At 38.7% G+C, this 72089-nt stretch overlaps 1 protein-coding gene across 1 annotated transcript; it reads right to left on the reverse strand.

Annotated features, from left to right (window-relative positions):
- Positions 1 to 5860: 5860 nt before the first annotated feature.
- Positions 5861 to 54441, reverse strand: IL23R (interleukin 23 receptor). The gene is made up of 15 exons (XM_081948286.1): positions 54358 to 54441; positions 48988 to 49119; positions 47638 to 47916; positions 46363 to 46486; positions 39652 to 39815; positions 36134 to 36279; positions 30670 to 30829; positions 26695 to 26777; positions 22987 to 23203; positions 19968 to 20168; positions 17741 to 17824; positions 13313 to 13363; positions 8391 to 8496; positions 7208 to 7298; positions 5861 to 6645 (listed from the first exon to the last, which is right to left on the reverse strand). The coding sequence occupies exons 2-15, from the start codon at positions 49079 to 49081 to the stop codon at positions 6022 to 6024; spliced, it is 2424 nt and encodes an 807-aa protein (XP_081804412.1). The 5' UTR covers positions 49082 to 49119; positions 54358 to 54441; the 3' UTR covers positions 5861 to 6021.
- Positions 54442 to 72089: the final 17648 nt, after the last annotated feature.

Here is a 72089-nt window from a genome sequence, read left to right on the forward strand (position 1 = left end):
TCTTTCCAAGCAGCCTCCATGTCTCCAGTGTCTTTTTCCCCACATGGAGCCGAACCCAGAAGGATATTTCTTCTAATACCCCTGAAGAACCATTTACTTTAGGCCAGCTATGAGAACTGGTTGACTCTACTGGCTGATTGTTTCTCTTCCAATCTCTGACACACAATTCTCTCTCCCTCCCACCCCAGGAGTATTCTCCAGGGGAATGCAGCCCTCAACAAAACAAATCAAAACAGAACATTACACAAAAGTTATGGGATAAAATATTTTGGGAGAAGGTAGTGCCAGCTGTGCCTTTAGAGCTGGAGGTCTGGTTGTTTGTAATGCATGCAGTAGGAGGGGGCAAACAGAAAAGAAGAAGCTGGGTCTCAGGTTGAATAAATGCTGCTCTCTACATCCTGTGGATGGTGGCCACTTCCAGCTTCTTCTGTGGGATCATCAGCCGCAGTCAAACAGCTTTGTGAATTTGGTGCCATCGTGTTTAATTTAGGTCTATTTACACATATACATTTCCCAAGTCTCTTCGCACTTAACCCCTGTTTGGTTCATAAAAATAAAGGGGGAATGAAAATCTAACAGTACAGGGATTTTAATGCATGAAGGGTCCCCTAAAACTAGAGTTAAACTTCTACTTTTTATGCATCCACACAGGGGTTGACAATAATACAATTGTTTTCCTTGGCTTTTTCTATGATGTTTTTCCACTCTGGCATCCCCTGGGTCTTCATTCAACCACTCTCCACTCATTCCTAGAGACTCTTGAGAAAGCCAGCTACCTACTAGGTGACACTGATATGTGAATATTTTTCATGCACTTCAACATTGGGAAGAGTCTTATACCAGTGCACTCCATCCCATGAGTGAGTAAAGAAACAGTCAAAGCCAAAGGAGAACGTACACTCCAAATTAATATCAGTAATTCCTTTGCTAAAACTGATCAAGATTTAAATTAATCCATAACTATTCCTCAACCAAAGTCTGCCAGATGCCTGTGAAAAGGAACCTTGCAACCAAGGTAATATGAGCGCTTCTTTCTTGCTATTTAACCTCAGCAACTCTGTAGGTATCCTGGTTATTTATTTATATTGGTTAGATTGACATCCTAGCTTTCCTCTAGGAGCAAAAGCTAGCATATATAAGCATTCCTTTCTGAGCTGAGAGAACAACAACCTTAAGGCCACACAGTGATTTTCCTTGGCTGAGGGTGGAGTTGGGGTTAGCTCTCCCTGGATCTTAGTCCAACACTTTAATCTTGAAACTTTTACTTTTATTCTGTTTTTGCTTCTAGGAAGGACTGAAATACTTAAAAGTGAGTTTCTGTTTTTGCATTGTTAAGTTTAATTCTCTTATTTTGGTAACCATTGACTAAAATTCTTAATTCTCTTGTTTTGGTAATGTAATACTGACTAAAATTTGTATTTTTCTGCAGATTTTTCTATGCATATTATATTAAAAAAAATCTCTAAATACAGTCTTTGCGGTTATCCATAACCAATGCAATGAAATAAGACATACTTGGTGCTGAATTTTATTATTTTTTATTGACAGTTTGCTTTGGAAATTTTGAGGGACAACTGATTTTCACTTTGTATATTGGTTAATAATATGAAACGAAATTGTTGCATTCAGGTGCAAAACAAAGAGTTATCCTCAGTGATATTATTTGCTCCTAATGAATGTCCTGCTGTCTCTTTTCTTTTTTTTTATTATAAAGTTTTATTGATTTTTACAAATTTTTCAAGGAAAAAAGGGTAAATAGGGATATAAAAATTTTTAGACAGCTACATCGTGCGGAAGAAAAGAGAATCCCCCCAAATCTCACTACTTTTACAATATAAAAAAATAAAAAAAAGCATCAACATTAAGTATTAGCAGTTCTGGGTCTAACACTGTCTCTTTTCTATTGATACAGATTTCCTGGACAGGTTAAAGGGTATATTTCTTCCTGATAGGTGCTGTTCACCAAGACAAAAATCTATTTAATTTTTTCACCCTTCCCTACGCCACTCTCACCAATTTAGGCAGATAAAGAGGAATGGGAATCCTATTGCGAATGAGTGAATCCTACCTTTATCCTACAGACAAAAGCATCTACTTCTATTTGAATATAACAATATTTTCCCTTGGAAGATGTCACCATAAAAAAAAGGTAGTCCTGAACTTACAACAGTTCATTCAGTGACTTTTCAAAGTTACAACAGCACTGAAAAAAAAAATACCATTTTTCACACTTACCGACAGTTGCAGCATTTCCATGGTCACATGATCAAAATTCAGGCATTTGGCAACTGGATTATATTTGTGTTGGTTGTATGTGATCAGCTTTTGTGATCTTCTGACAAGCAAAGACAATGGGAAAACCAGATTCACTTAACAACCATGTTGCTAACTTAACCACTGCAATGATTAACTCAACAGCAATGGCAAGAAAGGTCATAAAATGGGTCAAAACTCACTTAACGCAAGTTTCACTTAGCAACATAATTTTGGCCTCCATTGGGGTCGTATGTAGGGTGAAAACGTATGTAGGGTTTAACAGGAAATGGGGAGAATGAAAGAATAACATTCTGTTTCTTACATATATAAGAAAATAAAGTTTGTTACATGTTATTTTCTTGCTTTTAAAAAGTTACTGAAAACATATAGTCTGTCATTAACCTGTGTAGATAGCGTTATATACAGGATAGAGGGGCAGCTTGCTTAACCCCCTGCTATATCTACTCCCCAGGTTTTGTGGGATGAAGTCACGGCTAAAGATTTCAGCCCGTACTAGTAACCGTAATGGAAATTGTGTGAATGCGTGATTATATAAATAGTTCCACTCCCCTTTTGTTTGTTTTTTCAACTTTCTTGATCTTTGGTTTTGCACTGCCAATTTCATTTTCGTGAAGAGAGTCACTAATAAGAACTGAACAATCCATTCCCATAAAATATGCTCACACAATGATTTTTTTTTTTGGCTACATCACAATATGTTTATTCAGTATTCTCAGAAGACTGCACTTTCTGTATTGCTTTCCTGTAACATAGTCTGATGTATTACCCTAAATTTTCAAAAAATATATTTTGGTTCCACCATCCCATTGCTTAAAAAAACAACCTCTTGTTATAACCCCGTAATCCCTTAATTTAAGGATTAGAGTTGAGGTGATTGGATGGACCTGAGCATTTACTGGCTGCTTGCCCTTCCTGATGCCTATGCAGAGTTTGCAGTAGATATTTTCTCTTTGCACCCTAGAAATATCTGCCGCTACCTAGGATTGAACTCTCAACCTTCCAAGTCGAGTGTCTTCACCATTATGCTACCACTCTTCTCACCATAATAATGCCTAATATTATCAAAACCTTTTTTTTAATTTAATAGCCTCACAATGTTTTGCCCAGTTAGAAAATTAGGTGATTTCTAAAGGCCGTTGAGATGAACTTATTTTGTATTAGGTTGGTAGCCATGATTTTCTTTCACTGAATGTTGGTTCCATCCTTTTACTTGGTTTGTTCAGCAGCTCTAAATGTAACTTCTATTGATTTACATTCTATTTAATTTAATTTGATTTAATATTAGTTCCTGAAAGCATCTTATTTTTTGTATTTGTTCTTTAGATCTTTAAACAATTGAGGTTGATGAAATCTGCTGCTGATAGTTATGTCATAGTCAATTTAACTGACAATTAAAACAATCGATCAACTTGATTAATCTAAGTTTAAGGAAGATATTTAGAATATTTAGATGGGTCCTAATCCATTAGTTATTTGTATGTCTTGTTCAACTGAGATATAGCACATCAGTCTAGATCAGTGGTTCTCGACCTGTGGGTCGGGACCCCTTTGGGGGTCGAATGACTAAACGTGATAAATGGGAACTTTTCAGATCGCAGTAATAGATTGGGCAGAAATTTTTTAATGATCAGCAGTATTTCATTGAAATACTACCATCATATTTCTTAGATCATTTTTCTATTGCCATTTGATGCTCTTATTTAATTCATGTCAATATTGGATGCCAATAAGATTTAATTCATAAAAATATTTCTCTCATTTTAAACATAAACTAGTCTATTCAGTACTCTCCCTACCAGGCATCCAGAAGCTTATAGAAGAGTAAATTTTAGAATGGTCAAATCTGGATGATCAAGATATAAAATAAAATTATGGATGATTAAAAGATAGAGCACTATTTTTTTTTGCTGCCATATCTATTGATTATGTGGATTTGGGCAACCCGTATATGACAGGCAACTCTAACAAATTCCAGAGCAGTAGCTATATTAATTTTATACAAGAGAAATGAAAAAAAAAAGCTTGTAGCATGTTAAAAACTAATGGATTGTAACATTTTTGGGGGTGATATAGACTCTTTTAATCAGGGTCTTAGTTGAAGTTGAGGATAAAATTGAAACTTGGAGATGGAGTTTAATTCACAAAAGGGAGGATTATGTATTTAAATATACATAGTAAGCAACAGTAAACAATTTTAATATCTCATATTAAACCCGGGACTTGTTTTCAGCTTAACATGATGTGTGAACTCTTTGTCATGGTGGTTTCTAAAGCATGGTTTATGCATTATATGTGAACCATTATGTTTTGTTCTGTGAAATATTGTTAAAACTGTGCCTGATGTGTACAGCAATGGGACTTACTTTGAGTAATCATACAAAACATGTGTTTTAAGTCTTTATTAAATCATAAAAATGCCCTCTTTTTCTTGTGATACAAGGAGAATTTATCTAGTCTTTTTTCTAAAAAAATCCCTAAATGTATATAGCATTAAAATTTTCTTTTACCAGAACAAAATCATTCCCAGATTGTAAGAAGACTGACATACATTCTTATTTTATGGATTTAAAGTTTCAAAAAGAAAAGAATGACAAAAAGATACTTTATTACTTTTATTTCCACTCCAACTGGCTCTTGCGGTTGTCTTACGATTTCCTTCCTGCATCAACAGCTACTAATTTTAGTTTCTAGAGGTAGTGAGGTATTCCATTTCTAGGAAGCCATTCATGTTTTTGAGAATGTTCGAAGGTGACTTGTTCTGCGGGGAACGTTATCTCCAGGCTAATTTTAGGGTTCTCAAAATGAGCTCCTTCATCAATATCTAACTTTCTTTTAAAAGACCATGAAGACTGGGTAGATATTATTACATCGTGTATAGGAAAAAGCTCTCCTGGATCATATAAACGCCCATGTAATCCAGCATATTGTTTTTCCAAATGTTTAACTTCCAAAGGGAAGCCATCACATAGAATGTTTGCAATTGGGCACCCAGAATTACGTACTCTAATCCATATATGGTCATACTGTAGATTTCTATGGCATGGTACAAACAGGCTTTCTTAATGGTTGGATACCAGAAACATTTTGCACCTCCTCATCCTTTGAGGAAGTGCACTGATGGTTGGAAGAGAGGGATCCATTTCATGGAGGTCAGGAGAATTCCTAGGATGATAAGAAGAGCAGTTCTTAGAAGATAGAATTAGAATAACAGAGTTGGAAGGGACCTTGGAGGTCTTCTAGCCCAACCCCCTGCTCAGGCAGGAAATCTCACACCATTTCAGACAAACAGGCTCTCCAATCTCTTTTTAAAAGCCTCTAGTGATGATGCACCTACAACTTCTGGAGGCAAGTCATTCCACTGATTAATTGTTCTGTCAGGAAATTTCTCTTTAGTTTTAGGTTGTTTCTCTCCTTGATTAGTTTCCATCTGTTGCTTCTTGTGCTACCCTCAGGTGCTTTGGAGAATAGTTTGACTCCCTCTTCTTTGTTGCAACCCCTGAGATATTGGAACCTTGCTATCATGTCTCCCCTAGTCCTCCTTTTCATTAAACTAGACATACCCAATTCCAGCAACTGTTTTTTGTATGTTTTAACATGAATCAACCGGACAGATGAAAACTGAGATTGTGGCTGCAACTTACTTTTTTCAATTTTGTTCAAACAATGAACGGAGAACCTTCAGCTACGCTGCTTGAAAATGCAGAGCTTCTGTCCTTTGTGCAAAGCATATACAATCCTTTTTCTTCAACTGTCATAGTAAACAGCGTTTTGAGGGAAATAAGACATGTTGGTCCGGTCTTCACCCATTGTTTTTAAGCAAGAAATTAGATTATCCGGTATTAAAGTCTGTTCTTGAATATCTTCATCCGAAAGCAGAAACCTCAACTGGTGTGCCTTTTGGGTGCCTGGGTCTTCATCTTTTGAGCCGCCCCTGCTTTGCCCACTTCCACTATTCCTGAGAATAAGGCTGATTTTATCAAATAAAGACTTATTTTCATTGGGGTTGACAATAGGCCATGTGGGGGCCACAGGACTGGTGTAATCTTTTCTTAAATTGCTTATGGGCGTAACAATTGAATTTGATTTGGTGTCCCAGTTTTGAAAAGGTGTTTCACTGGTGGTGCTGAAACTAGTTCTCAATTGAGCCTTATTAGAAATCTGAGGTTTGTACCCATTTCTTGCAGTCACATCCAAATTGCTGGCAAAAAGTACATCTTCTGAGCTACTGTCTTTCTCAGAAACTGTTTTGCTTCCCTCCTTTTTTTTCTCCACAGCCCTATAGTGGTCCTGCATCAATATTTCTTCAACTTCAGTTACCACAACATCCAAAAATGGCTCGGAAAAATTGTCTGTCACGGCATCATTTTCCTAAGCAGAAAAATAACATAGAAAGGGTTGAATATTCTAGCACTCTTGTGGGCACATCAAAAAGGGTGGAACATGGAGGGAGCAGACACCTATTGAGGTACTAGCAACATCACAGGATTCTGAGTATAGATAGCTTTTGACTTATGATCCCAATTAGGAGTTGTTGCAGTCATGAGTTGGGACCAATTTTATGGCAATTTTTACAGTGGTTGATAAGTAAATTCTGCTTATCAATGGACATTTGTTTGCCATAAATCAGCCAAATTGGTTGCAAATTGTCATTACGTGACCACAGGATGCTACAACCACTCGTAAACGTAACCTGGTTGCCAAGCACCAAATTGTAATCAGAAAACCGTAGTGGTGATTCAACTGTCATAAGTGTGAGTACTGACCATAAATCACTTTTTCTGAGGCCTTAGTAACTTTGAATCATCGCCAAATGCACGGTTGTAAGTTGTGGGATTTATATCATGCTCTGCTCAAAAAGGAAAGGGGAGAAATGGATATCTAAGTACTTCCTGGTTTCCTCTAACATAAACATTTTAATCTGAAGAGTTACCTGGAGATATTTGATTACTTTGCTGTTTTGCATCTTGGGATATTCTTCATAAAGCCATTTTGGTGCTACCGAGCTAACTATTTTGTTAACCCTTGAAACAAAAACACAACATGTTAACTTGCTTTTTAAATGATGGATTAGAATTCACATTCTTAACTGAGAGAAATATCAATGTAATTTTCAACACTTATTGTGGATGCACACTCTTGTCTTCAAATATGGATCATCATCACGCAGATCTAAACCGGTGTTGGGAAAGAGCTACTGAGCAGCTATTAAACCAATACGTCTTCTGCTACTACTTTTATCCTTGCATGTCCTCTTTTCATTCCTCTCTCTTTCCATTCACCATTTTTTTTAATCTTCAAAAATGATGGGAAGAATACGAAGGGAATGAGAGGAAGTGCTAGGAGCAAAACATTTGTTTTTGAAGCAGCGTTCTTCAGCTCAGATGCTTTTCTATATCAACTTGTTTTGCAAGCTGCTTTTAAGACAGTCACTCACATTGCGAGACAAAGATCTGTAATTACGTTCAACTTAACAGCGCTCAAGTGTTAACACGTTCATCAACAATTTATGGACAAAGGAGGCCCCATTAAAATCAAATGCCAAAATCTATTATAAAAATAATTCTTGTCCTGCTTCAATAAAGGAAATCAAGACTAATACAAGATAGTTCTTGACTTCAGACTGGTCACTTAGCAACCAAATGAAATTATCATGAACTCTACCAAAGCTACTTATGACCAGTTTTGAAGTTACAGCTGGGGTGGAATGGGCAGTAGGCCCAAAGCCTTAGGGGAGCCCAACGAATGGGAAGTATGGCATGAGGTACTTCAAGGAGCCCCACGCCTCCCAAGCCCTCCTGCAGTCTCTGAGGCCTGTGCTAGACTTCCCAGGACCTCTTCTACCCCTGAGGCACCCTAGGCTCTGCTCAACATCTATATCAGGGAGAGCAGGTGGGAATTGTTGAGTGGATCATGTGTGTGCCTCAATGATTGTCATGATTTGTAACTGTAATGGGCGGTCTTCGTTATGGTCATAATTTGAGGCCTACCTGTATTGGGCCTGTATATTCCCAAATTATGCTCTCAAGAAATGGGTGGTTACATTCATTTGACACATCAATAAATAAAACTAAACCTTCATTAACCAAAGCCTGGGAAAAAAAAGTAATTGGTACCTTTTTCTGCACGATTTAATTGCAATCAAAGTGAAAACAGAGATTGATAAGAAAGCCACTCCGATACCAGTTCCCAACAGAATCCCAGTATCGTAATCATCATTGCCTGAGAGAGAGAGAGAGAGAGAGAGAGAGAAAGGGGTGGGGGGAGGGGAAGGGAAAGATGAATATACAAATTTTATATCACATCCATGCATTCTGTATGGATTCAGAAGAAAACAAGCAAGAGAATGCAACCCGTTGGTTTTTTTAAAAAACAACAACAACTGGATAAGTGTTATCATCTGCTGGAGAAGAGGGTAATTGCCAGATTTTAATAAATAAGACCCTAGCAAGGCCTTTTGTTTTAAAACAGTTTTACTACTGTTTCTGGCAGATAAGAAACAGAAGACTAGGGACAATACTGCAAGTAAAGAGCAGTTGGATACATGTTTCATTTTCTTTGTCAGCTTTTTAAACAGTAAACCACTCAACGCAACATTGCTTGAGTTTCTAATTAAAAGCTAAAGATTTCAGCAGAACATTTTTTTTCACTTAAACAAAGAATAAAACTCAGTAAGGTGTACCCAGATTTATACACAGAACAGAAAGCGTAATGAGATGTGGCTTCAAATCTGCTTGGGCAATCTACAGCCCATTGTAGATCAATTGATAAAGTTAGTGGATTTTTTTTTCTAGCATGCCGGATTCTGGCTTTTTTTTTTCCTGCAATGGTAACATTTTTTGACCAAGAGCTCAGCAGAGCTATCAATTGATCAGCAGGTGTTTTAAATAGCTTTTCATGTGGGATTTGTCATTTCTGGTAATGCCCTAATGATAGATTCATTCAAATTATTACATCCCATTTATTTCTATGGTTCTATGTAAGTTGAAACAATATTATTCAAAGCAGACATTATGGAGAACAGTGAACTCCCAAGCACGTATGTGTAGAATTGTAGTTATGAGGACATTAAAATTAAAACGTGCTTATTTCCTTGATTGTTTTGGTTGTCTCTTTTTGAAATGTTGCAATAATATTTTATGATCCAGAGCGTTATGAATGTGATCTCTGCATGGAGAGGATCTAAAGACAACCGCTTGGAACAAACCAAGTGAAATCAATGAAACTTTAGTTGACCACGCAAAAGAATTCCCAAAAGTTATTGAGGAATAATTGAGTTATTTCACTACAAAATTCTTGAGGAATCTTTCTTAAGGAGGCTAAGATGAAGGGAAACATGTTTGTGTTGCAATGAAAGCAGCCCTACTGCAGAGAGTCTTTTCTCATCTCACCACGGTTTCTATTTGGTTTCCTGTTCTGTCTGTATTTAAATCTTTTTTTTAAAAGTCTCATTACTTCTTATGCTTTTAATTTTTTAAAAAAGTGTTCTTTGTTTAAGTAATATTTATTTTCCCACCTTTTTATTTTTGTTTTTTTTAAACTGCCATATTTTTCGCACTATAAGACGCACCCCCCCAAAAAAGTGGGGGGAAGTGTTTGTGTGACTTATAGAGCGAATACTGCACCGGGGGAGAGCGGGGGGTTGTGCGACAGCAGCATTTACCACTGCTACCTGTCACTGCCGCCACTGTCACGACTGCCGCTGTTCGCCAGCACCTGGGAATGCTGGAGCCTTTGCTGCCGAGCATCTGATTGGTGATCGGATTGGCCTCTCGGAATACCACCGATCAGCTGTTCTAGGCGGCAGGGATCACAGCCACTGATCATCGCCATTCACCGCTGCTATTCACTGCTGTTAATCACTGCTGATCATTACTGCTGTCAGTGATCGATAGTGTCAGTGAATGGTGCCATCAGTGACTGGCGGTGGGACTGGTAAATGGCAGTGAATGGCATTGGCAATCAGCGATGATTGGCGGCGAATGGTGGCGAATGGTGCAGTAGCAAAAGGCAAATGGCAGCGGCAGCAGTGATAGGTGGTGATGATCCCCGCCATCTAGAACAGTTGATCAGCAGTATTCCAGGAGGCCGATTCAACCACCAATCAGCTGCTCAGCAGCAAAGCCCCAGCATTCCTCTACAGCAGCAGAAACTCAGCTCAGTTGACTGGTGGTGGGTGCAATGGAGTGGAGCCCTGACGAGCCATGTGCTGAGGCTGCGATAATGTGCTGACCAGGCTGTTTGCTGTTTGCTGCAAGGATGCTGGCCAGATGAATACTGGATGGATGCTGGGAGACAGAGGCAGAATTTTTTCCCTTGTTTTCCTCCTCTAAAGCTAATGTTTGTCTTATGGTCCGGTGCATCTTATAGTGCAATAAGTATGGTAAGTTGTCTTGTTCCCTTTCATGAGATTCTTGACTTTGGTCATTAATGGGTTTCCAAAGATAGTTATAGTAATTTATTAAATTACATTCAGTGGTAGAAGTTCTTGTTTTTTATAATTTAAATTCCCCTTGGACCTATGAGAAATGGAAATCAAAGCCCCCGGACTCCTCTGAGTGTCCTGCTTGCCCTGGAGGAATGATGTCCCACAAACCATTTAAAGACATGAACACATTATGTCATCCTCAATCCAGTGGTGGGATTCAAATCATTTAACAACTGGTTCGCCCAGGTTGGCTGTGGTGGGAGGCATGGCCCTGTCCTTCAGCTCTGCTGCACAAACTGACCCTGGGTGAACAGGTTGTTAAATCCCCCGCCCATCAAGTAGATCCTGGGTGCTGCGCTGCAATGGAGAAATGGGAAATGGAGCAGCCAGAATGAGGGAAGGAGGAGGAGTATGGAGAAGAAAGAGGGAAAGCGGCCTTCTCCTTCCCTTATGCCAGCAGCTCTGTTGCCTGTTTCTCCATTGCAGTGCAGCACCCAGAATCCACTTTGGTAGGGGGTGGAGGTGGTAATTTAACAACCGGTTTGCCCGAACTGGTGCGAACTGGCTGAATCCCACCACTGCCTCAATCCATCCTCAACCACCAGAAAAGCAGCCTCCACCCATCTTTCCTTGCACCAGTTCAAAAGTGCTCTTGCAAAGTAATTTTTCAAAGCTCCAATTCCTTCCCCCTTCCTAAAACTCATTGGCACCGTTGTTGCCTTACTTTTTAAGTGGATAAAACCTAGAATCTAGCAAGTCCATCTTCTGCCTTTGGCCTCTGTTTTCCCTATTGATGGACTGACCTATGTCCTATCCCTGCTTCCCATCTCCCAGTCAGCATTTAGTTAGAACTTTTTGTCATCTTTCTCTTCCCACAGCTTTACCATTTCTCCTGTTTCTTGAGCAAAAAGGGGAGAATAATGGAACTCTTGTCAAATGCAACTGGTTAAATAAATGAACAAACAAACAAAAGACAGCCTCCTGACTCACTGTTCCATCAATGTCAATAAACAAATAAATTAGGTAGAAGGCCCAAGATTGAGGAAGACACATACTCTCCATGGGTGAGAAAGGACTTTTTTGGTCTACCCTTTAATTATTTCATTGGTGAACTAGTAAAAAACAAAAGAGGGCCATCATTTCATTGTTTCGTCAGTGGCCACGGAAAAACACCAGCTTTCCACCAGTCCACTACTGGATTTGTAAAAGAAAGGGCCCCAGATGACTAAGACCAGCATCCAAAAGGAAGGAGACATTTTTGCCAGAGCACACAGTAATCAGGTAGTGTGGAGAGTTTGTCCACAATTAAATGAAGTGTAGCAGATGATACAACCCAGTAGAAAAAAAAGGTTGAAGGTGCCTTCTCAGTGGGAGAGAATAAAAGATGCAGCTGGCTTTTCCTAGCCTTGTGAAATGCTTAATAGCCTTTACCTATGCTGACCATCACATGCCCCAGTTTTTATTCATCAAGACTCCTGTGCAATTGCTCATATGGCACCTTAATGGGAAGAATATTTTGCAAATTGCCTAGGCAAATGTATTTATAGTAGGAGAATGCCATAATCTTGATTCACTTTACTTTGTGAAGAGACCTTTGGAAAGGTCTCTTCACAGAGCACCATAAGCTTGGGTGAGATGGCGGATAGGGGTAATGCAATCGTGATTGGCCAGCCTGAAGCAGAATTAGAACTGTTTGGCTAAATCCAAAGGACCAAACCTAAGCAATAATTGACTGAAGAGGTGGTCTCTGTATTCCATACATACAAGACAATGACTTTCTGAAAGGGTTTGAGATCTTCAGGTAGTGATGGCTATGTGGAGGGCTTGGAAGCTGATTTTATAGTATGTCGTGAATTATTATCGGGAAATGAAACGGCTTTCTCATTTCCTGTAGAGCAGGGATGTCCAACCTTGCCAACTTTAAGACCTGTGGATTTCAATATCCAGAACTTCTGGGAGTTGAAGTTCACAAGTCTTAAAGTTGCCAGGGTTGGATACCTCTGCAGTAGAGTAAACCAAGCCAAGTACTCATTTTAATTATCATGCTGGTTTGGATGCACACATTTTCTATTCAAGAATTTGGTCAATGACTGACAATTTTACATGGGGGTGCCCATATGTGTTTGTGTGTGTGCGTGTGTCTGTGTCAGGGGTTGGTTCTGGCTGGCTTTACTGCCAGTTCATGCTTGAACGCACATGTGCAGTTTAATTAAAATTGTTCTGCACATGCGCAGAACTCAAAAACAAGATGGCGGTGACGACCAGGGAACCGGTTTGGGGGCATGGGAGTCTTGGGTCACTGCTGGTTCCAGCAGCCCAGGCGACCATACCACTAGTCCAGTCCGAACCGGTAGGAACCCACCCCTGGTCTATATGTATGAAATCAAGGTGGTTCCAAGTTGTGAGTAATCATAGGTTACATCTTTAGGTCTTTAATGTGTATAAGCAATCTGAAGTTTTATTTTTTGGGAATCATGTCAGTGCATGCTATAAACATTTCCTGCCACTTTGAAATGTCATAATGTTGCAAAAGCTGTGCATTTCTGATCAGACAAAAAGTTTATCTCGCCCCCCCCCCCCCCGCCTCCAATTATTAGAATTCTTTCCTACCCCTGGTAACTGCAAGGTTCCTTTCTTGGGAAACGTCAAGTTCTTTCTTTTCTTTCATCAATGCTACCCAGAAAAGAGAAAAAAAAATGATAAGAAAGTGAGAATGAATGAATTCCTCTGTAATGTGAGAACAAGAATGATTCATTTAAAGTGTCTTGCAAACATTATATTGATTTTGCATGCAAATCATCTACTCAATCACTAAGCTGAATCTCTGGCTTGCAGGACCTACACCATTACTATAAGATCCAGCCAGCAGTCACACTTCCTACTGATCAAGTTTTTTGAGGGAAAGCTTAGAGAACTTTAGAAATAGCATTAATGCTGGCGTATTCCATAAATCTTGTCATCATGTGATTCAATAACTTTCACTTGACTTCCAATTGTCGTTCAGCCCACAATTTTGATCATAAATAGTGACAGGTGAATGCCAGTTTCTGGCAAAACATCAAAATTGCAATCATATGATTCCAAACAGCCATAAATGCAGGCTGGTTGCCAAGCACCCAAAATGTGGTTACATAACCACAGAGAGGCAGATGTTGGAACTTCAAATCCAGGTTGTAAGTCTCATTTTCAGGCTCTGTTGTAACTATGTGACTACTTGTAAGGTCACTTAAGGACTACTTGTATAACAGCAATAATCATCATTCTATCCAGAAAAGAGAGTTATTTTTTTACTGTTTCATTTCTTCTACCAAGCAGCGAAAAAAGTTTTAAATGCTCCTTTCAAAGAACATAATCAATTCTCTCAGTTTTCACATGAATGGACTAAAATGTCATCTTAAATTTGAAATGACGTTTTGTTCAAAGCTGTGTTAGGATGAAAATTAAATTGCCAGAGTTTTAAAAGGGAAATTCTATCACCAAGTTTTAAACGTCACAGAAATACTTAACAAGAACACATGAACAAACAATATCAAAAACACATTTCTGCAAGATTTTATCTGTGTAAAATATTCACCATCCTTGATTGGTCTTACAGGACCTATGGAGATACCATATTTTCTGTTAGATACTAGCTTCAGCTATAGCGGTTTCCACCAAGGTCCTCTGTTCCGGCGGGAACAGAGGTTTAATCTCATTGGTCGAAGGGTCTGACAGCTCCCTATAAAAGGGCTGCTGTCAGACTCAACCTTCGCTGGATTGTACATAGTTGCTACTGATTTAATAAAGAGCTGTTGTTGCCTTTAGCAGTGTGTGCCTTTCCATTACCTGATCTAACATTTTCACTTTGGGAAAAATGTCTTCTACAGTATCAGTTTTCAGCTTGCTACAAGGGCTTAATTTAAGAAGTACAAGTATAAGATCATAATGTAAGACTCCAGTATGATAGAGGATAGAAGAATTCCTTCTTTAAGGGCACATCAATTGCTTTTGTACAATTAAAGTTCAGCCTTCACTAAAAAAGGTATCTAGCAATTATCTCCACATAACACACATAATAATTGCAATGATTTACAATGAAATTGTTAGGTTCTATTGTAGTTAAATGAAGACTATCTGTATATGACACTTGTGATTACTGAGGATATTTGAAGATCTTTTTCATTCTTTCATTACAGTGAAAGTCTCTTTTCCTTGAACAGTCCTTTTCTTGAGCTCTTTTTTCTCATTTCATATTAATGAAACCCCATCAGAAAAACACTGGTGGTTCAAAGCAAGAGTCTTTGCTTCAAATTTTGCTGCTAATTGTGTTAAATGAATACACAACCTCATGTTAATTTTTCCCAATGTTTCTTTTTTTCCTTTGAACCCGCAGAATTTATGGTCAATAGGGAGTCTTCAGAAAATGGATGTTGAGGGGTAGGGTGATTTTTCCCTCCTACTGACAAACAGCTGACTTTTCTGTCAAAGCCGGTTCTTTGGCAGCACAGTCCCTGGATTTTGAATGTGAAAAACTTGGAATAACCCACAATGATCCACGGATGACTGAGTACTTGCCTGGAAAGAGGATTCAGCAGCTCGTCATTCATAGTAAGTGTAGCTTGAGGGTCTGGTTTCCATCCTTTCAAGTCATCGTTTCTTTTTTTAGGCGCATCTCTACTTTAACATTGTTTTGAAGTTTTCTTTTGTTTTGGTCTATATTTTTAATGTTAAACATCTGGCTGAATGCTGATTTATCTTACAATCCCTTGTAAGATTACAAAAGTGAACTTTTCAATTTTTCCATTTTGGAGCTAAACTTCTCTTTTGTCACATGGCAGTAAATGACACAAGGACTTTCCCTTAGGTAGTGAAAGCGATTGAATTTGAAGTACATCAGATTTCTACTGCAAGGATTTGGTATCTCACTTGTTCTTAAAAGAATTTTGTTGTTTTACTCTATTTTTGTATATATTATATCTCTGGTCTTTTTTTCCTTTTTAAGGAAATAAAAATTTCCTCCTTTATTTTCTATTTGTGGGAATCTCAATTTCTTCTATACTTACTTTGTGATGGAATGTTTCTTTCTTTGTCTTGAGAAGAAATTGCTATGGAAGTTTGCCCATTAAGAGGGACTGGGACTATATTAGTTAATATAAATAATTATTAATAATAGCAATAATAAGTAAAAGATCCCAAACATTATATATTATGTACTTTTTACAATGCTCCCAAAAAGAGATATAAAAGAGAGCCAGGAGCCAGATGACTGTAATGTTAAAGGCTTTCTTTGAAAATAATTTTTTTTATAAGCTCTAGATGAAAATCTAGACAAAGATTTGATGAATTAGCAACAGTTTTACATCTAAAGATGAAACCCAGATACAGGTGATAGCAGTTAAATTAGACTTGCAATTGTTAAATGGTTTGAGAATTGGAAACTTCGTAGGGGAGGTTGTATAGGCCTTCCATTAAAAAGATTTCATCACAGTGGAGATAACACAGTGGATTGGTGATGGACTGGATCTTCTTAGGAACGATGAAGGAGCTTTAAGAATATACTTATTGTATATAGCCAGAAGATAACTCTTGGGGGATGTTATGATTTGGTTCATGGGAAAACCTACTGAACAATGAGGGCTGCAGAAATATTCTCATCTGAGACTGATGGCTTTGGGGAGTGAGATGTAACTATCTGGAAGATCCCAGTTATAATTTCAAGGAAAAGTTTATTGTCAAGTATCAATCGAGGGTATTTGATTCTGGATTGCTCAGAGATAATGATTGCAGTGGGTTTATGGTAGTCTAAAAGCTGTTTATGGCAGTGGTGGGATTCAAATTTTTTTTACTACCAGTTCTGTGGGCATGGCTTGGTGGGCATGACAGGGAAAGGATACTGTAAAATCTCCATTCCCTCCCCATTCCAGGGGAAGGTTACTGCAAAATCCCCATTTCCTCCTGATCAGCTGGGACTCGGGAGGCAGAGAATAGATGGGGGTGGGCCAGTCAGAGGTGGTATTTATCAGTTCTCCGAACTACTCAAAATTTCTGCTACCAGTTTTCCAGAACTGGTCAGAACCTGCTGAATACCACTTCTGGTTTGTGGACTTTCTGCAAGTTAAATACAATAACAGATCATTAACAGAAGGCTTTGAAATTTAGCTTGTTGTTGGGATTACCATCAATTGCTTTCTTTTACAGTAGATAGATGGTAGGGCAATTTGGTTGATGGCTAATAGATTTTCATGTTTGTAATATTTTTAATGCCATATAGTAATTTAGCAAATAAAGATATAGAAGTTTATAAATTTTGGATTTGTTTTGCGGTGAGGGGGAACTATCATTGTTGAAATATATTTATCAGTATTCAGCCAGGGGACTAGCTATATGTATCTTTGTTACTTTGTCTTTATGCACATTTTTTCTAGTATTTTTCTTGTACTGTTTTGTTTTTCTTTTTTCTTTTTTGGGTTTAGTATTTTAACTTTGGAAATAAAATAAAAATTTTATTTTAAATAAAAGAATTCTATTGTCATCCACTACAGTACAGACATATTGCAAACAAAAGTGATACAATGTCCTTTTTACTTAGTTCTGAATCATAATAATTTTTTTCCAGTGTTTTCAGTATCAGTATGATTTTTCTGTGGGCAGAGCTAGAGACAAATTTTACTCAATCTTCAAATCTTCGACAAGTTACCAAAATACTGTAAATGTATGATTTTATCAGAACTGCCAACTTTATTTATAAGAATCAGTTTCTTTTTATCATCAGAGCTGAAATATCAATGGCCTTGGAATGGCTGCTTTTAACTTTTCATTATCGCAGCGGCTTAAGGTGATTGGATTTTGCACATCCTTATGTATTTTCTTCTTCTTCTTTATTTCTATTTCATTGCTTTTTTTCTTCTTTTTCTCTATTTCATTGTCTGAAAACAGACTGTCTACGCATAGTCCTCGATTTAGGACTACAATTGAGCCCTACATTTCTGTTAATGAAACATTTTCTATAACAGTACTATCATTAATCTTTTACAATCTATCTGCTTGAGTTCTACTCACTCTGGATAGAGCTGGCTTGGCTGATGCCCTTCTGATACACAGCGTATACTGAAACGACAGCGTTCTCTCCCATTCTGATGCCTCCTGTGAAGGTGAAGTTTAAAACATCACATAACTTTTATGGAAGTTCGGTTCTAATACATACTCTTAAAAGGAACCGTCATCATCCACAGAACCTTTTTCTAAGAAGGAAATCGTGATTTAACTGTTTCACATGAGCATTAATAGCAGCGAGCCTTAACCACAGGAGCATCCATTCTGGAAATGCTTTTATTGAGTACATTTACTTCCCATCCAAGTGGGGTCTAAATGGCTCTTTTTCACTATGTTCTCACAATGGCTGTATTCATCCATGCGAAAACTACTTGGGTAGCTGTAAAAGACAAGCAGGCAAATTCATGGAGGATAAGGCAATTGATGATAATACTCATGACAGCCATCTGTTAACTCCAGATGTTCATGAATACCAGTTGCTGAGAGTCTTGAATGGAAGGACTCAACTGTACACGTCCTCCATTTGATTACTTGCTCTGAGAAATGAATGATGACTTTCAGTCTCACCCGGCATAACCACTGCAATGTTCTTATGATTTTAATAGCATTTTTTAAATCAATGATTTATTAAATCGGGGTCTGCTTGGATTTAAAGCAGACCACACCTTTGAAAAAGCATTCTAGATTACTGGGGATTCAAAATATCTATATTTACTAGAGGTAATCCTGTGTTATTAGATATTGTACAAGTAATCCTCAGCTTACGACCACAACTGAGCCCAGAATTTCTGTTGCTATCAGAACAGACATTTGTTCAGTGGATTTTGCCTCATTTTATGACCTTTCTTGCCACAGAGTCTAAGTTAATCACTGCAGATATCTATCTATCTATCTATCTATCTATCTATCTATCTATCTATCTATCTATCTATCTATCTATATATCAGTGACGTGCGGTGAGGTTTATGACTGGTGAGGCACTGACACAGTGCTGGGTTTCAAATATTTTTAGACTTGTGGACTTCAACTCCCAGAATTCCACAGCCAGGCATGCTCAGTTCCAATTTAAAGCGACAGCATTTGTTTTTCTCCTTTGCTCCTTCTTTCTTTTTCTTTTTCTTCTCCTTCCCCTCCTTCCTCCCTCTCTCCCTTCCTCCCCCTCTCTCAAACACACACACACACGCACACACACACACAGAAGTTGGATTGAACTATCTCTCCTACCCCTTCCCTCTCTCATTCACTCTCAAACAAACCCACACACACACAAAAGTTGGATTGGATATCTTTTCCAGTGGCTTGAAAGCAGCTCCTCTGCCATCCCCCCCATTCCCCTGCTGCCTTTCCCAAACACCTCCACCATTGCAAATGCAGCCTGCTGTCTGGGTGGGAAATGCCTGGAACACAATAAAGCCCACCCACCACCTCCTGCTGGCAGGCTGGGGTGAGAGGAGAGGCAGAGAAGCCGGAGGGGAGCCGAGACGAGCCTTCCAAAGGCAGAGAAGCCGGAGGGGAGCCGAGACGAGCCTTCCAAAAGAAAGAGGCTGGGGGGAAGTGTGTGTACTACAGCATGGCTCTTTGCCTGGCTTCCTGCCTCCTCCTGTGGTCTCCTCAGTGCTCGCTTGTGCTCTCCCTCCCCAAGTGTAGTTTGATTGCAGGCGGAGCCACGTTGCCTTTTCAAACTTGTAATCAGTGAAGCTGGGCTAGATTTTTATATAGTTTTATCCAGCTGTGTGTGTGAGAGAGAGAAATGAATGGGGGCCTGGGGAGGAAGTCACTACACTTGGGAGAGAGAGCACCAGTGAGGAGACCACAGGAGGAGGCAGGAAGCCAAGCAAAGAGCCATGCTGTAGCACACACACTGGCCCCACAACGTGGCTCTGCCTGCAATCAAACTACTCTTGGGGAGGGAGAGCACAAGCGAGCCAGGGTCCTTCCCTCCAGCCTTTGCCCAAAGCCCTGCACAGCACCAGGAGGATGAAGTTTGAATTTCTCCCCCTCCCTCCAAACCACACGTACCTTTTCCAGCTTTTTTTAACAGTTAAGCAGAGTCATCCACGGTGAGGCAGTAACTAGCTCAGCTTTTTCCTTTTACTTTTTTTTTTCATAATGAGAGTGGTGAGGCTGTGCCTCACTTGCCTCACCTGACTGCACGTCACTGATATATATATATATCTATATCAATCTTTCATTTCTATTGTGAAGACACCAAAAGAATTGATTTGTAGCTTACCTTCAATAGAAGTTGATGTATTTTGGAAAGGGACTTTCTTCCATGCAACAATGCTATGATGAAAATGACTGAAGTTTGCAGAAATCCATTCCACTATGTACCATAAAAGTGTTTTTCCAATAGATTTAGGAGGTTCCCATTTAACAGAAATTCCTTTCTGTTTATCAGATAATATTTGGATATTAGTAGGGGGTGGGAAAGCTATGGGGAAAACACAGAGGGGGTTATATGTCAGCATATCATTTTTGTTACTGCATATTTCCAAACTATATATTGACATCATTCAAAAGGATTGCATTGATATAGTTAAAAATGCTCTTGAAATTAGTGAACAATTTATAGATTCATCTCTGTAATGTGGTGACCTCCATATATATTGATTTCCATTTCAGACATTATGGAATTTTTCCATCCCCATTTTAGTAGCTACTATGATATTTCTTTGTACATGCTGAGATATCAGTTGTGACCAAGATAAATGAAAAGTGTGTGTCAGGCCTAGGCCCAAAATGACATAACATCATTAAAACAAAGTTCAAATCTTTATTTCCATATGCCATATAGACAGAATCTTGCCAGACTAAACCTATATTACCCTAGCCTAATAGATGTAGTAATAGCAATTGCACTTAGACTTATATACCGCTTTCACAGTGCTTTTACAGCCCTCTCTAAGCAGTTTACAGAGTCAGCATATTGCCCCCAACCAATTGGGTTCTCATTTTCCCCACCTTGGAAGGCTGAGTCAACCTTGAGCCTTGTGACATTCGATCTGCCAAATTGCAGGCAGCTGGCAGTCAGCAGAAGTAGCTTGCAGCACTACACTCTAACCACTGCACCACCCTGGCCTGGGAAATTGTAGGGAGTGGCTATGCTCAATCTGTTCCTCTTCCCACGGTGCAGTTCTGGACTTTGCTGTCTCTTATCTCGCCCCCTCCCCTTTGGGCAAACCAGTAGTTTTTAAATGCTAAAAAAGTTTTTTAAAAAGTTCCAACAATCAGCTGTGTGACAATCAGCTGTGCCATGCGATTGTTGGAATGTTTAAAAAACATTTTAAAGCATTTTTAAACTACCGATTTGGGTGAACCAGCCCAAATCAGTAGCATTTTACTCCTGGCATACATGTATTGTATGCAACACTATATTCAACAAGCCATGGCTAAAAGAAATGAGGACTCAGCTTGATGGACTGCTCATTCTCTGTTGTAATGCACAAGGTGAAATAGGTTTGGTGACACTTTTTCCCATGCTGTTAGCCTTTGTGGTAACATTTCTCTGTGCATCCCTCTTAAAACTCTAAAGCAGTGTTTCTCAACCTTGGCGACTTTAAGTCCTGTGGACTTCAACTCCCAGAATTCTCTGGGGGATTCTGGGAGTTGAGGTCCACAGGATTTAAAGTTGCCAAGGTTGAGAAACACTGCTCTAAAGTAGGGGTGTCCAAACTTGGGAACTTTAAGACTGGTGGACTTCAACTCCCAGAATTCCCCAGCCAGCATGGCTGGCTGGGGAATTCTGGGAGTTGAAGTCCACCAGTCTTAAAGTTCCCAAGTTTGGACACCCCTGCTCTAAAGGGTGGCTTCATATATTCCAATGCAAATCATCCATTAGGATAGGATTTTATGAGTTTTCTGTAGTTTCAGAAGCTGCAGGAGCTGAATAATTGCTGGTAGGTCGAAAGGGTACATTTTGGTCGAAATGTTTATGTCACTAATGTCTATAAACTGAATCAATGAGGCAAACAGATAGAACTTTGTACAGTATCCAGAGGTGAATTTTAAAAAAAATATTGTTTCTGTTAGGAGCACTCTTAACAAAGAATTGTTTTTTGAAATGTTTCTAAGAATGGTATATTTAGATTGAACCTGTAGAGGGCATTGTAGGAAAACTAGTCCACAAACAAGACAGACATGTGCTCTGCAATTGTAATTCTTAGAGTGCGGAAATGATAAAAATAGCAGTCTGACTACTATAGGCTGAACTGCAAAGGCATATTTCTAAGGCAGCATCATGACTATTACTCATTTGTGGCCTGGAATTTAGCAGACACATTTTTATATAGATAATGTTTTGATAATCACAATGAGAGGAAACTAATCTTTTAAATATATTTTTAGATCCCAATTTCCTGCTATAATATTTATGCCTGCATTGGAATTGTATATTTTTCAACTGGATGTCTCCGAAATTTGGGTATATATAAATATACATACTTGTATATTGCAGATATAGTCATATTGGAAGGAAGTAATCTGTCTGAATTAATTTAACAGCTTCAATCAGATGGCAAAATTCAAAATGTATAAATATTTACAATGGCACTGAAAAAAGTGACTTACACTTATGACCGTTGCAGCATCCTAAGGGCCATGTGATAAAAATGTGGACACTTGGCCGCAGGCATGTATTTATGCACCCACTGCTGTGGCCTAGAGATGGAGCTCTCATCTCACAATCAGGAGGTTGTGAGTTCAATCCTAGGTAGAGACAGGATCTCGTGCTTGGGCAGGGGGTTGGACTAGATGACCTGCAAGATCCCTTCCAACTCTGTTAATCTGTTAATGACTGTGGCAGTGTCCCAGGGTCATGTGGTCACCATTTGTGGCCTTCCCAGTCAGCTTCTGACAAGCAAAGTCAATCCTGATTTGTTTAATGATCACATTGACTTAACTGCAGTGATCTGTTTAACAACTGTGGTAAAAAATTTTTTTGCAAAAGTATGTGCAATTCAATTAACAACTGCTTTACTTAGCAATGGAAATTCTGGTTCCAGTTATGATCGTTATGTCAAGAATTACCTGTAATATATTAAATAGTAATATATTACAATTGGGACATGAATAAGTGTGGGAATAATGTAAGGGGGTCCCCAGTAGGATATTTTATTCCATTCCATTTAATATCTTTTAAAAACATTTCTTATGGTCACCCATTCCAGAGGACTCTTGAGTGTCTTATTATTCTAACATAATATAACGCAATACCAATTTCTGAAAAATTTGCCTACTTTGTGCTATCTTACCTTGGTAATTGTGAGGCGGTTGTTTCACTATAATATTTGCAGGTTTGGAACTTCCTTTGGAATTGTGTGCTGTCACATAAATAATGGTCACTGCTGGGGGCACCCTCACTTTGCAATGTATTTCTGTTGTTTTACATAAATCCACCGTCTTTCCTTGTTTTTCATAAAATATTCTATAATTCAGAATTTTTCCTCTGCTTTCCTTTGGAGACAGCGGCTAGAGAAATGCAGAAGGCCCTTTAGAGAACAGCAAAAACTAATCTTTCATTATTTGTACGTATAAAAAAAGATTGAAGTGATAGCTGCTCAGGAGGGTTAAATTACACCTGAAATGCCACCCAGCCCAGGTAACAGTGGTATTTGAAAGGATTCATGAAGGATAAATCAGAATCAAAGAAAAAAGTGGGGAGCCATTTAAGCATTTGACTGTCTGCCATTTCAGCTCTTCAAATTGTATCCCCAAGCAGAATTTTAGTAGGATTTTTAAAAATTTGAAATGTTTGGGATGTTCTCAAAATCAAGTGGGAAGAAAAAACTTCTTAATATGGATCAAAGCAGATGGAACTTTTCTTTCTATAAAGAAGTCTTTGCTATGTTCAATCTCACCTTTATCTGGGAGGTCTTTACCTGCAAAGAGGGACTTGGATTTAAAAGACAGGTGGCCACATCCTATGCCCACTTCTTCAGAAACTACAGTTTGGAACTCTCCCTAGATAACCAAGCAAGACATCTATCTCCCTAGATAACCAAGCATCATACTTTATTTCTATACATTTTTACTTATACTCTACTATTCCATAGAACCATCCCAATCAAATACAAGGTCCAAATATGAGAGATTTTATCCATTAAATGCTTAGAATAGTTTTCACGGTGGCTTCGGAGATGTTCATTTGCCCCTCCTTCCCAAGGAGTGACCTGGTTACTCAAAATGAAGATGCCAGCCAGCTATCTGGTCACTCAATAAGAGCACCTGTTTCAATGCTCTTATTGCCACAAAGTAAGCCCTAACAAAGGTTATTAGCTAGTCTCTGTCAGATCTATTCTTTGCCTTCCACCATTGGTGCTTGTAAGGTTCTGGTAACATTTCTTAACAAAATTTACAGTTGAAAACTGTGTTTCTTCTTGTGATTGATTGTCTCTGAACTGAACTCTATCCTCTCTTCGTCTGGACTCTTCAAGCAATCTCCCGGTAACCTCAGATAATGTCAGTTCATCTCGTGAAAGAACTTCCAATGAGGAAACAAAAGAGTCGTAGCTTTCATCAAGCGATGATAGAATAATATACACCTGTTGAAGCTCAGAAAAAATTAACTCTTTTTCTTGCAAATCCTGCAAAGTTTTCTTCATGAAGTCTAAATGAGCCAACATATCACCACCTTTTTGCAAACGGGCTCTAAACAGTTTCCGTGTGAGATGAAAATGAGCACCCACACTGTCCCGAACATAAATTCTCCGCAATGTGTTCCAACACCTAGCAGCAGACTCTTCGCCACGAATATGGACCAGTTGCTGGTCATTCAGTGTTAGTCCAATAATGCAGAGAGCTCTCTCATTGTCCCTGTTAAACTGCGCAATCTTCTTCGCATCCTCATTATCAGCAGGATCCCAATCTGTAACATCTGGTGGGTTCTGAACCACAAACCACAGTCCTTCTCTACACAGAAGTAGGGAACACTTCAAGGACCAGGAAACATAGTTGGTTCCATCAAACCGGGTAATCATGGAGAGTGCAGCAGACTGTTCTTGTGCCATATTCACAAAAATAAACTATCCAAAAAGTGGTGCTTAAAAAAAAAAATTATGGTTAAGGCAGGGCGTCTGGGCCCATAACCAATGTAAGGTACTGGTGCGATTAAGCACTAGCAATGAACCCCAGGTCGAGGTTATAACAGAGCAACCCTGTAAAGTATACGCAGCGTGCGATAGATAAAGCAACCGCACTGAATAATGGATAGTAAAGTAACAAAATAAACTTTACTTTTTGAAGAATATAGCAAAATCCATAAACACAGCCAAAAAGTCATACACAGAAAAAAACAGTCCAATACTACCAAGATAACTTGGATACAAGTAGCAAATAACTTACACACAGTAAGTAGTAGCAACAGTAGTAACAGTTAGACAGCAGTTATCATACATCAATCAAGAGAGAGAGAGAGGGAGCAACAACATCAACTGCAATTTAAATGCTGTAATCTACTAATTAGCAGAGCTCCTCTCTTAAAGATAGATAACATGCCTTGTGCAATATATTGTCTACCCAACTTGTTGGTTACACCCTAACAGTGCTTCAGGCATGTCTTGCATTGTTTCATCTCAGGAAATCCTTCTAAAAATTGGATGAATTCAAATCAAATCCACAAATGCAGAGAGCCAGAACAGGAATGATCTGATCCAAGGCTATCATTGTCTGCTCATTCCAAGTGAAGGCTTTTGACTAGCCATGCAACAGAGTTTAGGAATAAATCTAAGGTCTCTATGGAATCCAACTGGATTCATGAATTGTCTGGAGCAGACCAACTGAATTGGTACTTCCTTCCTGTAGTGGGAATTAGCTGCATAGAATATCAAGACTAGGAGAGCATGATCTCTCCTTGATAAGATGTTGATGTCAATACTCAACATCAAAGCACACCATAATTTTGAGATGAAGAACAGATGTAGTATGGGCTGTCCTCCCCATCTCTGAGTATGGTCCTTAATAATCTGGATGAGGTCTATGGGTGCCAAGATGCCTCTGTCTCTGGGTCCACAGAAGGCAGGTTGAAATCCCTCAGAATCATGAGCCTAGAAAACTCCACCTGATCTCTCCCACAGAGTTGAGAAGTATAGGCAGGGAAGCTGCTACACAGCAGGAAAGTTGGTACAGAAGCAGCAATCCCAATTGATCCCTGTAGTCCAATTTCACAAACAAGGTCTCATAGTCTATCATATCCAATGCAGCACCTCTAAAAACTTCCAAAGATTCCTGAATGATAACAGCCACACTTCCTCCTCTTTCCCAGAGTAATACCTGATGCCACATTCAAAACCCAGAAGGGCAAATTTCTAAGTAGGGAACTCCTCACCTTTGGATCCAACCAGGTTTCAATAATATAGAATAGATAGGTGTTTTCTTTAAGAGCAGCCCACACCTGTTTTCTCCTGCATTGCTCCATGCCACACCCTCACACATACTAGTGCAATATAGGATGTGATAGACACACCCACACATCATGGTTCTTCTTCCTAGCACTCAGCATCTGCTATGTGGGACATCTGCTCATGTGACACTAGGCATCCAACTCCACCCCATACATTATCTCCTAACCACCCTCCTCTCAGTGAAAAACCTAGGAGAATAACCAGCTATACCCTCATTGGCCCAGATATGTTTTTCACTGTTTTTCCACAGAAGCAGGAGAAGGAATTACCACCTTGCCCAGTGCCCCCTTTCACAGCCATTTTAGATTATTAATCCGGCCCTTTTCTTTCAATCCTTTGGAACTACTGAGGTAAACAGATCAGGCCTGCTTCAAAGTGCAACCCATAAAGCAGTCTTCACCCCTTTTTTTGCATGACCAACAAACATTTAAAAGATTTGACTGTGTGGTCAAATCTGCCCTTTTGACTTTTTTGACCGATGCTCCCACAGTTGTGCCTGGTTTTTATTTAATAATGATAATCTCTATTGTTTTTTTTAATAAAAAATGTGTTTATTATCACCTTGATCAAGACAGTCACTTCTTGGGTACTATTGGGGTAAAGTGGGCCGAATTTCCTCCATACATCAAGTACCGCAGCTGGTTCTGCATTTAAAAAGGAGAGACACATATGACAAAAGTATATAAAATGACTTCCATTATAGAATTGCTCTTACACTGGGGAATAATTATAAAAATGGAGCAAATGAACTATTTTTAAAAATAGATTTTAAAAGATAATAAGCAAGCATGGAAAATGAGAGTATGTGGATTTTGGAAAGATAGTGTAGGAAGCTACTATTGTACTACACTATATAGGAGGCTAGCAAATCGTTTTAACTTCAAGAGCTGCAGAAAATCCAACCATATACTATAATCTATGGGATGGCCACGTTTCCATTCTCCAATCAATGGTAAACTGATGCTTCCTTCATTTCTTTCTAGAACTGTTGCTGTATCATAACTTGCAATATCAGTCACTGAAGCTGCATTGTTTGAATTCCCTTGGAGTTGTAATTCAATGATATATGGAGAGTGACAGCTTCTCTGCCAGCTTGCTGGAGAAGAAAACTAACTATAACTTTCTACCTACCCAGAAGTATGACAGTACTTATTACTAATACCCAGTAATTACTAATAAATTATGTAACAGATCAGTAAGTAGCTATTAGCTGCTGCTTTATCGACCCAATTTCACACTTTCAGTTGAAACATAAAAGGCAGTCCTTATTCACAAGACATATGGAATCACAATCTAGTCAATGATATTTAAGTTTAGTGTGTTATGTGAACTCACTGTTATCACTTTCTGGTTCAATGTATTATTCAGAGAAAATTGAGCCTGCGGTATAAACTAACTTTATATAAATATATTGGGTGTTAGTACTGTAGTGGGAAACTTTCTAAGTACTTGAACCTATCATTCTCCCCTCTTCCTGACAATGAGAACAACAACGGTATAACAATAAAAAAGTATCACAAAACTGACTTTGCCATATAAGGGCTCCCAATAGCTAATACATTCAGGAAATGACGGTTTTAATCGGAAATTACAGCAATGGGAAAGAATTCACCTGATGAATTTCAGTCAGAATGTAGCTACTAAAGGGAAAGAAGGCTTGCTAAAATAAATGTGCTAAAGGACTCTTGAATGGGAAAACAAAAATATTTTTTTCTTACTTAGAACCCAGTTCTGTCAGCAGAGGTCACTAATTCTCTGATAATATGGCTTCCTGTAATGTGCCAACTTTTATCTGATGTTGGCAAAAAAGAGTGAAACTGTGGGCTAACCAGAGTTGTATCTCAATATGTTACATTTCTTACTGAGGTTAGAAAGTTTCTCCTTAGAGCATGGGGCTTGTGGTAACTTTCTGAGGGAAAGAGCAGAAAAAGCTTGGCGGTACTTTACCGCTAAAAAAAATTCTCCTGTTCCTCAGTGAGATCCCACTGAAAACCATATTCTTTCTTTTGTAGAATATTTGGCTGATTAGGTCAACTCAGTTTTTAAACTTGCTTTCTTATCCTCAGTTGCTGCTATTTTAACTACTTAGGTGAATTGAGGTAGCAAAAAGCAGAATGGGTTATCCCTAATTTTGACAGTAGTAGGACTGGCAAGGACCAAATAGAGCGTAGGGTTTCTTACCTTGAACGTTTGTAATTTGATATGAATTATACTAGACATATTATTTCTGTCAAATGACGAGGATTGGTTTCCTTCCCATGTCTTGCTTTTACCAGTTTAAGGAGAGTTGCTCAAAGACAGGAGCACATATTGTCCTCAACCTGTCCCCATCATACATAAAGGCAACCCCCACCCTTTCTTTCTTGTTCCATTTCAACAACAACAATTTATTATTACAGTCTTAGACCAGCGACCAGAACAAAGAAAAGCACTCAGTATATATACACTTAAAACGTCTAGTATAAAATAATAAATAACAACTAAAAACTATAATAAAATCCAGTGTCAATTACATATGGTCTGATTATAAGATAGTTGCAATCCCTAAACTGTGTGGCCCGTTGAAGGTTCAATGCTAAAAGAGAAGTGACTATGCAGTGCAAAGGGTTTGCCACAATTGTTATATAACATCACTATGATGGAGAAGACACGTGTTTGCAACGAATCCCCAGTGCTGCTGCGCAGAATCTGCCCCACCTGCGCTTTAGTTTTGGAGTGTTCATCTTTAAGCAGCTACTGGAGATTCTATTTCAAAAATAATGTTTTACAACTTCTGCCAGCCTTAGACATTGTTGTATGGTTGAGCGTCCTTTCTTTCTAGGCAAATATCTCTCTTCCAGTTGGCCATTGCACAACATGGTAAGAAGACCACCATCTGTCTGGTCATTGGTTGCTCTCTACCATGGGCTTTTCATGGAAGGCTTCCTGCTCCTTCTAAAAGGATACTCTTATTGTGGACCAGTAAAGCTCTGGACATTTGCCCTCCACTTGTTTTTAAAGGGTTTGGTGGAGGACTGGTGAAAAAGTAGATTTTTTCTTTAACAAATTAATCTGTGAAAGCATGATCCTTCCTGTCATTTTTCTAAACAGATGAAATTGATGAGCATTCTGCCAATTTCCTCTGCCTAAGCACTATAAGCAAAAAGCAGGGTAGAAGTCTCTTTGGCACCACACTTACCCGTCCAGTGGCAGATAGGGGGAATGGGAAAGCATTGAGGGGGAGATCAACAGGAAGAGTCTTATGCAAAAGAGCTATCAAGGGAAAGTTCATGTCCCCAAAGACTGCCTGTGTAAAAGGAAGTGATTGATAGAGCTGTGGTGGCACAGTTCAGTTCTCACCGGTTCAAGGTTGACTCAGCCTTCCATAGTTCCGAGGTGGGTAAAATGAGGACCCAATAGTGTTGGGGACAATATGCTGACTCTGTAAACTGCTTAGAGAGGGCTGTAAAGCACTAGGAAGCAGTATATCAGCTATTGCTTTCCCCAGCAAGGTTATAAGGCATAAGGAAGTTGTGGTATCTGCTATCTAGAATGAAGACCTGGCCAGCATGGATGCCAATGCTGAAAAATGGATGGACCGTAATGTCTTCCATGGGCTTCATTTCCAGCTATTTCAGTATGGGAAAAAGCAGTTTAAGGCTGTCACAGTATCTGCATAGACAGGTAATCCACACTTATTGAATGATTGCTTAGTGACCATTCAAAGTAACAATGTGTCCCCCAAAAGGTACCTGTGACCCTGTTACAGAGTTTGGATGCTAGCACATCCCCCTGTACAGTCATGTGCATTTGGCAACCTTTATGGTGGTTGCAGCATTCCACTGTGTCATGTGATAGCAATTTATAACATTGTTGCTGGAAATTGGCCTTTTCAGAAAAAAACCCCCATAGGAATGTATTCATTCACTTAACAGCCATGGTGCTCGCTTAATAACTACAATATTTGCTTAATGACCAACATTTACTTAATGACATTTGCTTAATATTCGCTTAACAACTGCCTCAAAAAAGGTTGCAAAATTAGGTCAGTTATGTGGGTGCCTCAACCTATGACCATCATGACTTACAATGGAAATTCCAACTCCATTATGATCATACGTTGAGGACTACCTGTAAAAGCTGAAAGAAAACAAAAATATGTTACTGAGAGATCTGCTACTACCTGAGGAGCAGAACTGGCCAATCCTGTTAATTGCAAATATTTTAATGAATTTCTAGCACACATGACTGGAAAATGATAGGGTTAATCTTCCATACATACATTTTCCACAAACATCTCAAATTCATAAAGACTACAGTGCTATGGTTATATATAACCTGATGAATATAATACAGGAAACAAGCGCAAAAAGATATAATCTAGTATTCCAGTTCCTGAGTGGCAGCTTCCTTTTGCTGTATATATTTTCTAGTCTGTCTTTTTGCTGAAAATACTCAGAAACCTGTAATTAGTTGATTTGTGGCGGCTTCAATTCTTTACCCATTCTCTGTTTTTTTACTTGAAAAAGATGTTCAAGAAAAAGCAGTGAAACTCACCCTTCTCTGGAGTAATGTATACTGTAGATTCACTCCATCTGCTCCACAGGCTTCTGGGCTGTGTTAATTTGCATCTAATTTGAAACTCATACTTTGTATTTGCATCTAGGTTGTACTCGGTGTTAAGTTCATTTCTTAAATTAGCATCCCAGTCTCTCACCTAAAACATAGAAACAGTGAAATCCAATTTTGCATTCTTCTGTAGTAGGTAAAGGTTCCCTCACACATATGTGCTAGTTGTTCCTGACTCTAGGGGGCGGTGCTCATCTCCATTTCAAAACTGAAGAGCCAGCACTGTCTGAAGACATCTCTGTGGTCATTTGGCTGGCATGACTAAATGCTGAAGGCGCACGGAACATTGTTACCTTCCCATCAAAGTGGTCCCTGTTTTTCTACTTGCATTTTTACATGCTTTTGAACTGGCAGAAGCTGGGACAAGTAACGGGAGCTCATTCCATTAAGTGGCGCTAGAGATTCGAACTGCTGAACTGCCGAGCTTTCTGATCGACAAGCTCAGCACCTTAGCATTCTTCTGGCCTTAGCCTAAATCTTTGGTTCCTACATAGTGTGGTGTGAACCCTGTGTGAAAGGCCTCCATCTATAATGGAAACTGACTTCTGATTTACTGCTATAGCTTCTTTTCCTAACAGTCAACTTCTTTTTAAAATCAGTGATAATTGAATAAATCAAACATAAATAGAGCATTCTCAGGGCTAGCTTCCTCAAACAGGGAAATTAAAAATAGCAATATAGGGGATAATGTAAGATTCTGGATGTATATGATTTAGATCAGGGGTGAAATCCAGCAGGTTCTGACAGGTTTTGGAGAACCGGTAGCGGAAATATTGAGTAGTTCGGAGAACCGGCAAATGCCATCTCTGTCTGGCCCCAGAGTGGGGTGAGAATGGAGATTTTGCAGTATCCTTCTCCTGCCACACCCACCAAGCCACACCATGCCCACCAAGCCACGCCCACAGAACCGGTAGTGAAAAAAAATGAATTTCACCACTGACTTAGATGGCAATAAATATTATTTTAGCTGCATTTGGCAATATTCCTGTTAATTATACTTAATGGGACCTACTTTTGCCTCAAAGTCATGTTTGGATAATAACACTAAGTAGAAACTCAGAAGTTTCTGAAGTTCGGAGATCACTTCCGGTTCCTGTAGGTGATGGATGTGTTGTCCGCTGCTCGTCTCCCCGGTGGGCTCCTTTCAGGAGCACAGGGGGCACTGGAGGGGTCTCCTGCTGCAGGGCGGCTTGTTGGAATCACCCAGACTTGGCGGCAGCCGGTGGGGGTGTTTCCAGCCTCGCCCCGGGAGCCAGGGAGCGGAGGGGGGGCATGAAACAGCTGCCGGCTGTCTGCCTTTTTGCCGAATGGGCTCTGGGAGGAAAGAGTTAAGCAAAAAAAGAGCGGCTGAAGTGCCGGTGGGGAGAGACCCGCCCTAACCTCCTTGATCATCGTTAACAGATAAGCAGCAGACTATTGTAAGTTCTTGTTCAATCCATTTGAAACTAGTAGATTAGAGGGGGGTGTTTCTTTCTTTTTACCCCCCCCCCTCGGACAAAGCAGCATTTGAACTATCTCTCTCTATATTGGAATGGAGAGAGAATAAAGGCTGACTTGCCACTTGTACTAGCTATGTGAGAAAGATTGATATCACAGCTGCAAGAGGTGATTGCTGAGCTGTCCTCTTAAAAGGAAAAAAACTTTATGGAACTCCTTGTTCTTCTCCCTGCGAAAGGAGGAGCCAAGATGGCGCCCCTTCGTCTTTGTACTTATAAATGAAGCCTGCCTTTTGAAACTACCTTTGGAAAAAAAAAATCTCTGGTAATTGTTTTAATACTTCCTCTGAAGGTGCTCTGGATCTTTCCTGTTACGTGGGCTTCCTGATTAATTTTGACTATTTGACGTTTCCTCTTTCTGGTGTACCTTCGTGCCTTGGAACTGTGAAGGAGAACTAACTTTTCACTTTTGGATTTGCCTGCCGCCTTGGACCGGCACAGCTGCGTGCTCCTCTGACGCCATTTTCTTTACAAAAGACTTATCAACCCTGAACGCAGATAAATGGGGCCCAAAAACCACCAACGGGCAAGTCATTCTCAGCTCCAGCTTTTGCCACCTCCAGTCCAAGCATGCAGCAGACAAAAATTACTTCATAGTTACAACAAGAAGGGACTGGAGAGAGCTCAAAAGAACTGTCTGTTAACCAAATGTTTCAGGAAATTATGAGGGGTCAAAATGAGTTGAAAAAAGAGGTGACAGATCTCAAAGATGAACTCAGAGGTGTACAACATCATATAAAAGAAAACAAACAAAGAATTAGGGTGTTGGAGGAGGGGGCAGCTGGATTGGGGGAGCAGGTTAAGGCAGTCCGGAAGGGAAATTTAGAACTGGAAAATTTTATGGCAAAAATAGAACTTGAAAGAATGTCCTTTTTTCTCAGTTTCCAGAACCTACCAGAGACAGAAAATGAAGATCTTAAGGATATTATGAGTACAATTTTGGCAGAATATATTAAGAGAAATAAAGAACAGTTGTGGTGGGATCTGGATCTGGTTTACAGGATTAATTCAGCATATGCTAGAACACACAATGTTCCAAGGGAGGTACATGTTAAGTTTCTTAGGAGGACCATGAGGAATGAGGTGCTAGGGGCCCAAAAGGAGGGACCATTAAAATATAAAGATAAAAAAATTACCATTCTTAAGCAAATTCCGAAAAAAATAAGGGAAAAAAGGAGAAGTATTCCTCCTTATCAAAGAAATTATACAATAAAGGAGTTTGGTTTAGATGGTCATTGCCAAAGGGAATGTTGATTTTTTGGGAGGGAAATAGAATTAGAATTAATACAGTGGAGGCGGCAGAAGCCTTAATTAAAAAACATAGTTCTCTCCTAGAGGACGAAAATAGGGGAGGTGGTGAAAAAGGTAGTAATGTGCAAGATATGAAGGAGAGGGTGGGGGGCTGTGGCTCCATCTGGGGACAGGGAGGAGGGAGCAATATCGAAAAGGCTCAGATCACAAAAATAAATGTATTTGAAATATTATGATAATTGTCGATATACTAGAAAGTGACAAAGAAAGAGATGATTGAACACATGGTTGATATAATGTAAAATAAGATTCTGTTTATGCTTATCTTTTACATGTTATTTTTAACATTGTAAAAATTATGAGATTTGGGGGGATTTATACCACCGGCACGGGAGCTGCCAAAATTTTTTATGTACCTTTTTTACCTTTCCCTATAAATGTTTAAAAACCAATAAAATTCTTTTTTAAAAAAAGAAGTTTCTGAAGTTCTATCCCAAACTATATGTACATCATTGGGTCTCTCAACATGTCTGTTAAGATAATGTACCTGAATTTAAAGAGGGCAATGATGCTTACTCACTCTGATTTGAGATTATCTGAGAAAGAACATTAATTTAAACGAAAGTAGTGCTAAAGGAAAGCCTTAAAACAATATTTCCATTACATTTACAGCTATGTATATATTTAATTTTCTAAAAAATAAAATGTGAAGATAATAAATATCTCCTTCCTACTATGTGGTTAGCAACATTTTGCTCACACTGCTGGAGGGAGGAAAACATACTTATCTATAACAACTGACATTGCATCAAAAGTGACAACATCATGCAAACTCTTTTTTTCTACATTTGTTCCCAAGATCTGAGTATGTTAGCTGTGTGTTTAGTGCCATGACATGAAACTTGTTTAGTCACTTGCCCCATTGCTTCTGCCTATGGACCCCCACATGTTCCTGTGTCTCCTAGTTTGTTGCTCTGGAGATGATACACTTTCTGGAGAAAGAAGAATCATCACAGGCTGGGTAAAGAAAGATCTACTGCATCCCAGCACCATTGGTTTTCTATAGCAGCCTGTTCATTCATAGAGTAGCCAAGCATTCAACTCAATCAGTCTAAGATGACTAAAGATGATTAGGGGACTGGAGACTAAAACATATGAAGAACGGTTGCAGGAACTGGGTATGTCTAGTTTAACAGAAAGATGGACTAGGGGAGACATGATAGCAGTGTTCCAATATCTCAGGGGTTGCCACAAAGAAGAGGGAGTCAAACTATTATCCAAGGCACCTGAGGATAGAACAAGAAGCAATGGGTGGAAACTAATCAAGGAGAGAAGCAACTTAGAACTGAGGAGAAACTTCCTGACAGTGAGAACAATTAATCAGTGGAACAGCTTGCCACCAGAAGTTGTGAATGCCCCAACATTAGAAGTCTTTAAGAAGATGTTGGATAGCTATTTGTCTGAAACGGTATAGGGTTTCCTGCCTAGGCAGGGTGTTGGACTAGAAGACCTCCAAGGTCCCTTCCAACTCTGCTATTGTATTGTATATATGAGTTGCATGGTGTATTGAAAATATAAGAATATATATGCTAGGGGTGGCATTCTTTCAATTGTATTAACAAATGTACTCCTAAATTATATATTTATAAAAAATATGGGAGACACTCTCTGGATTTATCTTTCTTATAATTTAAAATCTTTTCAAACCATATAACAGGAACTATATCAAAGAATAATCACTTATAATTCACTAAATTGATCATAGGACAAATATTCTTATCCCTCCTGATAATCTTTCAAGCATGATGGATTACAGTTTCTATAATCTCCATTCATCATGGCCAAGGATATGATTATTATTGATGGATTGCATTTATATACTGCCACAATATCAGTTAAAGTGGTTGTGGATTATGAAGTCCTACAACAGCGGTGCATACTAAGATGAGGAAAGCTGTTTTAGACAAACTGAATATGGATGGGTCTAGTGTGAACCTGAATTGTTTGATGGTTTTGTATGTTTTAAAAAAATAAACCTATCTTTGTATCATTAAAGGCTGAAAAGCTATAAATCTGAATTCTATGCATATGAAAACAAGTTTAATTATGTGTTGTTTTGTCTATTGTTCTTTCTGGGATATAGGAAATATATATTCCTATACCTTTTCCTATAGATTTGTATACTGTAGTGTTTCTAAATATTTAAGGTGTATCATACAACCATTCACCCATCCACATGCACGGATATATATTTAGTTTCATATATATGTATAAACATTTCATACACACACACACACGCACACACACTAACCATTATACAAAATGAACCATATTAAGCATTGCTAATATTAACTGCCAGGATCCATTGTTTTGCCAACTTCCATTAATCTGAAGACTTCTGTAATTTTTGTGAAGAGAATATTTGGGCAAAAGCTCCTACCGCATATATAATGAAGTTAAAATCCATTTTGGGGAAATACAGAATTGGGTAATATGAACCATGTGTGCAGAGGAAATGTTTCACCACAAAATCAAAACGCTGAGCCTACAAAGTTATTATCATTCAACTGAATTATGAAATGGAATGATCAATAAAAAACATCACTGCTAATTAGAAGAAGGAAGGAAGGAAGCCAATGTCTCACATGCCAAATGTCACTTATTGTCTCCTTATATCTCTCCTCACAATACGTCTCATTGATTGCTGTTTGGCTTTTCCAATGTATTATCGTCTTGAATGCTGGAGACTCCATTGTTTTACTTTGAACAACAACTGGGACAGCTGGTATTACTAAAGGAAACACAAGGATAGCACATCGAATTTACAGCAATAACATTGTTAGCATTTCCCCCAACGTACATATTTTAGAAGATTGTTCTTATACTTCAAAAGAAATACAGTAACAGAGGCTATAGTTTCTACATCAGTTCATTTCTTAGATCTTTTGCTGTATAGTTATTTTCCACAAACACATTGTTTTGTTAATGTTTATGCATCAGTCCCACTGTGCTTTCCAAAGGGAGATTATTTTTAAAAAATGCTGTCACTATCCAGAATTCTTATTCTTACTTTGACAGTTCACTTAACAGTTATCGATGAGCCAAGTGAACCTAATTCAAGAATTTTCGTTAAGTACAGTGGGACATTAAACAAAAAAAAAGGACACTCAAATTTAATTAGCTGCCCTGTCCAAGTATCCAAACCAAAGGCTATGAGCTTTTCTATAATTGCACAACCATTTTATGTGAAAGAGTCTTTTTCTGCCTTGTCACTACAATATTGCCTTCAGCTTATCCCCAAGTCCATGAATAAGAGCACTATTACCTAGTTAGGTTAATGGAACGTCTGCAAGAAAACAAACAAGTTCAGAGAGCACCAAGGACCCCTCATTTCAAACCTGAGCTACAAATATTCTCCCTTATTGGTTCAGACATTCTTCTTATCTGTACCTTTGTTAGATCAGAATCTTTCCTCTTATTCTATCCACCCAAAGATACTCTGGAAGTGTACAAAAGTAGATTTCTCAATTACTGTGGAGGGGGGTTGAATGAGCGGCAGTAACCCAATGCTGACATAGGAGAGAGATTGACAATGGAAATTTGAAAGCCATATAATTTTCTGCTGATACGAGAATCAGTGGATAGGCTTCAATTCAACTAGCAAAGAGATCCTGTGACATAGCAGAAATTAATCCTCAATGTGTTCATATAGCTCAGTGATGGTGAACCTATGGCACACGGAGCCATTTGTCAGGGCACGTGAGGTGCTGCCCTGCCAGCTGGCCAGCGCATGTGCGCTCTGGCCAACTGAATTCACCCTTTTTAAAGCCATTTTTCACCCTCCCCAGGCTCCAGAGCCTTTATAGGAGCCTGGGGAGGGCGAAAAGATCCCCCCCCGGAGGCCTTCCGGAGGCTTCATGAGCTTCCCTGAAGCCTCCGCAGTGCAAAAAACCAGCCCTACAGGCAAACCAGAAGTTCAGGAACGGACTTCCGGTTTGCTAGGAGGGTCATTTTGACTGCTCCGGAGGCTTTAGGGAAGCGTCCTGAAGGTCCCTGAAGCCTTCGGAGCGCTCAAAACGACCCTCTGAGCAAACCGGAAGTCACTTCCAGTTTGCTCAGAGGTTCGTTTTGACTGCTCCGGGGGACAGGGGAGGCTGTTTTCGCCCTCCCCAGGCTCCTATAAAGCCTGTGAAGCCTGGGGAGGACAAAAAATGGGGGGGAGCGCCTGGAGGGGTGTCACACATTGCATTATGGGTGCAGCATGCCTGCACACTACCCCCCTGCTTATGCCCCACTTATGGCACACGAGCCAAAAAAGGTTCGCCATCGCTGATATAGCTTGTTAAGAAAAATATCAAAAGTATTATAGCTCAGATGACACCCTCCAATCTAAGGGGTTTCACCATTAGAGATTTATAGCATTTTCATACCATTGCCCAGACATCGCTGAAGTAATACCCTAACCTTAACCGTGACCTCATTCTGGTTATTTTAGCAAAAAGGTGATTTATTTTATTTATTTATTATTCGTATTTATAGACCGCCCCCTCTCCCGAAAGGGACTCGGTTGAATGCTTGTAGAAAGCATTGAAAATCACTAGTAGGGAAATGACCTTTCTTCAGCCTCACATACTTAGAAACAGAAGAAGATAGGATTGTTTTTCATTAATATTTTTCAAGTCACTCCAGCTTACATCATACATGGCACCAGTGGTGGATTAATGCTCACTGGTGCCCTAAGCACTGACAAATCTTGGTGCCTCCCTCCTTTGTACATACTGTACAAATCTTCATTGGGTTTTTTCACTTTCTCAACTTTGTGGTGCCCCCTTTGGGCCTGGTGCCCTAAGCATGTGCTTAGTCTGTTTAATAGTTAATTAACATGGCACTACAAGTTATCTCACTTATTGGTGAGAACCCTAAGAATACTCTTACTCTTGAATTTGAGATATAAGTTTTCTCCAAACCCTATTCCACTCCAACAACCTATAGAACGTACATACACATATGGAAGGGTGAGTAATGTCTAATTAGGATCTATTCCTGCTTCATTTCTTTGCCATATGGAAATGCCTACATTTGCCCTGACTGAATTTTCAAACTTTCAACAAAAAACAAATAGTGCCCAGTAGAGGCACTCATTCATCAAAGTAGGCATTTTCCTTCAGTCTTTGCCATTGCTGTCTTGTGAGGGCTTGTGTCTTATAGCAGGATTGCAGTGTTATTGCACAGAGCAGGGCGGACAATTAATCCCGCATAAAAAGTTTTTGCTGCAACTACAAAAGTAGAAGAAATATGAAACCTCACATCTTGCAGTCTGGCATTTATGACTGTTTTGGGAAACATGTGTTTGGGTAGGGAGAGAACATTGCTCTCTGGAACTTGTAACATGGATTAGACACCAAGGAAGTCCTTTATTATGACCTTGCCATGGGTTTTGCCAGGCATGCAAAAGTGTAAGTGGGAGCACGTACAACTTTTTCCAAGGTGGAGCTCAAATTGGATTGACTTAAACTCCCAGAATTCTGGCAGGAGACTTCATACTGGCTGGGGAATTCTGAAAATTGTAGTCCATACATTCTAGATTTGTCAAGGTAGAGAAACACTAGTATAGAGGAGGATTGTTCTACAACAACAACACTTTTATGTTTTATATTTTAAGTTTCTGATGTCTTTTGGGCTTTCCTGGTTTGACTCAGGTTTGAATATTTAAACATCCTCATGTGACCACTGGCTTTTTAATTCTACTTATTATATAAACTAAAAAATAACCAGAATGAGATTGTATCATGACATGAGCAATGTCTGGCTCTCAAAATCATCATCATTATAGTTTATTAAATCTCTAAGCCACAAAACCCAACTCGGAGCAGTTCACAACTGAATAAAGAAATAATAAAATTAACAAACCCTAAAGGGTAAATGTGTATACACAGATTGGATTCCTCTGCTTATGAGACATATTGTTTAACTTTTGTTAGATGAAGAATCAGGGTATCCAAGAATATATTTTCCAAGTCTTAAGCCGCCACTTCTAAAATTCCTTTAAAAGTTTTTACTATAAAAATACTAGGGACAAATTTCATGGAAACTGTAACATATATGTCTGGGGGAGGGGGAAATAGTTTTTTCTTTGTAAAAAACCCCCTGAATCATATATTACCTATAGTGTTGAGATCAACATGAAGTTCTTCTGAACGAATTCCACCCAAATAATTTTCAGCACGGACCGAGATGGAAAAAGTTTGGTTTTTCTCTAGCTGATTCAACGGAATGATAATTGAGCTATTGTTTGAGACAAATTCTTTGTTTTCTTCTGTGAATAAACTGTAAAGATCAAAGAAGAGCTTAAATAAAAACGTAGCTAGTTAAATATTTGAATGTGTAATTAAAACAAGATCTGTAAATACTGTTCTACTGAAGTCATTGTTATTCGGGGTCAGCATGTTCTCCCCCACATGTTAAGCATAATCCAACCATTAGTAATTTTGTTTATATTCTGCTGCTTTCAATGGGAACCTAGCTTTGTAATACAATTTAGTCGTATAAAATGTCAGCGCAGCAAAACTTATCATTTCCAAGGCAATGTTATTCATCAAATAGAGAGAACAATCTGCAATTTAAAATGAAATAGCAGAAAAATACTTAATTCTTATCCTGCTAGATAGGTTTTCTATAAATTTTCTTTCTTGGGCCATTAAAGAAGTTTTTCCTGCTGAAGTACATAGAACTTAACACAACTGTTCATTTCTCTGCCTAAAATTCAAACTAGAATTATAAATGTAGAGAGGGACCAATAACCTATTTTAGGGATATTCCTGAGAGTTTAGTAAACAAATTAAGTTTGTTTACTTTTTCTCCTTTGAGTTAAAATCATCCCACATTGCTGTTTATCACCCAAACCCACAGAAAAAAGTTGGAAGACCTGCAATTTTTCTCACTTTGGTTAACCTTGAAATTAAAATAGTCAAAGAATATGATGAGTCAACCTATGTTTTCATTCTAAACGACTAACAGGAGATTGCACAAATATAATATTCTCAATGTCCTGACTCCTAAACTTTTGTGAAACAACCCCCGTAAACTCTACGCCACAAAAACAGGTATTGTTAATACCTTCATCCAAATTTAGTTTACATAAAGTGTATATTTATCTGATTTACATAATATGCACTCTGAGGAGAAAGGAAGATAGGATTCTTGCTAATTTCAACTCCTCATATCTAGGTTACTGTGAATCAAATAATTGCTAGGGCCATAAACTATCAAATTAGCCTGAACTAGGAGCTGCATTTAAGATGGATTTTGACAGACAAAGTGTATTTGTCTGGTCATAGTTCAGAAACAAACTTGTTTCTTCAAGCCCTCATGCCACCTTTCCCTTTGTGAATAAGTTGCAATATTGGTTGGCAACCAAGGAAAGTGTCTGAAGAAACAGTTGCCACTAATGATAGTAATAATAATAAAACATGTCAAAAGCTCTACTAAATTTCAGCACTGGCAATAGAAAGCTTGCCCCCTTCATCCAACTTCACTGCCCAGTCATAAGGAGGGTATGATAATACTGGGCATAGAGGCTCAGAGCTGCTTGAAAAGCTGGGGGATAAAAAGGCTGGGTGGAATGATAAAAGGATGAATACTATAAAACCTCGGGGAGAGGGGGCGGTTTAGAAATCGAATAAATGAAATGAAATGAAATGAAAACTGAAAATATACTGCTGAAGCAGCCTTATATTTCTACTAATATATAAAAATGGCTGTGTGTGTGTATGTTCCAGCATAACTCTGGAACGCCTCAAGCAATTTTAACCAAACTTGGTACACACTCTCTGGAAACAAATACTGTGCGGGGTTAAGGCACCCCTAAAACCCCTCGGGGTGTGTGTTCTGTTAAGATACAGCCTGTTGTGCCTTAAAATGGCTTCTATTGTACTGCCATAAAATGGCTTCTACTGTGCAGTGCAGTGGAGTTGCCATGGTAACAGCTTCACAGTACTCCACAAGGGGGCTCTGGTAAGGGGGAATATCCAACATTAGAAATTACGTTTGGTCCGGACATTTCCCCCCTATAAATAAATACCCGGGCAATACCGGATTATCGGCTAGTCTACTATATATAGAGCTCTCCAATGTGATAGCCAGAACTGCCTCCAAACATAGAAGTAGGAAGAACATACTGAGATATAGTTTCTGCTGGAATGGGAATATCCATTCCATGTATGACAACCCCTTTCCATCTTGAATGTATACAATCAGCATTAAGGAGATGGCAGCACTGGAAATCTTTCTGACTGTCAATCAGTGGAATAGTCACCTGCTTTTTTAATTTCATTTCCTCTGCGTGTTCTTTAAGCAAGAACTGATTTCCAGCTCTCATTCTCACAATAATTCCTTATCCAAAAGAAGGCAGTGGAAATCCAATTTAAGCAATATCCTTTATTTTGGCTTCTATTTGTATGGAAATATCCACTTTATTTAGAATGGAATAGAGTAGAGTAGAATAGAATAGAACAGAACAGAATGGAATGGGAATAGAATAGAATAGAATCTTGTTGTCACTTTAAATGTACACTAATCTACATTAAAATGAAACTTCATTGCATTTCAGCTCTCAAAAAATAGCCATTATGCATACACCCACATATATGACACAGAGAAATATCACAGTCTAGTCTGAATATATACATATATGTTGTGGCCCAGCAGGATCCGGTCAAGCTGCTGATGGACTCAGATAGCGAGGAGCCATATGAGTCGCCCTGGACGATGTGGAGGACCCTGTGCAGGGTTCAGACTCAGAGCAGGGCCCAGACAGGCTGATTGGCCACCAGGAGGTGCCTGAGGCATGGAGCAGTGGGGAGGATCAAAAGCATCGTTATCTCAGCAATTAAACAGTGGCAAACAGCCAAGCCTGCGTTCTGCTTTATTCACAGGCGTGGGGGTGGGGTGGGTGGGGGGTCAGAACACATATACATGGCAAAAAGAGAGAGAATCCTGCAAATTTACAAGATGGATGGCATAAGTGACAAACCTGTTACAGAATCTAGTAGTCCTGCTGTAAATACTTTGAAACCACCTCCCAGAGGGGAGCAAAGAAAAAGACTGTGAAGTAGGTACATGGGGTCTCTAACAGGGCTTCGAGCTCTAAGCACATAGCATTTATAAAGCAGTATCCTGAATAACAGGAAGTGAGCTTCCTATAATCTTCTCAGCTGTCCTTACCACTCTCTGTATGGACCTTCTATCTGAGGCACTACTACTACCAAACCAAAGTGATGCAGTTCGTTAAAACGCTCTCAGTCGTGCTTCTGTAAAAAGGGGCCATGACAGAAGGAGAAAGATGTGCTCTCCTTATCCGTTGCAGGAAATGCAAATGCTGGTTTGCACGCTTCGCTAAAGATAATGTATGAAGAGACTGAGTCAGGTTGTTAGTTATCTGCACCCCCAGATATTTAAAACTGTTGACCACATCCACAACTGCAGCCTTGATACAAAGTGGAGTATGATTATGCTGGCTCTTTCTAAAATGATCTCTTTTCTTTTATTAACACTCAAAACCAAGTTATTTTTATTGCACTGGTCCACCAAAGGCTTCATCTCCTCCCTATAAGAATCTTCACTGTTGTCCCAGATGAGACCCACCACTGCTGTGTCATCCCCATACTTCACAATATGATTCGTAGCAGACTTGGCACAGCAGTCGTGGTCATCAAGGTGAATAGTAACAGACTCAGGACACAGCTCTGTGGCAGTGGTGGGATTCAAATTTTATTACAACTGGTTCTGTGGTGTGCTTGGTGGGTATGGCAGGAGAAGATGATTGCAAAATCACCATTTCCTCCCGACCAGCTGGGACTCAGGAGGCAGAGAATAGATGGGGGCGGAGCAAATCATAGGTGGTATTTACTGGTTCTCTGAGCTATTCAAAATTTCCGCTACCGGTTCTCCAGAACTGGTCAGAACCTGCTGAATACCACTTCTGCCCTGTGGGGTATCCATACTCAAGGAGATGGAATTGGAAACTTTTCTTCCAACATGTACAAACTGGGGCATATCAATAAGAAAACCAAGTATCCAGTGACATAAAGAAGTACTAAAAACTAATAGGCCTAGTTTGTTCACCAAAAGCTGTGGAATGACTGTGTTGAATGCTGAACTAAATTTATCTGTCAACTTTCATGTGGCAGGAATAAACTTCAAAAATATGAAATATGAAAAATATGAATTCAAAAACATTGATTCTCAAAACTGAATTAATGTAAGGTACTGTATGTAATTATCCCTTTAGACAATTTATTTCTCCAGATGTCAACTTTTATGGTACAGGAATAAACTTCAAAAAACATATCATCATCATCATCATCATCATCATCATCATCATCATCATCATCATCATCATCATATAAAGCTCCAATAAATATAAAATATTTTTGTTGTTGAAAAAGACGCAAAGTAAGAACCTATTGCAGTTTTAACATCTTTTTAAAATTCTTTTGAGATTTATTCTTATCACATGGAATTCAACATCTGGCCAAATAAAATGGATTATCAGTAACTTACTTACAGCTAGTATAGAAGGTTTGTTGTTCAGCATTAGAAAGATAAACATATGGTCCCAGCTACCAAATATAGGATTAATGTTACCAGCAATGTATGAATCAATAGTTTATTTATATAGATTAAGTAAGCTGATTATAACGAATGATAATTTCCATTGATTGAAATGTTTATTTTACTTTTATGCATGTATTTACATCTGTGAATATACTCTTTCTCTGCTTTTTTCTTATTTTAGTTTTTTCCTTTTGCTTTATAGCAATAGCTTTAGCGTTTAGGCTTATATACCTCTCCATCGTGCTTTACAGCATCCTCTGGGTGTTTACAATGTCACATTATTCATATATTGCCCACAACAGTCTGGGTCCTCATTTCACTGACCTTGGAAAGATGAAAAGCTGAGTCAACCTAGAGCCCCATTAGGATTGAACTCCAGGCTGTTGGCAGAGTTTGTCCACAATACTGCCCTTTAACCACTGCGCCACCGTAATTTCAGTTACTCTTTTTTGTATACGGTTAATAAAAACAGAAAAAAGTCACCCTGCACAATATACAAACCAATCAAGTTATTTTGGCATCTGAGAGATACAACCTCACAGTGTTGCTGCCTTTTTCTAGGCATCCAAAACCTGGTGTCTGCATGGCTATCTTACTCTGCCCAATTAATCAGTGGAACGACTTGCTTCCAGAAGCTGTGGATACTCCAACAGTGGAAGTTTTTAAAGAAGATATTGGACAACCATTTGTCTGAAATGGTATAGGGTTTCCTGCCTGAGAAGTGGGTTGGACTAGAAGATCTCCAAAGTCCCTTCCAACTCTATTTTTCTGTTATTTATTCAATGGTGGAATTAGACCTATAGTCAGGATCACTTGCCCAAGAGCTCATGGCCATGGCACACAACAACTACCCCAGTTAGCCTAGCCAATGGCTGGCTATATTGCAACCATGAAGGGAACTCTAATCAAATACATATGAAGACAACTGGGAGAAAGCTGCTGCTATACATTGCCTTATTCTCAGGAAATTTTTAAAAACCCATAAAATTGGGAGGTACTGCATCTCGTGAGTGGTGCCAGAGTTGCATAAAAGTGTGCATTGTATATCAAGTCAAAAGCAATTATTTTGTTACTTCCTTAAATTAGAATTAAAAATAAGCTTTGTGACCTCCTTTTTTGTGTGTGCAGAAAATGTAAGTGGGTCACGTTTTTCTTTTTCACTCATCAGAAGCATGGCATTAGTATGTTTGACCTTGGTTTGTGGCTCCAAGCAGGGAAACCACAGCACAGATACCATTCTTTCGCATTTGTCAAAGTTTGGTTGAATTGGTAGCTAACCTAGTTTTAGGATGAGACTTTAAGCAAATACTTTAAGCAAATACATATCACAAAGTCCCAACTCTGCTGTGGTTGAGTACTCTTTACTTGTTTTAATAAAAAACTGGACTCCGCTGGCTGCATTTGTCAGCAGAGGAGTCAGAGTATGCTTCATGATATGCCGGCAATTACTTTTCCCCCATAAAATTCCATCCCAAACCAATCTTCTCAAAAATTCCAGGTACAAATTTATGCTTGTATATATATTTACATCAGAAACCATCTGGCTCGGGGGTGTATAGTAAAATGTCTGGTGATTAAACAATTCCCTTCCTTCTCAATCCTCTGCTAGTCAAAAGGATGAGCTATGAAAATGTTGGAGTTTATCTTTTCAGAGAAATTGCTAAGCATCTCATCCTCAGTATAATTAACATGAATGATGACTGGAGCTTCAAAAAGAGGGAGGGAGGGTGGGAGACAGAAAGAGAGAGAGAGAGAGAGAGAGAGAGAGAGAGAGAGAGAGAGAGAGAGGGAGAGAGAGAGGGGAGATAAAGAGAGAGCGCACACCGTTTTATCCAAAAGACACTCAGGCAGCTGATAATTAAAAATAAAAACATTTAAGATCTGATAAGAATGTTGACATGAACCTATTAATTAATTCAAAATAAAAGGGCATGACCAAAGTGAAAGATCTTGAAACTTCCCTTAAAAACAGAAAGAAAGGTATCTGAGCATATTTCTGATAACATTCCATTGTTCTTTTTATGCTTTATCAAGAGTGGCCAAAATCTTGGAGGCTGACAAATGTTGCAAATTCTTTGTTTCTTGCATGAGGTTTCATAAGATCTCAGGCAAAAATATATGAATGCTTGTGAAAGGTCAGATATTTTACTTTTATTTTGGTGCAAAACATTGTGCAAAATTGTGTAATCATGCCAGTCAACTCTAAAAGTTGCTAATACTTGGTATAAAATGCCTAGCATGGGATAAAGACCTTTCTTACCTTTTCACATACAGAATGTAGTTAGTGTTTAAATGTGTTTTCTTTCCTGGTTTCCAAGTGCAGACCATATTATCTGATTGCTCAGGTTTAATGCAGGTTAAATTGGCTGGTTTGTCAGGCAAATCTATAAATCAAAGAGTTTGTAAAATTATGCTAATTTAAAACATACCCATACAATACATAATCATATATCTCTGTTAAATAAACATTTCCTCCTATCTCCTTTGGCATTTTAAATGAATATATTCAAAGTAGCTTTAAGTCCCCTTTTCGTCTAAGATGTGCCAATGGACACAATGGCTTCAATTTGAATAAGATTCATTTGGAGACTTGTAATGTTCATCTTAAAATATAACTGATACTCTAATTGATTTTACAATGCTTTTATTTGTCACAAAATACTTTATTGTCTAGCAATTAATTGTCCTAAAAACAGCATTTAGTTCTTTTGTGGCTAGCATTTTTTGTAATTTTCTCTCTAAAATTGTATCAATACTGCTCTTTTCAGAAAAGTGTCAAAAAAATTCCTAGTACCTAAAACTAGTATCCAGCATTGAGTGTCACATCATCCCACTATCATTCTGACAATATAAACTATGTCCCCATGATTATAGTGTTGGCATAGTAGTTGTTGGATGGTGCAATAAAGTGCTATAAACCATCCACAAGGAAATTACTATTAGCTCATCATTTTTCATTTGTCTTAACTATCTTTAATCAGTGACCAGGATTTGCCATTATTTCTTCAATGGTTATATATAGAACAAAAAGTACATCTAGATGACATATACAATCAGTCCCAATTAATGTGAAACTGCTGTCAATAACATTTGTACCTATTGTATAAATACCAACATGGGCTAAAATTTATTGTTGGCAATGCTTGTTTACCATTATTTGAGAAATAAACATGGAATCTTTAATCCGTCTACCTGGAAGCATATAATGTAAGTTATTTGGACTATGCATGTTTTGGAGTCTGTCTTACTGACTATGGTGATGCTTACTTCAAAGTAGGTGCAATTTAGAGTGCAACATATGCATATTTACTCAGGATTAAGCCTGTTCATTTTGCACTACATGACTTGGCTTGCTCCCTTAGTTTAGATAATGCTTAGACTATAAACCAAGCTATAATCCCTCCTGAAAATGGACTATTTAAAAAAACAAACATAAGTACCACCTCAAAAACGTACCTTTAGATAATTGACTATACTAAATTAATTAAGGTATTCTAGAACGGCATAGCTCATACTGCATAGCCATGATACTTACATCCCATGCAAAATTGAGTTCCGCAGATCAGTCGGCTAGCACTTTTGAGAAGGCATGACACTGTGGAAAAGGGCTCGTTATAATTCTGAAGGTTGAGCTGAACTGTAGTTTGGTTTATAACAGACAGGAGTGTATCCTCAACTTCATTGTTATTTAAGATCAGAGATAGTTTCCCTTCCTGACAGTTTTCCATGCAATGGCAATTTATAGAAACATTTTGGCCCATTTGAATGATTGGGGCTGGTTCTGTCCATACACGCCCAGAACACTCTATGACAACTGAAAAGAAGAAGAACAGGAGGAGGGAGGATTACTATGAATACCTTAGCAATTCATTAGAAGTAAATTCTCTATGTTTTGGGGGAAGCACAATGTGCACAGTTGTCGGGCTAGTCATTGTCCTGAAAGGCCTTTCCTGCCTTTCAATGAATTGTTAATGTTGCTTGCCACTTTCAAAGTTTATATATTGTTTTATGGTTTTTAAGATTTTCTTTTGTACACTGCCCAGAGTCCCTCTGTGAGGGAGAGAGGCAGTTTTAAAATTTGATAAATAATAATAAAAAATAATCTTTCAAAAGTATTTACCTAGTAATTCGTTCTAGGAATTAAAATAATTCCAGAAGAGGTTGGCATTTTGCTTGACAAAAGGCTGGTTCCTTTATAACTAACTAACTAGCTAGCTAGCCAGCCAGCCAGCCAGCCAGCCAGCCAGCCAGCCAGCCAGCCAGCCAGCCAGCCCGCCAGCCCGCCAGCCCGCCCGCCCGCCCGCCCGCCCGCCAACTCACCCACCCACCCACCAAATGAACAAATAAATAAAATAAATGGTATCTAAATGTAAGAGTGAGGTGCAGCAGGAAACCAGTACGCACAAAGGAAATAACTTATGGGTACATTGCACTCTAGGAACCAAGCTGGGTATACAAGTGTAGTAGAATCTAGTTAGTAAAATACTGATTGGCTGGGTTTAGGAACACGAGAGGCATGGCTGTACATAGAGAAGGCAAATAATGTGATGTGCAGCATGACATCACAGTATCACTGTTATACTACACAAAAACTGTAGCATATATTATTATGACAGTTGTAGTGTCCCAGGATCATGCGATCATCTTTTGTGACCTTCTGAAAGCAAAGTCAATGGGAAGCTAGATTCACTTAACAACCATGTTACTGACTTAAGAAGTGCAGGATTCACTTAATAACTGTGGGCAAGCAAGGTCATAAAAAAGGGCAAAACTCATTTAACAACTGTCTTGCTTAGTAATAGAAAATTTGGGCTCAATTGTGGTCGTAAGTCCAGGACTACCTGTATTTAGTTTGTCCCATTGCCTACAAGGATATAATACTTACCTGGCCCTTTCGCTAAGCACCGATGAGAAAGAAGACTTTGTGGGATCTTACAGAAAAGTAAGTTTAAAACCAACAATACTTTAGATATTGCCATGATCTGGAAGATGATGGATCTTTGTCAAAAGGCATTGTCTAAAAGAAAAAACAACAATATGATTTTCTCTACCAATATTTCTTTAAAAAATGTTTAACATAATCCTACCAGAATGTTGAATGGGGAATATGAAACAACTGGAAGGAGAAATTTAGCTTTGGAAATAAATTCCTTGATTCTTTTTTGAAGACTCTATTTAGCTTCCCATATTTCTCCTTAACAAAACCAACACCACTGTTACTATTATGACATTTTTGAACCACGTTTAAGCACACAGCAAACAATGTTTCAAACATTTCATTCTGCTTGTCAGCAGCTATAAAAATATAATTACTATTTTAGGTTAAGCTGAACATTTTATTTTATTTTAAGGTAAATATCAAAGATGCTATGAGATTAGGAGTTTCTAGGCAAGGCAGTTCTTAGGCAATTTCCCAGGTTGATTTACAAATTTTACAAAGATGCTAACATCATCCCAAAGAATTTTTTTTTAAAAAAGGAAGAATGACATTCTTGAGTTACACAAGTTTTAAAAAATAAAAAGTTGCAACTTAAAAAAAAAGATTAAGAGGTAAATTGTTAAGGTTCTTCAAAATCAGAATCTCTTGAAAAGATCAGAATATTTGATTTGGTTTATTGAACCAACATGGCCGTGGGTTTGTTGTTCTGGAAAGCATGGTTCATAAAAGAGCACATTTAAGTACTTCTAAGACCATCGTTAGAACAAAGATGGCTGGTCTGAGCACATAACCACCCAAACTACGTATATCAGACAGTATATCAGATACTCCTAGCATGGCTTTCACTTCTCAGATGATTTTAGTCTCTCCAAAAGAGAATTTGCTTTCTTCACAGCAACCATGCACAAGGGCAACAGATACCTTACAATACCATAAAAATTCCTTTCCTGTCCTTCAATTTCTTATCATTGCCATTTGTTTTTTTTCCCCTGTGGCTCTTTTCTACTTTTCTTTGCAACCCTTTCCATGGAGGCAGCTGCCCATGAGCAGCAGACATTGACCAAAAGTCATTAGCAATAGACTAGCTATCAGCAGAGCAATAGACAACTTGGTTTGGGAATGGGTGCTTTTGAGCAACTGTGTTGAAGTGGGATTTCTATATCCATTTGAAGCAAGGAGTTCATGCAGTTGCAAAGGTCCTGAACTGGTGTTTGATCATGAGTGGGCCCCTCAAAATTAGGTCCTTTGTCTAATAATCCCTTCAGTGAGCAGCTCATGGTTTCCTTCTGCTTCATCAGCGGTTTGGGCATGTAGTGAAAAGGAAGCTGGGGGGCAGAGGCCGAATTAGGTAAGACATTTGTGGACTAGGTATACAGCTACTGCAACCAAGCTACTAGCTGACATGCCCCCCCCCCCAACCCTAGGCAACAAGGTTGTACAGTGAGCAACTTTTGTTAAAATATTTTTGAAGTAAAACAAACTTACAGATCTACTCTTGCTGACTGATATTTGATAGACATTTGTTTTATAAACCTAAGATGATTCTGAGGGGTCCTTGGTGTTCTCTGAGCTTGGCTGTTTTCTTGCCGACATTTCATTACCCAAACAGTGCACTGATGATATTACCTAGTTTGGTAATGAAATGTCTGCAAAAAAACAAATAGAGCACCAAGGACCCCTCATTTCAACCTGGAGCTACAAATATTCTCCTTTATTTGTAAGAAGATACTTTTCTTATGTATTTCATTTTTGGCTAACTTTTTCTCTCCAGGAGCAAAATACGAGTGCCCTTCTTGCCCTCTAATCTTATATCACTAACATCTTTAGGAACATTTGATAAAAAATTGTGACTGGCCCCAAATACTCAAAACGTTTCATAGCTTAGCGAACATTTGAACCTGTTGTCCCTGATTCTAATCTGATTCAGTAGCAGACTCTTCAGCAAAACCGCATTTAGGTAATCCTCATCTTACGATCTCAATTGAGCCTGAAATTTCTGTTGTTAAGCGAAAGATTTGTTAAATGGGGTTTGCTCCATTTTATTACCTTTCTTGCCCCAGTTGTTAAGTTAGTAATACAGTTGCTAAGTGAATCTGGTTTTCCCATTGACTTTACTTGTCAGAAGGCTGCAAGAGGTGATCCCATGACCTTGGACACTGCAAGTGTCATAAATGAGCCAGTTGCCAAGTGGCTGAATTTTGATCACGTGATCATGAGATGCTGGGAATGTGACAAATGGTCAGAAGTCACTTTTTCCCACTGCTGTTGTAACTTTGAATGGTCACTAAATGAACTGTTGTTAAGTCAAGGACTACCTGTATGTATCCTCCATAATTGCATTTTTATGATTTTTTCTTAATTTATCCCCAAAAGGTGTTAAGCAAAACTGAATGTAAATTGCGAGGCCCTCAACCCCTCCCTGCCACAGTCTGTTTTTAAAAACCTTGTTAGAATGTCTGTTTTACGTCTACTGGGACAAAGCCAATCTTTGGAAGTTGCTTCATCTTTTGATGAGAACATTAACTCCTTTTCACATTGGAATAATGCAGTGGTGGGATTCAATTTTTTTTTTACTACCGGTTCTGTGGATGTGGCTTGGTGGGCATGGCAGGGGAAGGATATTGTAAAATCTCCATTCCCTCCAGAGCAGCTGGGACTCGAGAGGCAGAGAAGAGATGGGGGCAGTGCCAGTTAGAGGTGGTATTTACCGGTTCTCCGAACTACTCAAAATTTCCGCTACCAGTTCTCCAGAACTGGTCAGAACCTGCTAAATACCACCTCTGGAATAATGGAAGCAAGTTTATAGCTTGGTATTACCAGGACCTGATAGGTTTGGTGCTTTTTCTTTTCTCTTCATCAAATAGAACTAATCTGTTTTCAGGATAATCATCTACACAGTTTATCTTGACAAACAGTTTAGGCACTGCCCAACATTTTCTGCAGTGAAGACCAATGCAAAGAGTTCAGCTTCTTTGCAATTTTCTTATTCTTATTTTAATACATTTTTGTTTAATATGCTTGACCGCCTTCCATTGATGGCCAGATAGCTAAATAACTTTCATTGTTATCATTTTTGCATTTCTTCTTACATTTTTATTTTGTGTACATGCATATTCGCCAATCTTAATGGATCCCATTCCTTGCCATAACAATGTAATGCCTGCCATAAATTGTCTCCTCTATGTAACTCTGTATTATGTGCTATGTCTCTATCATTCTCATAGTAAATTATTACTATGTTAAACATCTTGTCTGTACAAGGTGAACACAGATTTGAAATTGCCCTGTGCCCCAAAGACCTCCCCAAAGATTATCTAAGGAGGGAAATTTCCAATGAAAGCCAAAGATGAGCTGATCACATAGATACTGCCAGAGGTGGGTTCTGGCTGCTGTTACTGCCAGTTCGCTCAGGGATGTGCTGCACATGCTTGATGTGCTCTACATGCGCATGCGCAGTACTAAAAATGCTTCTGAGTATGTGCAGAAGCCCAAAACAAAATGGCGGCACTTATGGTGCCGCCTAGAGAACCGGTTCAGGGGCGTGGCATGCCTGGGTTGCTGCCAGTTCCAGCGACCCAGGCCACCAAGTTACTACCTATTCGGACAAACCGGTCCGAACCAGTGGAAGCCCACCTCTGGATACTGCTGCCCCAAACAGGTGAATAATACTTCATTTTTGTTCTATTATCGTAGAGCCTTTTACAATTTAAGGAGAAAGGATTGGGTGCTTGGGGATACAGAAAACAGTGGGATAAAGATTAATTAAATCACAGAGATAAAAGGGTCAGTGTCACCAGAACAAGGAGTAAAATTGGAGTTTCCAGGCTGCTTAACATATATTGTAAATTCAAGGGTGGAAAGGCTTTGAGTTCTCTTCCCGCCCCCCTCATTAATGCAAGATTTCCTTTTTCTGAAGGAATCGTTTTCTCTCATTCACTTGTTCACTTGGTTTGGAAACCATGCTGAAGAATTCCTGAAAATGAAAGTTCTTTCCATTTCTGTATGTTAGACCGTAGCTGAAGATCTATTGCTTTAGTATTTTCTTTAGAGATCTGAATGCTTTGACTTGCCCTTTTAGCTTCCTTCTTATCAATATTCAGGTGAGGTTTTTTTTTTCCCCCTCCAGATTTCCACTTTGGAAATCAAACGTAACTGGCAATCCCCTAAATTTATCATTTTGGGCAACTGACTCAGTAGCAGTTGCTTCATGGTATAAGATGAGAGCAACTAGGACTCAGATAAGGATCTCTTTCTTTTAGTTGATTTCTTAGCAGATTTTTCTGTGATACAGATGTGCTTTATGACAAAGACAGAACATTTCATATCACTACAATAGTGCCAATAGCAAAGCTGTAACTTCCTCCTTCTCCTGCTCCTCCTCCCAGCATTGTAGTAATAGTAATGGCAATGGACTTGTTCATCTTAAAAAACAATTAAACTATACACTAACAGTAGGTAGAAAAGAGACAGCCAGTCTGGTATAGTGGTTAAGGAATAGTGGTTAAGGGAAGGGGAAAGGGGAGGGGGGAAGAGAGGGGAAAGGGAAGGAGAAGCTCAATATATAAAAATACTTTTTTACTTTTGTATTTACTGGGAAGAAACCAGTGGTGGGATTCAAATAATTTAACAACCGGTTCTCTGCCCTAATTATTTCTTCCAACAACCAAACCGCACAGTAAGTTAACAACCGGTTCTCCCAAAGTGGTATGAACTGGCTGAATCCCACCACTGGAAGAAACAACTAGTTGTATTTTTTTTATAGTTCTTAGTAAATATAAGCATACGATCAATTTTATTATAAATACACTTTATTTATATTATAACATATTATAAGAACTGGCACAGTTAAATAGATTCAGCAGTATCTGCAATCTGAAAAAGCAGACTTTGCAGCTATATACCTTTGCATGCCATATACTTTTGCTAGAGAATCAACATCGTTGACTCGGAAGGGAAAGGCTGTAATCATACAACATCTGATCAAAATGCTTCATAAAGATATTTTCAGCAGAAAAGAATAAAGGAACTAAACCAGATCTGTATTTTGGAAAAGCAACACCCCAGCTAAATATGGAAAATAGAAGACTTACATTAACTTTTTAAAAGATGTAAATTAAACCTTCACCCCTTCCCATTTACTATTATTTTGTCTCAAAATGTAAAAACAAACACAAATAAATTGCTGTAGAAGATTTGCGGACACCTCCGCTCCCTCCCTCCCCTCTCGCTCCCTCTCGCTCCCTCTCCCTTTCCCACTCTGTCTAGAAAAGAAGAATTCATAGTTTCATTGCATCAATTACTTAAATATATTTTTACCTTTTTCTTCATCTGGCCACGTGTCTCATTTCTGTGTTTGATCTTGATTTCACTCCTAGCAGGTGCTCAATGAAAGTCTTATTTCTTACTGCATGCATGCCCTTTAGAATTCACTGCTAGAGGCACCAATAAAAAGAGGAGCAAAAGGCAGCTTCTTAGTCATGACCTACTTGAGTAAGAACCTGTTAAGACTTCAGTGTTTCTTGCTTAAGAAATGTTTATTTTGTGAGTCACTCTGTGGGGAAACCCACAATTCTCAAATTTCTACTGCTTTCTCCCCACTCCTCTCATGTCCTCCAGGTTCTATCAGTTCAATCTGAATAAAGTTCGTTCTGTATTTATAGCACAGAGCTGAGTTAAAAATTCATTTCTGAGAACTTGAAAACAAGGATTGGATCAATTTGTTTGATCAAAATTACTGTATATATTTTTCTTTGCAATTTTAGTTAGTAGCAAAAGAGCTAACATTGGCACAAAAAAAAAATCATTGGCAAGGTTACCTCCAAACAGCAACAAGAAAGCTCAGCTATTTGCATAGCAAAGGACACACACACACACACACACACACACACACACACACACACATATATATATATATATATATATATATATATATATATATATATATATTTGTGTTATTTATCAGTACAATTACAACATATCTGTGTGTGTGTGTGTGTGTGTGTTATATTTGTACTGATAAATAAATAAAGGGAGACTAGTCATACCAGGGGTTGTAACACAAATATATGTATGTATGTATGTATGTATGTATGTATGTATGTATGTATGTATGTATGTATGTATGTTGTATTTGTGCTGATAAATAAATAAAGGGAGACTAGTATGGATCCATTTCAAGCTGTTTAGCTCTCATCAGCTAGCCATACCCTTACTGGGATTTGAACCTGGGATGTGTTACATATTAGGCAGACTTGCTAGCCACTACACCACCGGTTCTCCTCCTTTATCAGCTAAGCCAGGGAAATAAGTATGTGTTTGTGTTATGTATGTATGTATGTATGTATGTATGTATGTATACATGTATGTATGTATGTATGTGTTATATTTGTACTGATAAATAAATAAAGGGAGACTAGTATAGATCTATTTCGAGCTAATTAGCTCTCATCAGCTAGCCATACCCTTACTGGGATTATGTTTTACAAAATGCATAAAAACAAACAAAGTAAGAGAGCAGAAGCAATAAAGGAAAAAATATAAGCAAATGTCTAGAAAGAATCACAAAGAAGAAGAAAAAAGAACAAGCTGTTTCCTTTGCAGAAAAAGTCAGTACATTAACAAAGTTCTCTCTTATTCTATGATTACAGAAAAAAACTCACCTCTTCTTTATTATCTAACTTTTTTCTAATCATCAGAATCACCTTTTTGCTTCACACAAAAAGTCTATAAAATATTTTCTATTTGAATAATAGTCTCACTGCAGTATCATATATAAAAACAATTCCGTAACTTTAAATATTTTAAATAAATATATCATAGGATATTTCATTATTTTTCTTTTGCATCTGGAGGAACAGCAAAGCCATTAAAAGCTGTTCTATATTCTTTGGTGGTGATGGCTAATCTTTTTGTCGCTGTGTGCTGAGAGCATCCGTGCGGCTGTGCAATAGCAAGCGCACGCGACCACACCATAATGCAATGCACATATGACCCCCCCGCATGCCCTCCCTGTGCATGCATGCATGACCCCCGTGCATGCATGCATGACCCCCGTGCATGCATGCATGACCCCCGTGCATGCATGCACGACCCCCTTTTACCCATTTTTGGTTTCTAGATTGGTGCAGGAGACTTTCCAGGCCCAAAATGGGGCATGGGGGGGCTCATTTGGCACCCAGTGCCCCATTTTGGCTTCCAGGTTGGTGCAGGAGGCCTTCCAGGCTCAAAACAGGGAGCAGGGGGAGCCGCTCGTGCCCCAATTTGGGCCTGGAAGGCCTTCTACGCCAACCTGGAAGCCAAAATGGGGCACGGGGGCACTGTGTGATCCTCCAAAATGCAATGCGAGCATCCCCCGTGTGCACCCCAACCTCGTGCATGCACAGCAGAGACCCGAAGACCAACTGGCTGGCGGGGTGCGCACACATGCATGGTGGAGCTGGGCTAGGGCGACAGCTGGCGGGCCCACAGAAAGGCCTCTGCGTGCCTCCTGTGGCATGCGTGCCATATGTTCACCATCACGCTTCTATGGAATGTGAAACATTAACTTCAGAACACTTCTGTTGATACCTTAGAGTGGGAAAAAAAACATTGGACATGACAACTTTGAACAGCAATTCCATAGTAAATGTTTAGTATGGGAACAGTGCCACATGATATTTTATAGATACATAAGAAACTGTTTTATATACTTCAGAGTTATATACCCATGTCTCAAAGGATCATGGGGAATCATGGTGATAGTGAGTCCATGCTTTATTGATTTTATTTTTTTCCGTGAAGCTGGATGATTGCTTTTACTTAAAAGAAATGTGTTAAGTTCAACAGGGAATGAATGAACCAATTTTTGAGATGCTAACGTTTGGTGGGTGGCAGGATTTGTAAGGCAAAAAAAGAGAGAGACCCAATTTTAGTTCTTAAAATGTGGAATTTAGGCTAGGGAATCCCAGGTTAAAATTACCTTCACCACTGAAACTCAAGGGATGTCTTTGGGAAAATCATGTTTTGTCAGCCCAACCTTTCCTACAGGGCTATTGTGAGAAAAATTGGAAGTAAGAGTATTATGGTCAATGCTCTGGGCTCCTTGAGAAAACTCAGAGGGTGGGAGGAAGGAAGGGAGGAAGGAAGGACATCTAAATTACACCTGTGCATAAAATAAAATATATATTTTCTTTCAAAACTGAAATATATAATCATTGTATTCTAGAAATTCTACCATGCAGGTGGGATACAATTCAGCAAAACCAAATTCTAGTATATTTTGATTATTCTAGTTTTTTCCCAAAATCTAGAGTCAGCAAGGCTGGAGTGTTTCTTACTTGTTTCCTATTCTTCTCTGCATGCTTTTCTGCCAATTTGTTCTCTGATCTCCCCAGCATTTTCCTTTTCTGTCTCGGGTTACTCCCTGCTACTTCGAATGTCCTTGGATTTTTTCTTTCTGCTCCTTCCTCTCTGAAACAACTCAGTGGAACATGCAAGTTTTTCTCCATGCCTGAAATCAAACAAGTGTGCTTCAGTTCAAACATGGACCAAGTGGAAATAGCTGATCCACATGGACAACAATTGTGCACACTTACAGGCCAGATCTTTATGGAATACATGTTACCCATTAGAAAACACAGCTGATGCTTTTGTATGTGTGGCAAAAATCTACTCCATAATATAGTCTTACAGGTTACCTCAGAAAAAGTATGCAGAAAGTGTTACAACAACATATACAAAAACATGCTTTAGCTCAGGAAACAAAGAAAACATCAGGAAGAAGCTAAAATGGCTTCCCTGGGATATAAGAGGGCAGGAAGAAAAGCATAGCCAGGCTTTTAAAATCCCTTCACCATAGCTTGTATCATTAAACATAGTTCCAGTCTCTAAACTTGTGCATTTAGTTTCCTTGAATTGCTGACACATAAAGAGAACAGCAGAAGCATACATGTGATTGTGAAATAGAGAGCTGATAAGAAAAACGTGATTATCAGAACATTTAATACTTATGTAAGCTATAAATGGTACATAACAAGAAGTACTGTTACATTTTACATTTCGGTATTATTGGATATATATGCTTTTCAGTTTTTATCATGTGTGATGAGATAGAGATATTTCTAGATGCTTCAATATTTTATTCTGAATATACAAGCATAATTCTGTGCATATTAGGGATGGGTTCCTGCCAGTTCTAACCTCTTCTATAGAAGAGGTTCCACAAATCTATAGTGCCATTTAGAACAGGTTCCAGCTCCCTCCCCCCGCCCGTCCGCACATCATAAAGATGAAGAGTGAAAGGAGGAATTCTGGGAGTTGAAGCCCACAAACATCTTACTGTGTAATTTTTAAGGGAAATTTTAATTATATTTGTATTTTAATTTAAATTTGGTACAACACATTATACCTCCTCCATTTATATGTTTATATGTTTATATGTTTATATATTTATGCACATCTATATTTTGTATCTATATGGTTTTTAATATGTCTGTACACCGCCCCGAGTCCTGTTTAGGAAAGGGTGCGGTATATAAATAAAAGTTTACTTACTTACTTACAAGTCTTAAAGCTGTCAAGTTTGAACACCCCTGGGGTTTTTTTTTTCTAAAGGGTTAGGGGTGCAAGGGTCTTGTAACTTGACAGCTTTAAGACTTGTGTGCTTCAAATGCCAGAGTTTCTGAGCCAACATTTTGGTTGCTAAGCAAGTGTGTTGTTAAGTGAGTTTCACCACATTTTACAAGTTGGCCACCCAGTCACATGGCCGGCAAGCCACTCCCACCCTGTCACATGGCCAGTAAGCCATCCCAACTGGTCACATGGCCAGCAAGCCACTCCCACAAAGCAGGCCACACCTACAGAAGAGGTTCTAAAAATTTTTGAAACCCACCACTGGTGCATGTGTATACTCAAGCTTGCTTGATACAGAATAACAGAATTGGAAGAGACCTTGGAGGTCTTCTAGTCTAGTCCAACCCCCTGCTCAGGTTTACAACTTGAGGCTCTTTCCACCACCCTCACCAAAAATTGAATAAAATGCCCCTACATGGAGACCACTTCATGTAAAACAAGCTTGTTGCTCTTCCCTGACACTGTATGTATACTCATACCTCAATAAACTATAACTTTCATCTCATTAACTTTTTTTTTGCTTGCATAGACATGTTCCCAACTTATGTCACAAAGATCCTTTAGTGCACTGTCTCCACACAACATTGGAAAATTCTAGCAAGGCTGTCTTAAGAGTAGCAACTTACAGTAAGCTAGTCACCATAGTTTTAGACAGTAATGATGACGCAATAAAAGTAATGAGGTTCTATCAGACTATGACCTTCAGAGAACACCTAAAGCTATGTCACAGAAGCCAATGAATTACAGATTAAAGATTCTCTGGTGATTCTGTCACACATCAGTCCTCTAATTTGCTCCAAGTTATTTCTTTTCTAATCCTTTAACTTGCTTTTAAGAGCAAGTCCTTGACATTTGACCTTCCCCAAACCTTTAGTTCAGAACAGCTTGAGTTTCCCAAAGGCTGTTTCTAGACTGTTTCACCGGACATGGTAGACGTGATATTGTACATATGGTTAAATAGTTTTTAATCATCTTTGCTTTTCAGAAACATATCTAAAACTGGAATCAGTGGATCATCTGCACTGCAAATCTCATAACCCTGAACAATGACTGGAGAAAAATCTTTCTTGAAATCTTTCTACTGTCTAATGATGTAGGTATTGAAAATCTCCATGTTGCTTCTTGTGGCATGAAATTTGGTACTTGTCAATCTCTTTTCCCTTGAATATGAAGCAGTGGTGGGTTTCAAATTTTTAAAGAACATCTTCTGTAGGTGTGGCCTGCTTTGTGGGAGTGGATTGCTGGCCATGTGACCAAATGGGAGTGGCTTGACAGCCATGTGACTGGGTGGGTGTGGCCAACTTGTAAAATGTGGTGAAACTCACTTAACAACGCTCTTGCTTAGCAACCAAAATGTTGGCTCAGAAACTCTGGCATTGAAGTGTGCAAGTCTTAAAGTTGTCAAGTTACAAGACCCTTGCACCCCTAACCCTTTAGAAGTGTTCAAACTTGACAGCTTTGAGACTTGTGGACTTCAACTCCCAGAATTCCTCCTCTCGCTCTTCATCTTGATGATGTGTGGACGGGCAGGGGGTGGGAGCTGGAACTGGTTCTAAATCGCACTGTAGATTTGTGGAACCTCTTCTATAGAAGAGGTTAGAACTGGCAGGAACCCACCTCTGATATGAAGGTACAGTATATATGTAGTATAACACTGGAAGATGAAGATAGATCTCTCAGGTTGAAAAACAGTGCATTATACCGGAAAATTGACATGCAATAATTTTGCCACCAGGACTGAAATAAACCCTGACTTTTAGCTTCTTTTATGTTAACATTGTTCTTGTTGTTATAACAAGCCATTTTTGCCATACTCTCACATTTTACGCAATCAAATATTTGAATAAAGAATATTCATTCATTATAGGTAGTCCTCATCTTATGACCCCAACTGAGCCCAAAATTTATGTTGCTAAGTGAAAAACATTTTAAGTGAAATTTGCCCCATTTTATGATTTTTCTTGCTACATTTGTTAAGTGAATTATAGCAGTTGTTAAATTAATTACGCAGTTGTTAAATGAGTCTGGTTGCCCCGTTGATTTTGCTTGTCAGAAGATTGCAAAAGGCAATCACATGATCCTGGGACACTGCAACCGTCATAAATGTGAATCAGTTGTCAAGTTCCTGAATGTACATCTTGTGACCATTGGAATGCTGCAACAGTCATAAGTATGAAAAATAGTCATAAGTCACTTTTTTCAGTGCTGCTGTAACTTTGAACGGTTGTAAGTAACTAAGTGAACTGTTGTAAGTCGAGGACTACCTTTATTTCTTCTAATGAGATCTTTATTTAGCCTAATGTGATATTAGTGCATTGAACTGTACACAGTTGTCTTCTTGCATAATATTAACTATAGCTATGCTGGATTCTGCAACTGTCTAAACTACACAATGTCAGTAAATCAAACAAAATTTGTGACATATTATATGCCAGATCATTATCTGGGATGTGCTGTATGTGATGTTCCTAGCAACAGTTACAGAAAATTACACTTTGTTTTCAAAATGATCCCTGGGATCATTAGGATATAAGCACGCAATTAAGTGTTTATGGGGAAACACACATGTTAGTACCAGCGTTGCTATTCTGCTCTTGTGAGAATATAATTCTGAAATTTGGGATGTCACAATCCAGACAGCACTGACACATCATTCCATAATATTTTCTTATAACCCAAAAGAAATGTATTATTTATAGCATGCAGTCTGAGGACTTTCAATTTGGAGATACATTAGAATGTAGATGAAGGTCCCGTCACTTGTAGCAGAGATAATGAAAGGATGGAGAGAGTGCAAGAAAATATACTGAATGAAAAGTTAAACAAGAATTGTATCTCAGTGGATACAGACAGATGTTGAACCTGGGATCCCATCTTCGAGGGTCCCTAGGATGTCTGTTACAAAGGAAGAACCTGGGAGCCCTTTGGATCAAGTTGCTTCTTAAGGTTTTCTGTGTGCTAGAAGATTTCAGGACTGAAAGAAATGTGGTTTGGACCAATCTGGCCATAATTTACATGGAGTGATTTTTGATCAGATAAATGCAATGTCTTAATGAGATACTGCTTAAAAGAACACATGAAAAGTTTTAATGGAGACAGCACATGCATCCTGGGTTACTGACATTTAAATTTGATTATGATCTGTGGCCAATATAGAACATCACACTTTTAAAGGTCACATGATAAAATGGGTGGAACATAGTGTAAACAGTCAGGGAATAGTTAACTTTATACTATTTGGATAGTAATAGTATAAACTTTATACTATTTGGATAGTATAGTAAATAGTAGAACAGTATAAATTCAGAGTTATAAGAATATGCAATTGGGAGCCTAATTCTAGATGAAGACAAAATGCATACTATCTGGGTAAACTTTGAACCACTAAAAATTACCTTGTAACATATTCCAAGCAATGCATATGATAGGAGAGTATCAGTTTATTAAAAAGTGATTCTGAAAATTCTGACCCTACACAAAAGCATGCATGTAAGAAAAACATAAATATTCCACAAAAGTTATTACAAAGATGCTTCACAGGAAAGGGACAAAAAAACTGTCTAAGGGGGGGAATCAGTTATTGATGACATTTTGGAGGAACCAACACAGTGGTGGGTTCCGGATTCGGAACCCACCACTGTGTTGGTTCCAGAACCCACCACTGTGTTGCGTGCACTCCCACTGCACGCAACCCACCACTGTGTTGCATGCTGCACGCATCCATGTGGGCAACGCCGGGTCCGGCGTCACCCAACTGTATGCGTGCAGCATGCGCCTCTGCTATGCTCCAGCTGCTCGGCGAAGTGTCGTGCAGGCACTGTACGCACCATGCATGTGCATGGAAGCGCTGAAGGCTTAAAGGATAGGTAAGGAGCTTAGGCGGGCAAGTGGGCTCTCCAGAGCACCGTACTGGAACAGTACCCAGTGCTCCGGGCAGGCTCCAGTACACCCGTACCGGGGCATACCATCTACAACCCACCACTGAACCAATATCTTCCTAATCTTACACGGCCCAACACAAAATGTACCTAGATTACTTTATGATGGAGCTGTTGCCAGAACATAAAAAAGATGCACAGAAATGACCTGGAAAACCCACTAGCAATCGTCTAATAGGGAAACCAGACAGGATTATAAAATTCTTATCAAGTAGAATATGCTGAGTTATTCTTGCCTCTCTATCCTGCCAGGGATCCCATTGTTAGGGGATTGTTTTGATATTTCTCCTCTAGCCCCACTGAAGGGAGGGCACTTCCATCGCCAGGGCAAAGGCTCTTCTGTGAGGCATTATGAAGGTTCTAAAACCTTCCTCATACACATATAACAGAACTTCACTGACATTTGATTTAGAAGGTCCCTTATGTGCTGCGTCGCCGGCAGTGTAGGAGGTCTACCTAGATCAGTTTGGCACTCCACATTCATAAATGTTGTTTAATGACAGGAGTTACCCGATCCATTTAACACTTTATGTGGAGAAAGGCATATGACTGTAATTAGCTTATAAAGGAACTCATTCAATAAAACTTAATTATCTAACAGTATCCGCCCTCAGGTAACAGGACAGTAAATGACAACTAAGAGCCTCTGCCTTCTGACTGAAGATGTAAGAGATATATTCTACATGTCCAGAGACTTTTGTTTTTAAAGAAGTGACATCCTTTTAGTTAAAATATTTCTGTTAAACTTTGATTGCATATTTTAGCATTCTGGATTAGCAACTTTGCTTGCGTAGTTTCATGGGTAAGGCATCAACTAGGCCAGTTTCATAAGATAATCCCTAAAAGGGGAAGGTTTTTGTTCGTGAGCACAATAGATTCTTCCACAATACTTTTTCTGAGTTTTATCTGTTTTATTTCTTTCAGAATTAAAGAACTGCCTCCTCTATAGAAAAGTGTAAATATGGCTCAGAGAGTACTAGTAAAACTAGATGTGTTAAAGCGATATGAGAAGAAAAAACTGAGCAAATATGACATGGTGGAGGTAACTTTTGAGATAATATACAGCAGAAAGTTGTGATTCAGCTTTTAGAACATGCAGTATGTTTTTTCCTATGAGCTCAAGAAAACCACAGGAACTTGGATTCATTAGGATTCTAAGAACTGATTCAAACTTCCTGTACATAAATAAAATGTGGAGTGAAACCTAAAAGTACCTCTCAGTTTTACTGAGGACAATTTATGTTTCATAACTGGGTTCCCATTTGAACAATGGCATTGCTTCTATCAGCAGAATGGAAAGGAGTGAGTCTCCTCCTCCCTGTGATCCACAAAGTGAAAAAAATGGCAAGATGGTGGCTACAACTGTGCAACTGAAATTCTGTTTTATGTGAATCACATAAAGATGGATAGAGTTTCAGTCAGACTGTCACTGCCACCATCTTGATTTTTTCCCCATCGCATCCTGTGGACACTCTTGTCTTCATCTCTTTTCATTCTTCATATATCCCACAAAAAACTATCCTGGAATACTGGGATTGCAAAGCAGAGGATGAATCTTTTGACCCATTCTGATTGGAATGCAATTTCAACATTGGATGATCTGAATTTGTTGTTTACCTGTGTGTTCTTTAAAATGTTACCTTCATTTGTATGTGCTTATGCCTTGTATGTATTTATGCCTTATGGTTCAGTGGCTAAGATGCTGAGCTTGTCAGTCAGAAGGTCGGCAGTTAAGCGGTTTGAATCCCTAGCTCCACGTAACAGAGTGAGCTCCTGTTACTTGTCCCAGCTTCTGCCAACTTAGCAGTTCAAAAGCATGTAAAAATGCAAGTAGAAAAATAGGGACCACTTTGGTGGGAAGGTAATAGTGCTCCATGCACCTTCTGCCTTTAGTCATGCCGGCCACATGACCACAGAGACGTCTTCGGACAGCTCTGGCTCTTTGGCTGAGAAATGGAGATGAACATCGTCCTCTAGAGTCGGGAACGACATGCACACATGTGTGGGGGAACCTTTACATTTATGCCTTTAAAAATGAACCTTTTGAACACCAGGCTGCCTCTTTTCTGATAGGGCTTGTTTAAAAAGGAGTTACCTGAAACTATAGCTAGCTACTCATACAATTTGTATAAGTACTGATATTTTAAAAAACTACTCTGGTGCTTTACATAGTAGTGAAAAGTGAGTTTACAAGCTATATACTAATGATTTCCATGTATGTGTGTGTTTTTTAAATCAGTGCCAGAATCTTGGGAAAGTACAATTACAACCCTATCGCAGAGCTCCATTGACATTTGATTTTAAAATGTTTTATGAACCTACAACTAAGAAATCAAATATCCCAGCAATTCCTTCTTTACATAATTCATACATTACAGAAAAGGAGCAGAGTTCAACTGTGATGCCTGAAAGGTAACACTTCTTTGATCTGATCTGAGCAGTATTTCAGTTTTGCCATGTATTGTCCACTTCTGTCAAGACCACAATTGAGTGTTGAGTGGCATGTTAAGAGCCACATTTTAAAAGTAGCAGAAGGTTTTATGAAAGACCTTCCATTTTAAAGGGTATAAAGGGATGTCCCAAACATCTGCAAGCCACCCACTTTTCCAAATGACACACACATTTATACAGCTCAGGGTAATTACATAAATCCACTCCATATTTTCAGCTTCACTATCATCAGAATCACAAAGCTGAATGAAAGGAACCAAGAATCACCACTACACTCAACATTGCTGAAGTAGAAATAAAGATTCCTTTATTGCCGCTCCATGCAACAATGATATAAACCAAACTGCTTGTGCACATATGCCTCATACACATATTCACTTTGTACTATGTGCATATTTTTGGTCAGATCAGTGCAGATCTTTCAGAACTTGGGTTGGCTGCAATTGGCAGGGCAGGAAAGCTGACATGTATGTGATGTAAAGACAGACAGGTTTCACCATGGAACCAGTGCAATATAATGCAATGCAATACAATAATGAACAATGCAACCATTGCAAAAGTAGGAGAAAGAACCTTGAGATATTCATCCACATAGAACACCCTTATCCCAGAAAACTTAGATGACTTTCGGTCACTCATACTTTCTCTGTCCAACATTCCTCACAGGATTGTAGTTGGGGGGGGGGAGGAAGAGGAGGAGGGAGCACTACATATACACCTTCAGTTCCTAATATAATAAATAAAAAATAAATGTTTGTTTAAAGAGGCCGGTGAGCTCTTTAGAAACCAATTCCGTGCAAGTGTGTGTGTGAATCTCTCCTAAATGTTCACAAATTATTGAAGTTCTTTTCCTGAACTGTTGCAGGACATTTACATTAAGCCAATTTTGCATTTTACAGCTGGGATATTTCTAGTACTTCAAGTTCTGCATTATCAGCACGCTTCTCTAGAGATAATTATTCTGACAAATCTGCTCCGAGGCCATCTAGTGCTCCAACTTATCTGAAATGTAAGGCAAATGATCTGAAAGACATATTCATTATATTTATTTAGTAAGTTTTCAACTGGAAATCGATGACTGGCTTTTCAATCATTGCCAGCCAGAGTTTACTTAATCGACGTTTATGTAATAAATCACAATTGCCTGGGATCACATAATCCACACTATCAAGGTTTCTTAACCTTTTGGGGGGATGGACCAGTAATGGGATTCAATTTTTTTTACTACTGGTTCTGTGGGTGTGGCTTGGTGTGGTGTGCCTTGTGGACGTAGAGGGGGAAGGATATTGTACCATTCCCACCCCTCTCCAGGGGAAGGTTACTGCAAAATCCACATTCCCTCCCACTCCAGGGGAAGGTTACTGCAAAATCCCCATTCCCTCCCGATCAGCTGGGACTCGGGAGGCAGAGAATAGAAGCGGGCAGGGCCAGTCAGAGGTGGTATTTACCAGTTCTCCGAACTACTCAAAATTTCCACTACCGGTTCTCCAGAACAGGTCAGAACCTGCTGAATAACCACCTCTGGGATGGACCCTTTTAAAATCTGGTAAAATTATGGAGCCCTTTTCAGAAAAATATATTTAAATGCTTCAAATGAATTAGTGAAAATCAAGTTGCAATTTTTTCCCCATCTAAGTTCATGGATCCTCTGCTTATACACCCCAAGAGAATCCGTGAACCCCAGATTAAGAACTTCTGCACTAAAACATAAATAACATTTTTTCAAACCAGGAAAGCTGGGTTCACATAATACACTAAGGCAGAGATTCTCAGGATTTGCAGTCCCTAAAATAATAAATGAATTTGTATGAGCCCCCATATCCCAAAAGGAAATGAATCATTTTGTTGGGATTCGCTTGGGCAAGACATAAGAAATAAATATGCCAAATAATTTAATTTTTAAAAAGCACCTAGATATCATAGGAGTTTGTGCAAAGCAAGAAACCCCAGCAAAGTTCTGACTGCACTTCTACTCTTTATGTATAAAACTGATTTGGTTAAAAAAAAGAAAAACTATGTGACCTCACTAAGAAAATCACATTTTAAGCACTAAGTGACAAAGTAATAGTTGACCATGAAGTGGAAATCCAAACTTGCAAGGTATTAAGATAATTATTTTATAATTAATGAAGGATTCTAAATTTTAAATTCTCTCTCTCCTCTCCCCTATCTCTGTGTTCTATCCACTTACCTACCTATCTTCCCCAATTTTTAACTCATTTCTTCCACTCCTGCTGCTTCGTATGGCTTTTGTCTTTCCTTTTTTAAGCCTATGCCAATGTTGGTGTTGGTATTTGGGAAAAGAGAAGTTTGTTATATGAGAAATATATTCAAATTCATTTATATATGAGAAATATATTCAAATTTATATAATTTGAAGGTTGTGGTCGAAATAAAGTGCCACCTCATTTACATTTCCTGTTATAATATTTAAAATTTACTCTTTAATTCTATGTACTTCTTTTTACAATCCATCTGACATCAGCAATTCTTTTGATGTGGGATAGCACTTTTTAAACATTGCTGATAAAAACTTTGCAATGTCTTACATAATCCCTTTGAGTACATACAATGAAAGACCAAATCCCTTTTTAATATGTAACTGGCATTAACATTGATAAAGTTCCCTAAATTCAGTAATGTGTTTTCTACTTGTAGAGCAATTTTGTCCAATGTGATCTTCAGGTATTAGATTTCACTTTCCATAATTTCCATCTAGAGTAAATATCTCATTTCTCAAAAACCAATTCAGTATATTGTTTGACAAGCCATCTAAGCATTCCAGATTGATGCCAAGGTCACCTAGAGATGCCCTCTTTAAGGCAAGGCCAGCCTTGTTTTTTCCTGATAGGCCTGTGCATTTATGTGATACAGGTGAAACTCGAAAAATTAGAATATCGTGCAAAAGTTCATTTATTTCAGTAATGCAACTTAAAAGGTGAAACTAATATATGAGATAGACTCATTACATGCAAAACAAGATAGTTCAAGCTGTGATTTGTCATAATTGTGATGATTATGGCTTACAGCTCATGAAAACCCCAAATCCACAATCTCAGAAAATTAGAATATTACATGCAATCAATAAAACAAGGATTGTACATAGTCCTGTTGCTCAGTGGTCCAAAGTCCTCTTTTCTGATGAGAGCAACTTTTGCCAAAAGCACCAAAACCTGGTTCAATGACCGTGGGGTTACTGTGCTTGATTGGCCTCTCCATTCTTCCTCCATACTCTGGGTCCTTGGTTTCCAAATTAGATGCATAAGTTGCTCTCATCAGAAAAGAGGACTTTGGACCACTGAGCAACAGGACTTTGGACCACTGTGCTTCATTAAGACTAGAGTCAACGCAGCCGTCTACCAGGAAATTGTGGAGTACTTCATGCTTCCTTCCGCAGACGAGCTTTATGGGGATGCTGACTTCATTTTCCAGCTGCCCACACTGCCAAAAGCACCAAAACCTGGTTCAATGACCGTGGGATTACTGTGTTTGATTGGCCAGCAAACTCGCCTGACCTGAACCCCATAGAGAATCTATGGGCCATTGCCAAGAGAAAGATGAGAGACATGAGACCGAACAATGCAGAAGAGCTGAAGCCGCTATTGAAGCATCCTGGTCTTCCATAACACCTCAGCAGTGCCACAGGCTGATAGCTTCCATGCCACGCCACATTGAGGCAGTAATTGCTGCAAAAGGGCGCAAACCAAGTACTGAGTACATATGCATGCTTATACTTTTCAGAGGTCCGATATTGTTCTATGTACAATCCTTGTTTTATTGATTGCATGTAATATTCTAATTTTCTGAGATTGTGGATTTGGGGTTTTCATGAGCTGTACGTCATAATCATCACAATTATGACAAATCACGGCTTGAACTATCTTGCTTTGCATGCAATGAGTCTTATCTCATATATTAGTTTCACCTTTTAAGTTGCATTTCTGAAATAAATGAACTTTTGCACGATATTCTAATTTTTTGAGTTTCATCTGTATTTATTCCTGTTTTATTCTGGTTTTTGTTTTCATAATGTATTTCTAAAAGCTAATTTGAAGACTGCAGATGGGAGCTTCTTAATCCTGAAACAAAAGTTACAGCAAAATGCTGCTTATTCCACCTCAGAAGTTCAGAAAATACCCGAAACATTATCAGATGTAAGTTGTACTATTGAGAATATCATAACTATTTTCTTGAAAACCACAGAATTTATCATATAATGCTAGTATGTATGCCCCTTGCTCTTGTATGTCAAGATTTAATTTTTATTTTCCTTTTTAAATTTTTTTTTAAAATTCAAATCAACCTACAAAGCATGATCTCAAAAATGATAAAAGAATAAATGAAATCTGATGCCACTTCAATTTAGGAGATATTCAGCAAAATGCCTTTTTAAACATTTTTTTCCTTTTCTTTTTCACAGCTGGTCATCTCAAGGAACATGTGATGATCTCAGTTTTGTTTCATCTTTTCTTTCATTTTACTTAAATTCTACCATTTCTACTTCTTCCATTCCAAATCATAATCTTCCATATGTCAATGTTCTTCCAGAAAGATGTAAAGTAATAACATCCACCACAGCTTCATTCTATCAAAGCTTCCACCTAAAGATTCATAATAAGATAAAGACGATATAGCTTAGATTAGCCATACTAATAAAAATGGGACACAGTAGCTCAGTGGCTAAGATGCTGAGCTTGTCGATCGAAAGGTCGGCAGTTCAGCGGTTCGAATCCCTAGTGCTACGTAATGGGGTGAGCTCCCGTTACTTGTCCCACCTTCTGCCAAACTAGCAGTTCGAAAGCATGTAAAAATGCAGGTAGAAAAATAGAAACCACCTTTGGTGGGAAGGTAACAGCGTTCCATGAGCCTTTGATGTTTAGTCATGCCAGCCACGTGACCACAGAGACGGCTTCAGACAGTGCTGGCTCTTCGGCTTAGAAACGGAGATGAGCACCACCCCCTAGAGTCGGGAATGACTAGCACATATGTGTGAGGGGAACCTTTACCTTTATCCATACTAACGCTGAGGTCAGTGCCACTCAGTTTGGGCCAGGTTTCCTCAAATTCATCCAAAATTATCCAAAATTTTAGTTTTACCCCAGGTTTATCAAATTGGCACATCTAATCTAGCAATTATTTGTAAAACAACATAATCTTGTTCACATGCCAACAACCAAAATGCAATATACTGAATCCCAAAATTGAGGCACCAAGCAACTGAAAAGTGGTGCAAAGGGAATATTGCACTTACAAGGATAATAGTTGAAGGGGTTAATAAAGCTTTAAATGCAAAGCAGCAGAAGACTCTCCTCCACATACAAAAAAGTAAATTCTGAGGCAGGGATTAAAAGCATCTTAAATTCAGAGCAGCTTCACATTGTTTAGACTTGAATAATCCAAGCAATCCAATGTAAACTATTGACTTGATTTGGGTCTCAAAGTTGATTTGATTCAAATCTCTGAATTAAATTGTTGATTCAGACAATTTTAGGGGGGAGCCTTTCAACACATGTGTGAAGGCTACCACCCTTCAAATCAATCCAGGGACAAGAAGTTTAATTCAATAATTTGATCTGGATCAATGAACCAATTGAAAAAAAAATAATTTGATTCAAAGAGTTTAATCAAACTACCTTTGAACTGAAACTCCCTATCAAATCTTCACATCATTGCAATATTCAAGCTTTTATCATTGACAGTGGAATGTTTCTAATCAATGTATCAGTTATAAAGCATGCATACGCAGAGGTAATATGAATTATTCCTTTACTCTCCTTTGAATGTTTTGTTTTACATTCAGTTGTTTGCTGAAATGCCATAATTCTGCCTCTGATTACCCCATTCTTCTTTTTTGTGCCTTCACATCGGCCTTGGTTCCCACTCATACCATTTTCTTGGCAACATTTTCAGACATGGCATGCCATTGCCCGCTTTGTAGAGTTGAGAGAGAGAGTGGCTGGCCCAAAGTCACTCAGCTGGCTTTGTTCCTAAGATGGAACTAGAACCTAACATTTCCTGGTTTCTAGCCTTTAATTACTACACAAAATTTGGTCTCCCGTATTGCACTGTGAAGTAAAAAGAACAAATTTTGGATTTCTTTCCCGAGGGAAAAGATAATGGTAGAAAGTATTTACGTTCAAAAGGGTGGAGGTATTTTTCCCCCTTGTGACAGTTAGCAATAACTGTAAGATTTCTCCCTTTTCATTATCTTTCTTAAATAAAAGGAAATGGTTGATATTTTAGGCACAGAAGATTTGATAATGCAGTTCCTGGAAAGCGTGGTTAAAAAATGTCAAGATGGTGGCTGTAACGGTATGATCAAAGCTCTCAGTCATGGCTGCCATCCTAACCTTTTTGAGCATACCCAATGTACGCTCTAGATAGCTCATGCAAACAAATATATCTGTTAATTGAAATTAATACATAGACTGTATGTCTTCATAAGATAGCAACTAAAATGAAATTACCCATTTAGTCCTGGAATAATTAATTCATTCTCTCCTCTCTCTCTCTCTCTCTCTCTCTCTCTCTCTCTCTCACACACACACACACACACACACACACACACACACAAGACATGATCACAATATGATTTAAATTCCAGCAGTGAAGCTTTCATTAACTTTGTTATGGTCAGATTAGCTGGAGACAGCAAGGAGAAAGAGAAAGATGAAAATCTGATGACTAGTCAGAAAAAGTGAATAATAACAGATAATGAACTCTTTCAACAAGTCCCTGTAAGCAAACAGAAAATAACAGTGTACAGGGCCTCTGTTCTAATACTGCCATTTCAATGCAATTATGTAAGAGAGTACATTCAAGTATGTGTCTGGAAAAATGCCATTTTAAAAGGCTCCTGCAAATAAGAATCTGCTATATCAGATCCGTAGTTGGTCACGATTGAATGGCTGATGACAACCATGATATCAGAACGGTTTAGAAAAGGTTTTCTGAGAATTTTCCCATATTAAGAAAAGTGGAGTATCAAAAAGTTAACCGTTGTAATGAAATCTATGCCTCTAGACTTCAGTGAAGTCCACTGTCAATCAT

This window comes from Natrix helvetica (assembly GCF_964273705.1).
Source record: "Natrix helvetica genome assembly, chromosome: 3".
In the NCBI taxonomy this organism is placed as follows: domain Eukaryota; kingdom Metazoa; phylum Chordata; class Lepidosauria; order Squamata; family Natricidae; genus Natrix; species Natrix helvetica.

Coding starts and splice junctions, on each gene's coding strand:
- IL23R (XM_081948286.1), bottom strand. CDS start 49,081: ATGGCAATATCTAAAGTATTGTTGGTTTTAAACTTACTTTTCTGTAAG. Junction 36,280..39,651: donor TGTTGATCTCAACACTATAG/GTAATATATGAT, acceptor TGTTTCCTTTAG/TAATACCAGCTGTCCCAGTT. Junction 30,830..36,133: donor CAATAAGTGACATTTGGCAT/GTGAGACATTGG, acceptor TCTATGTTTTAG/GTGAGAGACTGGGATGCTAA.